The sequence below is a fragment of the Pristiophorus japonicus genome, chromosome 17 (genome assembly GCF_044704955.1).
Source record: "Pristiophorus japonicus isolate sPriJap1 chromosome 17, sPriJap1.hap1, whole genome shotgun sequence".
NCBI lineage: Eukaryota > Metazoa > Chordata > Chondrichthyes > Pristiophoridae > Pristiophorus > Pristiophorus japonicus.
The window spans coordinates 285,093-342,922 of record NC_091993.1 but is presented as its reverse complement, the minus strand read 5'-3'; the positions used below and the strand labels follow the sequence as shown (position 1 = coordinate 342,922).

Sequence of the window (57,830 nt, the reverse complement as noted above, 5' to 3'; positions counted from 1 at the left end):
AAGAATACAGATTTTACAATAACAATTGATTGATCCATGTCTTTTGTGCAATTTAATGCAGTAATTGAAATTTTTAATGTGAATTTATGGACTTGGGATTTGATATTTTGCCCAGGTATATGCCATTAACTGAATTCAGGTTGTGCCGTGTATCCAGTTTCTCAGAATGCATTAGTAGTTTGGCAGAAATAATTGGACCAACGCATGCAGATGTAATTAATTCTCCATTTTAAACTCGTACAGTTTGTTCTTTATTAACTATGTATCTTGGTCAATGAGAAGTGAGAGAGAGAATATAAAAGCCAAAGGGCCCCTGGGTATGAATGCAAAGAGCAGCACAGATCCCACAGCAGGAAGAGTTACAAAAAGGGAATGAGAAAAACTTGCGAGGGATTTCAAGGACATCATTGAAGGTTTGTACAAGTATATTAAGAGAAATAAGGTGGCCAAGAGTATTGTGGGCCCTTCAAGACAGACATAGATAATACTGGAATTGAAAATCAGGAAAAGGCAGACTTGATAAATACTTTTTAATATCTGTCTTCACAGTAGAGGATGAGGTTAAACTGTCAAAGATATGAGGAAAAGTAAAAATAAATCAAGGGGAGGACCTTATTTTCTCCAGTACTATTTTCCAAAAAATTACAATAAATTGAGACTCAAGATAAACAAATCTCCAGGACCTAATGGTTTCCACCCCAGGCTATTAAAAGTAGGTGAGGAAATTATAGATGCTCTAGTCATGATCTACAGAATTGTCTCCTTGAATTGTAAAATTGCCAATGTCATTCCACTAAGAGTAAGAGATAAATTAGGAAATTATAGGCCTAACAACTGTTGTGGGGAAATTACTAGAATTAGGGACAGAGTGACTGAGAATTTGGACAAACCTCAACTGATCAGAGAGCCAGCATGGATTTGTAATGGGTAAGTCATGTCTAAAATATTTTAATGAGTGACCTGCCTCTTAAAACCATAAGTGGCTGGGTTCGAGGTAAAGATTACCCCTCAAATCTTTGCAAAATGACCAGGTATCTACAAATTAAAATCAAGATACAGGGGTTGTGCACGGCCCAGTCCTGTATAAACATTGAGGAATGCAACATTAAAAATGTCTACATTGTGTTGTTTCCCTGTGATGGCTAAATTCAGACAAATGTCACAATTGGCTGTCACATGCTCCAGAACTTTGCCACAGCTTCTGTTGAAGTACATCATCTGTATGAGGAGCTCCACCTGCTGGCTGTCACCTTTAACCTCAATTAAAATTGTTTGCATTCATTGATGGCCATCATCTACTAGTGGTCTGGAGATCCTGTGCAGGCCATGCACTGGCTTTTATATGGGTTGTGTAGCCACTTAAAAGGACTGCGCACCAAAAAAAATTGAGGAAACATTGGACTGTACTGCCCAATATCTAACTACATGATAGCATAACCAGAAGTCTAACACTGATGTACCCTTCTGAGATCTAAAATGGGATATAATTTTCTTTCACAGATGCCACCTCATTTTGTAGGTGGACTGATAGGCCATTGAACTGTGGTAGCGTTAATTTTTTTTTTAACTTCTGTCGTAAAATGTGGCCATCCTTAGCAACGGCATGGCAACGCTCGATTCCCGCGATTCAGGAGGTCAAGGGTCATCGTGACATGCGCAGAAGGGGAGCTCAGAGGGACTGAAGGCATGTCTGGGTGTGGTGTGGCTGCTTTGGGAGGAAGGAGGGAGACTTTAGAGCTTCACAGCAAGTAGGCAAACAAATGTCACAATTGGCTGTCACATGCTCCAGAACTTTGCCACAGCTTCTGTTGAAGTACATCATCTGTATGAGGAGCTCCACCTGCTGGCTGTCACCTTTAACCTCAATTAAAATTGTTTGCATTCATTGATGCAAACAATTTTAATTGAGGTTAAAGGTGACATATAGTTCTGATCTCATGCCATTGAATCAATACAATTTATGCTTATGAAATATGCTGATCTTTGCACCTTCCTCATTCTGACCTGTCTCTATGAAACTAGTAATCCAGAGACCTGGATTAATGATGCAGAGATAGGAGTTCAAATCCCACTACAGCAATGGAATTTAAATTGTTAATTGTGAGTTTGAAAAGAGCGCCAAAAGCAGGAGTGAACAGACCTGTGAAAGGGGGAAAAAAAATCTATCACAGGAAAGCAGGTAAATGATTAGAGAGCAATACTTACCAAACTAGGGCATTGGTTTTAGATTAAAAACAGACATAAATCTAATTAGCTAAAAGTTTTGAAATATCACTTATCTAAGTACAATAGAGATGGCAAGGCAGATGTGTTTCACCTGGTGATCAACAGCAACCACATCTGCAGTGTGTCTACAGCTCAAAGAACTTCAGCTCAGAGTTGATGAGCTTGAGTTTGAGCTTCAGACAATACAATACAGCGGAGGGAGAAAGTTACCTGGACACTTTGTTCCAGGAGGCAGTCACACCCCTTAGGTTAAATACTTCAAATTTGGTCTGTGGTCAGGGACAGGAAGGTGTGACAATTGAGGCAGGTATGTCGTGATGAAGAAGCTGGTGAAGCCTCAGTCCTTGTCCATACCTCTTACAACTGCAGGGACGACGAGCAAACTGACCACAGCAGTGGTTCAAGGGCCCATTCAAGTTCAGGGAGTAAAATGATGTGGTAGGTGAGTTATAGTTAGGAGGAATGGATACTGATCTCGGCAGCCGAGAGTGTGAGTCACAAAGGCTGTGTTGCCTGCTCGGTGGTAGGGTTAAGGACATCTCCTCGGGACTGGAGAGGAATTTGGAATGGGAGGGGAAGATCCAGTTGTCGTGGTCCACATAGGTACCAATGACAAAGGTAAAACAAAGAGGTTCTGCTGAAGTATGAGCAGCTAGGGGCCAAATTAAAAAGCAGAACCACAAAGGTAATCATCTCTGGATTATTACACGAGCAAATTGGCATAGGGTCAATAAGATCAGAGTTGAATGCATGGCTCAAAGATTGGTGTGGGAGAAATGGGTTTCGATTCATGGGGCACTGGCACCAGTACTGGAGAAAGAGGGAGCCGTTCCTTTGGGATGGGCTTCACTTAAATCATGCTGGGACCAGTGTCCTGGCAAATCAAATAGCTAGTGCTGTAGATAAAGCTTTAAACTAAATAGTGGAGGTTCCGGTGAGGGGAAATTTAAAAAGTGAAAGAAAGGAGAAGTGCAGGGTAGTGATCGGGGTAATGATAACCAGAAGGGACAGAACATGCAAACAACATAAGAGTGCACCCGCAATTAATAGTAGGGAAAAATGGTAAAGACAAAATTGTAGGCTCTTAATCTGAATGCATGCAGCATGTGTCGATGGCACAAATAGAAATAAATGGGTAAGATCTGACAGCCATTACAGAGACATGGTTGCAAGGTGACCAAGGCTGGGAACTGAATATTCAGGGGTATTGACATTTCGGAGGGAAAGGCAGAAAGGAAAAGGTGTTAAGGATGAAATCAGTGCAGTAAAGAGAAATGATCTTGGCTCGGAAGATCAAGATGTAGAATCAGTTTGGGTGGTGACAAGCAATAATAAGTGAAAGAAGTCACTGGTGGGAGTAGTCTATAGGCCCCCTAACAGTAGCTACACTGCAGAGCAGAGTATAAATCAAGAAATAATGGGGGCCTATAAGAAAGGTACTGCAATAATCATGGGCGATTTTAATCTTCATATAGATTGGACAAATTAAATTGGCAAAGGTAGCCTTGAAGAGTTCAGAGTGCATTCGGGATAATTTCTTAGAACAATACAAACCAACCAGGGAGCAGGCTATTTTAGATCAGGTAATGTGTACTGAGATAGGATTAATAAATCTCCGTGAAGGATCCTCTAAGGAAGAGTGATCATAGAATTTCAAATTCAGTTTGAGGGTGTGAAACTTGGGTCTGAAACTAGTGTCCTAAAGTTAAAGGCAATTATAAAGGTATGAAGACAGAGTTGACTAAAATGGACTGGGAAAATAGACTGAAGGGCAAGATGGTAGATAAGCAGTGGCAGACATTTAAGGAGATATTTCATAACTTTCAGCAAAGATATATTCCAATGAGAAAGACTCTGAGAAGGATAAACCATCCATGGCTAACTGAGGAAGTTAAGGCTGGTATCAAATTGAAAGAAAAGGTATGCAATGTTGCAAAGATTAAGTCAGTCAGAGGACTGGGAAATGTTTTAGAAACCAGCAAAGGACGACTTAAAAAAAAATAGATTGAGAGTAAACTAGCAAGAAATATAAAAACAGACAGCAAGATCTTCTACAGTTATATAAAAAGAGTAGCTAAAGTAAACGTTAGTCCCTCAGAGGATGAGACTGAGGAATTAATAATGGGGAACAGGGAAATGGCAGAGACTTTGTACCTGTCTTCACGGTAGAAGGCACAAAACATCTCAATAATAATCAAGGGGCTATAGGGAGGGAGCGACTAGCCCGAGAGAAAAAGTACTAGGCAAACTAATGGGACTAAAGGTGGACAAGTCCCTTGGACCTGATGGCCTGCATCCTAGGGTCTTGAGAAGTGGCTGCAGAGATAGTGGATGCATTGGTTGTAATCTAAAATTCCCTGGATTCTGGAGATCCCAGTGGATTGGAAAACCACAAATGTAACACCCCAATTCATGAAAGGAAGGAGACAGACAGAAAGCAGGAAACTATAGACAAGTTAGGTTAACATCAGTCATTGGGAAAATGCTGGAATCCATTAAGGAAGTAGTAGCAGGACATTTAGAAAATTATAAAACCATGTTGACTTGCTTGATTATATGAAAGATAAATAGTGTTTGACAAATTTGCTGGAATTCTTGGAGGATGTAACGAGCAGGGTGGATATGGGGCAACTAGTGAATGTAGTGTATTTTGATTTCCAGAATTAATTTGATAAGATGCCACATAAAAAGGTTACTGCACAAGATAAGAGCTCATGGGGTTGGGGGTAATATTAGCATGGATAGAGAATTGACTATTAGAAAACAGAGAATCGGGATAAATGGGTCATTCAGGTTGGCAAACAGTAACTAATGGGGTACCACAGGGATCAGTGCTGGGGCCTCAACTTTTTGCAATCCATGTTAATGACTTGGAGTAGTATACTGTAGCCAAATTTGCTGATACGATAGGTGGAAAAGCAAGTTGCGAGAACACAACCTATCTTGTATCCCTTTGCAGATTAAGTGAATGGGCAAAAATTTAGTATAATGTGGGAAAATGTGAGGTTATCCATTTTGATAAGAATTAAAAAAGTAAATTATTTAAATGGAGATTACTAAATGCTGCGGTACAGAGGGATCTGGAGGTCCTTGTACATGAAACGCAAAGTTAGCATGCAGGTACAGCAAGTAATCAGGAAGACAAATGGAATGTTGGCCTTGATTGCAAGGAGGCAAGTATAAAGGTAGGGAAGGAAGTCTTGCTACAAATGTAAGCCCACACCTGGAGTACCGCATATGGTCTCATTTTAAAAAAGTATATATTTGTACTGGAGACAGTTCAGAGGAGGTTCACTAGGTTGATTCTCAAGATGAAGGGGTTGTCTTAAGAAAGGTTGAGCCTATACTCAGTGGGGTTCAGAAGAATGAGAGAAGATCTTATTGAAACGTACAAGATTCTAAAGGGGGCTTGACAGGGTAGATGGAGAGAGGATGTTTCCTCTCGTGGGGGCATCTAGAACTAGGGGGCATAGTTTCAGAATAAGGGGTCACCCATTTAAAACAGATGGGGAATTTCTTCTGAGGGCTGTGAATCTTTGGAATTCTCTACCCGAGAGAGCTGTGGAGGCTGGGTCTTTGAATATATTTAAGGCGGAGATAGACAAGATTTTTGAACTACAGGGGAGTCAAGGGTTATGGGGAGCAGGCAGGAAAGTGGAGTTGAGGCAAAGATCAGATCAGCCATGATCTTAATGAACGGCAGAGCAGACTCAAGGGGCCAAATGGCCTACACCTATTTCTTAGTTAGGTCATTAATTCAGACCACATGTTGAAGCTAGGCCATTCAGTAGAAACAAAAGATAATGCACCAATTTCTCTGGCTGGAGTGCACATTAGCTGTACCTGCATTTTCTTACTGGTTGATGTAAAAATTGTACTAGAGTATATTCTACAGGGGCTACAAGAGCCCTGAACAGGTTCCAGCCCATTGCAGATATAATAGATGCGGCTTGTTCCCTCAATATAAACACGCATACAACTCTCAAAAGCCTACAATCGCCAATTATAGACACATTGCTCATCAGACAAAAATTTGCCAGCACATATCAGATGGAAAAGCATCTCTTGGCCACGTGAGCAGGACAGACACCCACAGCCAAGAGGCCACTTTCCCATTCTATTTCAAATTGGCCGTGGCTGGAAACTTAAGCATAGTGCTTCTTTCTCCTCCTCCTCCTCCCCCCCCCCAGCTCTGGCTGATGTATGATCAGCTGCTCAGCTCTGGCATTCACGCAACGTGTTACAAAAGGAACGAAGTCAAAAGAAGCCACTGAAGTACCTTCAGGGGAAAGAACTGCAAGACTGTTATTTTAAGATTACAGGACTAAAAAGAGCAACTCTCACCCCCCCCCCCCTCACACATTTAGTGTCATTATGGTTAAAATGGATTGGCAAATTCATTGATGGACTCCGAATTCTTTAAGCCCTCTGCTTTCTACCTCTTCTGTCCACCTGCAGATGTGGGAAGAGTTGAAGTGGAAAACACCTTGGGCACTTCACCAGGTCCCTGCATTCCATGGACTGGCCTGTCAAAGCAAACTACACTCCCCACTGTTACCATTTGTCTGTCTAGATAAGGGAAGTACATGCAAGTGAGGGAGTCTAGCCTCCATTGTGTTTTCTCCATTTTTCATTCTTTGAATGTTGGACACAAGTGCTCCTTGTTCAGCCCCAGTTTTCAGAGGTCAGTGCAAAGATGCCTACGAATAGATCCTGAGCACAGCTATAAATCTCAGAGGAATTGAAGATTTTCCCAACAGCCACCTTTCTCCTGCTACTGTAAGTCTGCATCCCCAGACTGACATGATTCCTCAGTGAAGTCCAGAGAGCCCACCCCTTGCAGGTTTTTACCCTGGAGCTGTGGAAATAACCAGGGTGACCAGGTGAGGCAGAGTCACAGTGCAATGGAGGGAGAGAGAAAGCCTAGGGCCTTATGTACAGACAGGCCAAGATGCCTTTCCTGCATTTCACTCAAGTACCTGAAATGTTTCTAAATGTTAATCCCCATCTTAAACTAAGTCATGCTCATTTTAAATGATTCTCAAGTTGGTTTTAAAAAGTGTGTAATCTGATGCCATGATGTTTCATTGTAAAATATGTAGATATTACTGTGCTCATTTCAACAAACATTTGTCTCAATCCCCCCAGAATAGTAAAACTAGAGGCAGGTGGTGTACACAGTTCTAAGCTATTTCCAAGAGTGCAGGTCAATTTGTGAAATACTTCTCAGGTACACAGATGAGAGGACATTCATTTTGAATCTATTTTAGGTACTTACTGTTAAGACAGCATTTCTACTTCACTGCACCTTGGGATGAAGAACAGCTTTGTTCTAAATCTCAAGTACACAACTAAATACAAAGTTGCAGCATATGGGATTAGTTTTCCAGCTGATACTCGAGTCACTCCAGACTGGATTACATGGAATTTACAGCACAGAAACTGGCCATCCAACTAGTTTATGCTTCACAAGCATTCTCCCACCCCATTACATCTCCCCGCATCAACCATTGTCCCCTCTAAATTTTTTTGATGCACAGCCCCTTTAACTGGCTGCGCACCCCATTCAAATTTACGCATGCGTAGTTTTTTTCCCCTTAAATTTAAAGCTGGAGAGTGGCCTGTGCCAGACCTACACAGCTTCATCAACATATCCTTCTCCCTCATACTTAGAGCTTCCCCTTAAAGTACCTACCCTATTCACCTCAACCACTATTTGGTAGCAGGTTCCATATTCTCACCACTAACTTGTATCAAGAATTGGACCCAAGAATAGTGAATGATTTCCAGCAATGTCGATGGGTAGAAGTAACGATCGACAAATGCTCAACCATTGAGTAATATACAAACTGGCCGAAAAAGCAGCAAACCTGAGAACTAGGAGAAATTTGGAATTCAGCAGGAGGACGACAAAGGGTTTAATTAAGAGGGAGAAAATAGAGTATGAGTGTAAGCTTGCAGGGAACATAAAAACTGACTGCAAAAGCTTCTATAGATGTGTGAAGAGAAAAAGATTAGTGAAGACTAATGTCGGTCCCTTGCAGTCAGAATCAGGTGAATTTATAATGGGGAACAAAGAAATGGCAGACCAACTGAGCAAATACTTTGGTTCTGTCTTCACAAAGGAAGACACAAATAACCTTCTGGAAATACTAGGGGACTGAGGGTCTAACAAGGAGGAACTGAAGGAAATCCTTATTAGTCAGGAAATTGTGTTAGGGAAATTGATAGGAATGAAGGCTGATAAATCCCCAGGGCCTGATAAGTACTCTGGGATGCAGATCAAGTGGCCCTAGAAATAGTGGATGCATTGGTGGTCATTTTCTAACATTCTTTTGACTCTGGATCAGTTCCTATGGTCTGGAGGGTAGCTAATGTAACACCACTTTAAAAAAAAAGGCAGGAGAGAAAAAAAAAAACAGGGAATTATAGACCGGTTAGCCTGACATCGATAGTGGGGAAAATGTTGGAATCAATTATTAAAGATGAAATAACACATTTGGAATGCAGTGACAGGATCGGCATGGATTTATGAGGCAAATCTTCTGGAATTTTGTGAGGATGTAACTAGTAGAGTGGACAAGGGAGAACCAGTGGATGTGGTGTATTTGGACTTTCAAAAGGCTTTTGACAAGAGATTGTTGTGCAAAATTAAAGCACATGGCATTGGGGGTAATGTACTGACATGGATAGAGAACTGGTTGGCAGACAGGAAGCAGAGAGTCAGGATAAACGGGTCCTTTTCAGAATAGTAGGCAGTGACTAGTGGGGTGCCACAGGGCTCAGTGCTGGGACCCCAGCTATTTACAATATACATTAATGATTTAGATGAAGGAATTGAGTGTAATATCTCCAAGTTTGCAGATGACACTAAGCTGGGTGGCGATGTGAGCTGTGAGGAGGACGCTAAGAGGCTGCAGGGTGACTTGGACAGGTTAGGTGAGTGGGCAGATGCAGTATAACAGATAAATGTGAGGTTATCCACTTTGGTGGCAAAAACAGGAAGGCAGATTAGGAAAAGGGGAGGTGCAACGAGACCTGGGTGTCATGGTACATCAGTCATTGAAAGTTGGCATGCAGGTACAGCAGATGGTGAAGGCAGCAAATGGCATGTTGGCCTTCATAGCAAGAGAATTTGAGTAAAGGAGCAGGGAGGTCTTACTGCAGTTGTACAGGGCCTTGGTGAGGCCACATCTTGAATATTGTGTAGAGTTTTGGTCTCCTAATCTGAGGAAGGACATTCTTGCTCGAGTGTGCAATGAAGGTTCACTAGATTGATTCCCAGGATGGCAGGACTGACATAAGAAAGATTGGATCCACTAAGCTTATATTCACTGGAATTGAGAAGAATGATAGGAGATCTCAAACAAAATTCTGACAGGATTGGACAGGTTAGATGCAAGAGGAATGTTCCCGATGTGGGGGAAGTGCAGAACCAGGGGTCAGTCTAATGATACGGGATAAGCCATTTAGGACCAAGATGAGAAACTTCTTCACTCAGAATTGTGAACCTGTGGAATTCTCTACCACGGAAAGTTGTTGAGGCCAGTTCGTTAGATATATTCAAAAGGGAGTTAGATGTGGCCCTTACAGCTAAAGGGATCAAGGGGCATGGAGAGAAAGCAGGAATGGGGTATGGAAGTTGCATGATCAGCCATGATCATATTGAATGGTGGTGTAGGCTGAAAGGGCCAAATGGCCTACTCCTGCACCTATTTTCTATGTTTACTATAATAAAGGTGCTCCTTCTGTTGGTTTTTGCTCTATCAAGGCAAACAAGAGATTGCAGTAGAACCCTTGCAATCCTTCCTGCTAATACAGGAACTCTGAATTTAAGATTCAAACCTTCCATTCCATTTAAGATGTAAAAATAACATTAGGAAACATACAAGTCCAAAATGAATGGTACTGGATCAAGAACATCAGCCCAGGGGACAATATTTCTGCATCTAGTATTTACATCCAACAGTGATCCATCAGTCACAGTAGTGTTTAGGTCAAAATGTTCAACATTATTCTTACCTTAGTATCCCAATATATTTGACTAATTTCTTACACTTACGGGCAATTTTATCCCACCAACTCGAATCTGCATCCAAAGTCAGAGACGAGGGTGCCCATATCCCCCTTCTTTCACCCTAGCTCTTATGGGCATCAGGCCACAGCACAGAAATAACTAGCATTTGACAATCTTTAGGCTCACAAAATGGCTGGCATTGGAAGCAAAAAGATTTTGCAGGTGCAATTATGGTTAAGGCACATCAGTGGATGAGAGAAGGAGGAGCTACGTACTGTAAGTGGGCTTGTCATTGAGCTGAGCGTGCTCAATGACAAAAATCAGTTACCCCAAAACATTGTATTCCATTCCGCCTTGGCACTGAAGCTTCTTATTTTGGGAGGATTGAGGATCAAAAGCAGTACACAGGGAACAAAGTTACACATTTAAAAGGTTTTTATTGCTTCTCGTTAATTAATGCCAACTTCATTCCTAGTGACAAATATATTACAGATTTTAAATGAAATGTTTCACAATACAAAACCCACATCGGTCCAACAAACTTTCTGTACAATGTCCTCCCAGGCAACACTGGGAAATCTTATCCATAATAAATTTAAACTTAAAAAAATACGTTAATGACTGGCTTTTTCCTTCTGTTTGTTGTAACCTTTAGTCTTAAGTTAAAAATGAGGTAACATGGATCTTTTAAACCATCTACTTCTTGCCTAGGGCTTTTTCCAAGTTGTTCTTTATGGCATCCAGGAAATCAGTAGTGTTCACATAGTGCTCGTTCAATCGGACACTGAGGAAGGGAAAATAGAACACATCCACATTTAGGGAGACATAGCAAATGAAATGGAAGGCAAGTGTTGTTTCCTTGCATAAAACCCTCCCTGTACTACCACTCCCCCCCACCCCAGTAATTAATAAACCTAGATCATGCCTGGTATTATGCACACATTCTGTCCCATGTTTGATTGTTTACATTAGTGAAATTTAGTGGCCATCAACGTAAAATAATTCCTTGGTCTGCAGCAACTAACGATAGAAAGTAACAGGCGTCAGTTATCTGGTCCCCTGCTCACAGCCTCCTTCCTGCCCAGGTGACCTCAACACAGTTCCATTATATCCTATCTGCTTCTCCATCCCCCCAAAGGCAGGCTGGGTCAAGCTGTTATACCGTAAAGAGTGTGAGGCAGCAGCAGCTCCACATACCTCCTGGCCTCTCCCAGCTCAGCCTCAATAATGGTTTGATACTAACCTCGGCTTGCCCACCTTCCTTACTGTACTTCGAGACTTCACCTCATCCCCACTTCCTCCCAATAATCTTCCCACCCAGCCCAAGCCTCCAATGCTCTGGTGCCTAGGCTCCCAGTTTCTCCAATTCACACTATGCTCAGACTTGCTGGTCCAGTCTGGATTGAGACTGAGGCTGCCAAGACAGTCTCTGGGTTGGGTTAAGTGCATTCCAGCCTAGCTCCACGCTTCTTGTACCCAGGGACTGATTAGTCATTTCTGCAGCCCACAGAAAGCAAGAACTGAGCCTGGTTCTATGCAAGACGGGGACAGGAACAGTCTTTCTTTGTGCAAGACCACCACAGATAGAGTCCATTCTAAACAACCTTGCATACATCAGGATAACAACTGTAAAATGAGCATCAACTTTCCATTAAGCTCATTACGAGAGATATAATGATTTTTATACTAAAAGTACAACTTACTGACTGAGGCCATGGATACAGCCAGCCAGATCCTTAGTCATGACACCACTCTCAACCGTTTCAACACAAACCTTTTCCAGTATCTGGGCAAACCTTTTGAAATAAAAAGTAATGTTATTGTACATTTGAGTCAGCACTTAAAGTTGTAATAAAAAATGTTACTTTGCCATGGATAATGGAAGTAGGAGATACTACAGTGGATCACAGCATTAATACCTTAACTATAGGGCCAGTGTCCAAAATTAAAGTCAGTTTAGGGCCAGTATTCATGGCTAAATGTCAAAGATCCCAATATTCACATCCATGATTCATCACATAGGTAGCCTGATCTCATCTGTTTAGTTATGAGGAAGCACCAGCACAGATGAGGTACTCCAGGAAACACTTGTACAATGACTCCTGGAGGGAACGATGTATAGCAGAAGCCTTCAGCTCCAGACCAAACTCAGCCAGGGAAGACACAGAACAGTTGGGGGAAGTTCAAGTAAACTTACAGCCATCTACCATGACTGCATGTGAAATAAATCAGCATTGCTTTAGATTCTACCAGATTCCAAAGTATTCAAACTATTTCACTGGTCTAGATCACACACACACTAGCCCATTTTACCTGATGAGTTCTTGATTGCCATCCAACTTTCCACGGTGTTCAAGGCCTCGAGTCCAAGCAAAAATACTGGCAATAGGGTTAGTGCTAGTAGGATTGCCCTGCAATACAAGATTAAAGGAGATTAAGATTCATCATGGGCAGTCCCTCAATCGAGGAAAACTTGCTTCCACTCAGTTCAGTTGACTGTACAGTTCAATTTGGGAATTACAGTCCGTCACAGGTGGGACAGACAGTCGCTGAAGGAAAGGGTGGGTGGGAAGTCTGGTTTGCCGTATGCTCCTTCTGCTGCCTGCGCTTGCTTTCTGCATGCTCTTGGCGACGAGACTCATTGCTCAGCGCCCTCCCGGATGCTCTTCCTCCATTTAGGGTGGTCTTTGGTCAGGGACTCCCAGGTGTCAGTGGTTTTGTTGCACTTTATCAAGGAGGTTTTCAGAGTGTCCTTGAAACGTTTCCTCTGCCCACCTGGGGCTCGCTTGCTGTGTAGAAATTCAGAGTAGAGCACTTGCTTGTGTCAGGCATGCGAACAATGTGGCCCATCCACGGAGCTGGTGGAGTGTGGTCAGTGCATTGATGCTGGGGCTGTTGGCCTGATCGAGGCCAACATCCCGTTAGATTAAGACTAGCCCACTCCCAGCAACTGATTAGCACAGCACTGCTTCACTGAAGCCATGAAGAGTTTAAGACTCTAGGATTTCACTTCACAAAGTAAAATTTACAGATGCAACTCTAAATAATCACAAAAACCATTTACCTTCTAAATAGTACAACTACAAGGGGATTTCAAAGAGTAAATGAGAAATGGTTTCCACTGGTTGGTGGATTGGTAACCAGGAGACAGCACAGGTACAACAGGCAGATGGCCTCCCACCATGCTGCAAGATGCTATATACAAAATGCCTACAGTAACTGAAATTTATAATTCACAGAAAGGAGGTGGAAGCTTCAGAGTTGCAGTCCTTCACATTAACAAAGACATATATTTAAAACTGATTTACAATGGGCTTCCATTGGTATTAACAAAAAGGGGGGGGGGGGGGGGGGAAAGAGTGGGATTAACCAGAATCCAAGACAGATAGTGTGGATTAAATTAAAGGACAGTAGTGCCTACAATTGCTTTAGTTAAGTTGGGCCTAAGATTTTAAAATCAACTCAGCACAGAAACACACTCAATATTCATTTATGGAAAGGTGATTACATTTTATATATACATGCAAGCAGCCATGTCAATACCAGTGTTGTGTGTAGAACACTAGCCAGATGTGCGTTTGCTCCTTCAATTTGATTGCCATGGCCTACTATGTGGGATTGCATAAGATCAAGAGTTATGGTACATTCACATTTTAACCCAAAAAAGCTTACATTGATGCTATGAATCAGGTGTGAAGCCCCAAAATGACAATTCAAAAAGGGAACATGACATGACAACTCCTCCAGGCAGCCTCATTCTACATCCCTCCAGTTTCAGCTCAAGATTGGACTCTGGATTCAAGCTACATTTACACTACAACTGCACCTTTACATAACATGAACTTGCTACAACTTTATTTTGTAACTACATAGGAAATATGGCAGATAGGCCATTCAGCCCAACCAGTCCATGCAGCATGTGTGCTCCACTCGAGCCTCCTTCCATCTTCCTCACCTCATTGCATCAGCATAACCCTCTATTCCCTGCTCCCTCATATGCTTATCTAGCCTCCTCTTAAATACATCTATACTATTCGCTTCTACCATTCCTTGTGGTGGCAAGTTCCACATTCTCACCACACTTTGGGTAAAGAAGTTTCTTCTGAATTCCCCATTTGATTTCTTGACGACTATTTTTATAGTTTTGCTCTTGCCCACAAGTGGAAACATTCTGTTTCCACTATCAAAACCTCTCATAATTCTAAAGACCTCAATTAAGTCACCCCACAGCCTTCTTTTTTCAAGAGAAAAGAGACTCAGCCGGTTCATCCTTTCCCAATATGTATACCCTCACATTTCTGGTATCATTGTAAATCTTCTTGGCACCCTCTCCAGTGCCTCTATGTCCTTTTTATAACAGGGCGACCAGACCTGTACGCAGTACTCCAAGTGTAGTCTAACCAAGGTTTGATACAGGTTTCGCAAGTCTGCACTGGTACTTCCCCCACAGAAAACATCGAGTCCAATCTCACTCATTCGTCATTCTTTAATATTCCTCTTTATCAAGCTATTCTCACATTTCCCTTTAAAAGAATTTATGGACTTGGCTTCAATATCAGCTTGTGGCAGAGTTTCTAACCACTCCTTTAATTCGGCGACTAGCTTAAAATTTATGTCCTCTCATTAGCCATCTAACAGTTCCCCACTTCTCTATTAAGCAGCCTGCTGGTCACTCCAGCTATCAACTCCCTCTGATTGGAGTCAGAATTCTGTCCATTTCTACCCCTACGATAAAATGCTTGCTCATCTCAGTTGTGAAGAAAGGTTGTACCTGCAACATTAGTGTCTGAAATCACAAGTTCTGCTGGCACAAGGCAGGGGCAAGAGTAGAAATATGGGACAGGAAATGTTTGGAGATTTTAAGAAAATGTAAATTGTACTGGTCCATGCTCCACTGGAGACACAATGGCAGCCAATTCAAGGTTCACTCTCTCCACAACCCCAATAAAAAAATGTCATGGCACTACAGATTGGCCAGATTATTTAAACTTTGTGGGAAATTTGACGTGGGCTCCAAATTACATAACTTGGATGAAGTAAGAAAGAGAGTTATGGCTTACAAGAGGAATTGACAGACAGATTGCTGTCATCTTGAAGACAGGCAAAACAATTTTTAGCTAGCTGTAATCAGTCTCACTCGTACCTTCTGGTGCTCTCGGTAGTGGCGTGTGACGGTGCCATGGGCTGCCTCTGCTTCAATCGTCTTTCCATCGGGACAAACCAAAACAGAAGTCATCAAGCCAAGAGAGCCAAATCCTGGGGGAGGGGAAAGAAGAAAGAACTGTCAATTTAAAAAAAAAACAGGAAGCTAGGTTCTTCCAGGCATCTTTCACACACCCAGTGAGGTGAAGTTCTTTGGATAGTGATTGGTGAAAATTACATTCTTGCAATATAGGTCAGAAATGTAATCTTTGTGATCCCACTTTATGATCTTGCCCAATGAAAACATTGCATGATCTAAAACTGGTTGGCAAAAACACATTACAGCTTCACATCACTTAAGAGTTCTTGAATCGGATTTTCTTCTGGTCCGTCCCAGATAACAGACATTCAGTCCCCTCTGGCCAGATACCCGAGAATGTAACCAGTAGTTAACAGAGTGACTCAGATCGCACCAGAAGCCACTTGAGCAGGTTGAACAATCTGAATTTATCATCAAGTCCCTACCTTTTTAAAAAAAAAGGCTCACTGCAGGTAGTAGACAGCACATGCAGCCAGCACAGCAGTAATACACACAAGTATAATAAAATTGGGTCTACAAAAAGGAAGCAAGCAAACTTACCTATTCAATTAGGATTCCACTGAAAAACAGAACATTTGTGGGCTTAATCCCCATGTATTTGACGGTTAGAGCCGAGCCACAGCATAGCCCCTGGTGTTCTCAGCAGCCACTGGGTGATGTGGGCTCGGTCTGTACAACAGGGTCAACATTAAGAATCATCTGGGTTTATATCATGAATCCTGCCCAGTACTATTTTAAGCTTACTGCCATAGTAACTTGAGCCTCTAAGCCAGGAACACCACATTCAATTCTTGAGGGGGTTGAAGAATCTGCATTACTAATTTTGGTATGAATTTAGATATGGAATGTTTGGAACAGCAACATTAAATTGCATTGAAATATTGAAAGCATTTACACCGTATCAGGGCATGTTAAACAGTTTAGTTACTCTTTTCTTAGTTGTTTTGTGCCCATGTTCATCCCTTAAGATTTTGCTTAGTATTACAAGTTGAACCTCCCTTATCCTGAATCCCCACCCCCCATGATATCTCTGCCACACTCCCAGCCCCAATATCTCCTTGCTCAGTACCTGTACCATCCCTCATCTGGAAAAATCCCTGATCCAGAACAGGCCCCGAAGGTTCTACCTGTACTTGCATTTTATATACATATGCAAGAAAAATATAATAACTTATTAACTTCTGGTCTGTGGTTAATAAAAATATATTCACAATTGAATCTGTACAAGAGAACTTCCAAAAGCAACTCGATCACTGAAAACAAGGAAATGGATTCAGAAATGCAGCCTGCATTTAATAGTTATTATTAGGTATAAGTGTTACTAAACAGAAACTCTGCCCAAACATTTATTTCCAAATGCTAACCCACTTATTCTTTTGTTCAGGTAGCTAACATGTTCTCCAACTAGTGTCGTCAGGGCTGTGGTACCATCAATGCCTCCTAGAGGGACAAAAAAGCTTGACAAAGCTCACTAGGAGTCCAACCAAAGACTGGCTCTGCTCTTATTGATGATTTAGGTAACGGGCAATCACCTTGAGCCAGAATATCAGATTGCACGTCACCATCATAGTTCTTGCAGGCCCAAACAAAACCACCAGAGGACTTCAGCACTTGAGCAACCATGTCATCAATGAGACGATGCTCATACCAGATACCAGCCTTCTCGAAGTCCCCTTTGTACTTCCTGTGGTGAGCAAGAAAATTACACTAAGGTCATTAAATACAAAAAATAGGCATTGTAGATCAGTGTAACAATACAGTGGCAATAATTTTAATGATTACAGTACCCCCCCCCCCCCCCCCACCTCTACACATCACCCAAAATGACACCAGTCCATTTAACCCATATATGGTGATGTTTCCATTTTGTTTCTCCGACACTCTTCAGGCAGCACTTCAACAGTTTAAAATAAACTGCAGGAGGACAGTTTATGATACTATTTAGATACTTAAAATGCACTAACTATTGGATACCTATGAATTTTAAAACATTATATCTCCAGGCATATTTAAAAACTATTTTAATTTCCAATGCATTTTTTTTAAATTCTTGGGCTGGTATTGAGGGAAATTCGAATAAATACTTACTGCTGAAAAACCTCCTCAAAGATGTCTTTGAAACGTCCATCATAGGCCTTTAGAATAGTATTCTTCGTGCTCATGTAGAGTGGCCACTTCTTCTGCAGGGCGTACTGAAAGCAGCTGTGTGCAAAGCCATTGATGGACTGAAAAAAGCAGCAACAAAAAGTCAGCCTGACCAGAAGATCGAGACACAGTCATTGCCTGCCCCTTGTCAGAACAGTGCTGGTGGAGCGAGGGTAACGGCATCTACGCTGTTGCTAGTTTTCATTTCATATCTAAATTTTCAAGTTCCCCCACAAAATTCTCATCTTTACTTGCACAAGGTTCCCCAGACCTGTCACCTAGATATATTTACATGCTTTTTTAATGCCTTCCTCGTCACTGACAAGGTCAAGAACAATTTCAAATTAAGCAGTTTACAAGTCATGCAACCATAGTCAAGAGATGTTTCCACTTGTGGGAATCCAAAACTAAGGTCCATAAAAATAGGAGTCACCAATAAATCCAATAAGGAATTCAGGAGGAACTGCAAGAGTAGTTAGAATATGGAACTTGGCTAGGTAATTCTATTAACTTCTCACAAGTGAAGTATCTGGTGATTCTCTCCTCTCATTTCCCTCCCAACTCCCAACCATACTGGAATAATTGCTTATCTTTTAGTTTTAAGTTCTGATGAAAGGGCTATGCCAAAACATTTAGTTCCACCCATGGCCCCACTTTCCTCTCTTCAGAATGTGTGGCAGGCACATTCCAAATGCATGCATTTGCTGCAACCTGGCTGGATTGAATGCTGGACATATCCAGTGTTCAATGGTTCACAGGTCTCCCTCCTCTCCCTCTAACAGAGACCAAAGATCCCTCATTCTCAATTTCACAAAAAACAACAGACCTTTCCAATAGTTGAGACATTATGCATGGGGATCTCCTGACTCACCTCATCAGTGTTGTACATGCCCATTCCGACACCGCCTCCAGGAAAGTCATAAACCTCCCACTCCTTGACAGCACTGGCATCCTTTGGAGTGAAGACTAGCTTGAATTTTCCAGGTTTGTCCACCACAAAGTCTGTAGCTTTGTACTGGAGAAAAAAAAAAATCACATGTTCAAAGCTAATTAACAAATGCAGGAACATACAAAAAGCTTTTTGAACAATTAAAAAAAAAAGACAGCAACTAAAGGAAGGCAGTAATCCTGCAGTACAGGATGGAGAATTGTGCCTGTGCTTAGAGAATAAAAAGAACTGCAGAATGCCAGGTGAAACTCATGAGCGATTATTAGAAGTGATAATGGGACTTACTGTTAAAGCACCAGACCCAAATGGTTTACATGCCTAATCACAGATGTTGGCAATAAAACTGAGGCACTAACTATAAATTTCCCATATTTTTATTTTCAAAAAAGATAGGAGGGTGGCAAATATTACATGTTTATTAAAGGAGGGGGATGGCTGCTTCAAGTCATTAGAAAAACTACTAGAGACAGTAACAAGGAATCTCTTTAGCCATAATTTTTTAAAGTATTCATTTAAGCAGGGGCAATGCAGATTGGATTCAAACTTAAAAAAAAGGTACAGGTGTTTGCATTTTCAGTCAGATTTCCCTCATCACTTAAAACCAAAAGCAATTTCACACCCGCTTTCGGCCTGTTGTAACAAACAGCCAAGCACTTCACAATCTCACCAATTAGAGTGACCAGAGTTTATTTTTACTTATACTGCTATTTCTTTAAGATCTGAACGAAGCATAATTCAGAGCAATTGACAGCTTGCAGCCAGATAAATTTGACACCTACCAACAGAGCAGTGTGCATTATCTTAGCCAATGAGTCAGTGGTTACATAATAGAATCCTTGCCGGTTCAGATTAAGTCATGGCAGTCTGGAGAGGCACATGAATTCCTACATGGGTACAGTCCATGATGCCATCTAACCTGTGGAAGGCAGGTCAGGTTAAAATGGGGTTGTCTCACCTGTTGCCACTACTGGTCATAGCTGAAGACAATGCTGTTCTTGGCATTCTCCCCCCCCCCCACCCCCCACAAAAGAAAAAGATCCCCCCAACACCAGGCAAATAAACAAACAACCACACTGCACAGTTATAATCAGGGATGCTCAAGAGGACAGAATTAGAGGAGTGCAGACATCTCGGGAGCCAATGTAGGTCAGCGAGCACAGGGGTGATGGGTGAGCGGGACTTAGTTCGAGTTAGGACATGGGCTGCCGAGTTTTGCTCAAGTTTATGTAGGAAGCCAGCCAGGAGCAGTCAAGTCTAGAGGTAACAAAGGCATGGATGAGGGTTTCAGCAGCAGACAAGCTGAGGTAGGGGCGGAGGCAGGCAATGTTACCGAGGTGGAAATAGGCAGTATTAGTTAAGCCGTGGATGTGGCCAGAAGCTCATTTCAGGGTCAAATAGGACACCTTGATTGCGAACAGTCTGTTTTAGCCTCAGATAGGTGCTAGGGAGAGGGCTTGGGTCTACTTCAAACAGATGACATCTGATCAGCTCAGGTGATTGCCTAAAACTTGGGAGGCACTGGCCCTTGGTGAAATCCAGGTAACTAATTTAGATAGTATGTGCACTGCAACATCCTCCTCCCAAGCCCATCGACTTTCTGGGTAGTCCTCACCTTCTCATCCAAAAGTTAACTACTGGACATTGTAGATAGTACCCAAGCATCTCTGCTCCATACAAGTCCACCAACTTACTCCCAAAAGAACTGTCCCAGGTTCAAATATGAGCTATTACTGCAGAATATGTAGATATTTACCAGGAGACAAGACAAACTAAACCACCATTTGACAAGTAACAAGCTCACAACCCATAGAATCTCTTGCACTCTGGTGTCTAGAGTAATAAAACACAGGCAAGCAACAGAAGTTATTCCACCCATGGGGATAACTAACACATGGAGACATTTCTAGCCACCAGGTTTGCTGGAAAAAAGTCACTCATTACTGACTGGTCTTGCTATTGAAATGCAGTAATTTCAAAATTGCAAATCCCCCCCATAAAACATCGACAGTCACCAATAAACTGGTCTCTTAGAGGAAAGAGCTCAAAGCATGATGTGCACAGTAACATTTCATTGTGTCCGGCAAGTTGGAGAAGCCACTTAGTAACCAAGGAATATGATTACACACCTGGTCACCGTGTGCATGTCTGCCAATGGTAATAGGTTTAGACCAACCAGGAACAAGTCGAGGGATGTTGTTGCAGATAATTGGCTCACGGAAGACTGTACCACCCAAGATGTTTCTGATTGTACCATTTGGACTCTTCCACATTTTCTTCAGTTTAAATTCTGCAAAAACCAGATCATTTACAGTAGAAGGTTTATACTTAAACACAGACTAATCAAGAGTTATTGTGCATTGACACCAATATTTTAACCCAAGAAAGCTTGCATTGATGCTAAACTTGGGAGTATGAATCAGGTGTGAAACCTCAAAATGACAAATCAAACAGGAAGATTCCTCCTCCAGGGATCCTCATTCTAAGTCTTTCCAGTTTCAGATCAGACATTGGATTCAAGCTACATTTACACTACAACTGCAGCATTGGTGCAAGTAAAACTGCTTCACATTGCCCTGGCAATCATATACACAGAACTTACAACACAAACAGGCCATTCAGCCCAACTGGTCTGTGCTGGTGTTTATACTCAACACCCTACCAGCATATCCTTCTACCTCCTTTCTCCCTCATGTTTATCTAGCCCCCCACCCCCACTTAAATGCATCCATGCTATTTGCCTTAACTACTCCAAGCTTGACATTCTAACCACTGAGAAATAATGTTAGGAGTGTAGATGCACCTTTAGATAACACAAACTTGCTACAACTTTCTTTTGTAACTACATAGGATATACGGCAGACAGGCCATTCGGCCCAACCAGTCCATGCCGGCATTTATGCTCCACTCTAGCCTTCTCCAGTCTTCCTCATCTTGTTCTATCATAACACTATTTCCTTCTCCCTCATCTGCTTATCTAGTCTCCCCTTTAATGCATCTAGACTATTCACTTCAACCACTCTTGAAGTAGCAAGTTCCACATTCTCACCACTCTGGGTAAATAAGTTTCTTCTGAATTCCCTATTGGATTTCTTGGTGACTCTCTTATATTGATGGCCTCAAGTTATGCTCTTTTCCACAAGTGGAAACATTCTCAGTACTTCCACGTGCAGTCTAACCAAGGTTCAATACAAGTTTAGCATAACTTCACTACGTTTCAATTCTATCCCTCTAGAAATAAACTCTAGTGCCTAATTTGCTTTATGGCCTTAAACGGTCACTACTTTGTGATTTGTATTCAGATCCTTTTGTTCCTCTACCCTACCCAGAAGGTCATCCTCCAAGTAATAAGTGACCTCATTCTTCCTCCCAAATTGCAATACCCCAACTGTGTAAAGGAAGTTTGTAGCCCAGCAATGATTACACGGTCTGGTCACGTATTGAGTTTTCCAGCAGATTCATTGGTAAATGGTGCATCATTACAGATACATGGCTGCCCTGTTATTTCTTAATTATGATTTGCATCTGCAACTATGCTTCACTTCCCCATTCTGATCATATGATCATTTTGTAGTTGCCGCTGGCACCAGTAACATTTTGGCCAGCTGCCTGATGAGTGGTCAGTCTCCAGTAAAGCTGGGGACAGGATTTAAGATAGAAAGCCTGAGCCCACAGATCACCTGGTCTAGTAGCAGTTGATTTGTTCGGAGCAGCAGGGTAAAGGAGACGAGTTAAACAGCCCCAACTCCTGCTGTCCTCCAATTACCTGCAGAAATTCTTGGAGATTCCAACATACATTTACTCAAATTCTAAGCAATAACTGATAACATTTCACAGATCAATTCATTCATTTGGGGCTCAGTTAAATAGCTAATCTGAAACAAAAAATCAAAACAGAAGTGTACAACCCTTCAGCTCTTACTGACATTACCTGAAAACAAAAAGGAAAGGATTTGCATTTATATAGTGCCTTTCAAACCTCAGGACATCAAAAGGCATTTTTATAGCCAATGAAGTACTTTTGAAGTGTAATCACTGGTAATGTGGGGACAAGGCAGCCAATTTGCACACAGCAAAGTCCCACAAACATTGAGATAAGTGATTAGGTAATCTGTTTTCTTAGTGATTTGAAGGATAAATATTGGCCAGTACACCAAGAGAACTCAAGTGCCATGGGATCTTTTACATTCACTTGAGAGCAGGCAAGGCTTTGGTTTAACATCTCATCTTAAGATGGTACCTCCAACAGTGCAGGACTTCAACAATGCACTAAGGTCAGACTGGATTATGCACTCAAGTCTCTGAAGTGGAGTTTGAACCCATGATCTTCTGACTGAGGCAAGAGTGCTACCTCTGAGCCTCGGCTGACACCTTAACTTGCTTCTTAACACTGCCATTGTAATTTCAGAAGTTCAAAAACTAGTTGGGGAAGCACTATGGACCATCATTTTATAGAGGTTATGATGAATGCCTGAGTATTCAAGCATTGAAACACTAACAGCATCTTAATGCCAAGAAGAAAAAAAAACAGTATTACAAATCAAAATTGATGAATATTTAATTTGTGTAGCATTATCAATGTTTTTATTATATACATAAACACATGCACAATTTAAACTGAAGGACAAAGAACCATTTACCTATTACTCTGTCCTCATCAGGAGTGATTGTGGCACACTTGACTGCAACATGATACTTCTGGGTTGCAAGTGCAGAGTCAATAGTAACCTGATCACTAGTGGCATCTCGATACGGCAAACCCAGATCAAAATACTTCATCTCCACATCAACGTTCGAAAGGATGAGCTGCAGAAAAAACATTTTTCGGATAAGCAATATATTCAGGCTTGCAAGAAGCTAGAACAGCATGAAACCTTCCACCAACCTCATATACAATTACCAAACAAGACCTCGTATAATGTGTTTTCTTCAAACTATTCAACATTATCTGCATCCCAGAGTACTTAAGTGGCCATAGAAATAGTGGATGCATTGGTGATCATTTTCCAACAGTCTATCAACTCTGGATCAGTTCCTATGGACTAATGTAACACCACTGTTTTTAAAAAAAAAAAGAGAAAGAAAACAGGTAATTATAGACTGGTTAGCCTGACATCAGTAGTGGGGAAAATGTTAATCAATTAAAGATGAAATAGCAGTGCATTTGGAAAGCAGTGACAGGATTGGTCCAAGTCAGCATGGATTTATGAAAGGGAAATCATGCTTGACAAATCTTCTGGAATTTGAGGATGTAACTAGTAGAGTGGACAAAGGAGAACCAGTGGATGTGGTGTATTTGGATTTTCAAAAGGCTTTTGACAAGGTCCCACACGAGATTGGTGTGCAAAATCAAAGCACATGGTATTGGGGGTAATGTACAGACGTGGATAGAGACTGATTGGCAGACAGGAAGCAGAGAATCGGGATAAACTGGTCCTTTTCAGAATGGCAGGCAGTGATTAGTGGAGTGCCGCATATTGGCTTCCTCCCAAGGTCCCCATCATTATAGAAGCCAATTCGATTCACTCCATGTGATATCAAGAAGCGGCTGAGCACATTGGATACAGCAAAGGCTACGGGTCTCGACAACATCCTGAAGTCTTGTTCTCCAGAACTAGCCACGCCTCTAGTCAAGCCCAGTATGTCCTGTCCACAAAAAGCAGGACAAATCCAATCCGACCAATTAACACCCCATCCTTCTACTCTCAATCAGCAAAGTGATGGAAGGTGTCGTCAGTGTTATCAAGCGACACTTACCAATAACCTGCTCACTGATGCTCAGTTTGAGTTCTGCCAGGACCATCCAGCTCCAGTCCTCATTACAATCTTGGTCCAAAAATGGATAAAAGTGCTGAATTCCGGAGGTGATGTGAGAATGACATCAAGGCAGCTTATCAAGGAACACTAGTAAAATTGAAGTCAATGGGAATCAGGGGGAAAACTCTCCACTGGCTGGTGTCAAATTCAGTACGAAGGAAGATAGCTGTGGTTGTTGAAGGTCAATCATCATAGCCTCAGGACATCGTTGCGAGAGTTCCTCAGGGCAGTGTCCTGGGCCCAACAATCTTCAGCTCCTTCCCTCCATAAGGTCAGAAGTGGGGGAGGAGGGGGGCAGATGTTCACTGATGATTCGCAACTCCTCAGAAAATGAAGCAGTCTGTGTTCAAATGCAGCAAGATCTGGATAACATTCAGGCTTAGTCTGATGTGTGGTACAAATGTTACTTGCACATCTCCAACAAGCAAAAGTCTAACCACCTCCCCTTGATATTCAACAGAATTACCATTGCCAAATCCCCCATCGGCCAGAAACTTAACTGGACCAGCCACAAATACTGTGGCAACAAGAGCAGGTCAGAAGCTGGGCATTCTGCGGCGAGTGTCTCATTCCTGACTCCCCAAAGCCTTTTCAACATCTACAAGGCACAAGTCAGGAGTGTGATGAAGTGAGGCTTCAACAACACTCAAAAAGCTCGACACTATCCAGGACAATGCAGCCTACTTGATTGGCACCCTACCACTTTCAATATTCACTCCCTGCACCACGGCTGCAGTGTGCACCATAGCAACTCACCAAGGCTTCTTCGGCAGCATCTCCCAAACCCGCAACCTCTACCACCTAGAAGGACAAGGCAGCAGATGCATTGGAAGACCATCACCTGCAAGCTCCTCTCCAAGTTGCACACCATCCAGACTTGTAAATATATCACCGTTCCTTCATCGCCACTACATCAAAATCCTAGAACTACCTCCCCAACAGCACTGTGGGAGTACCTCCACCACAAGGACTGCAATTCAAGAAGGTGGCTCACCACCACCACCGTCTCTCGGGCAATAAATGCTGGCCTTGCCAGTGATGCCCACATCCCAGAACAGATAAAAACGAGCCGCAGCAGGGTCGGAGTTGAATGATGTTACGGAGGTGGCCTTGGCGATGGAGCGGATGTGGTCAGGTGCTCATCCTGGGAGTCAAACGCTTCTTAATGTTGAAAGAGATTTATATTTAACCTGCATTGCAGCTGTGTGACATGAACTTGCAGGTAACAGCCAGCTGAATGCATATTGAAAATTAGTTTTTGCAGACTAGAGATAAACCTCAAAAGTTGAGTATTTCCTACAAGATAGCTGAAAACAATTTGTCTCCACTACTTTACTGGAAAGTCCCATGATCGAATCAATCAAAGCAAGAATTAATTTAATGGATTTTCTGTAGTATACCTGAATAGTTCACTAACAACATGCATTTGCATAGCACCATTAATTTAGGAAAAAAAACACAGCATATAGTGGGCAAGGAATGAGCTATTAGGAGTGGTGACTAAAAGCTGTGTCAGGTGGGTTTTATGGAAGAACTTGGGTTTAGGGAGAGAATTCCAGGGCGTGGGGCATGCTAAGGCAAAGAATTATCGAGACAACTTAACCAGACTTCTTTGGATACAGCAGCACATGTGCCACCATTTTTGGGTCCTTGGCCCAAATAAGCCAGTTCTTCCACTACAGTGAAATCTACAGCCAAAACCAAAAGTCACATTCATGCACTTTGCTTGCCTGTTTGTCTGTAATAAAGCAGGGGTGAAGTTTCACTCAGAAGCTATCTTGCTTTAGAGCTCCAAAATTACTGCATGTTCATATCAGGAAGTTAAGGTGTTTTGGAGTTACAGCTCCGATAGACATACATTTTGTTGCTTTGGCTTTACTTATTTTGGGAGAAGGGATTAGCTGGTAACTGGAACAATTTCTTGAAGATTTGCATTTCAGGAGCATCCCATATGCTCTTGCATTAAATATCTAAATAGGATTTAATGATGAGAAACAGCTTATTCTCATTCATTAGCAACCTACTACTCCATGCATAATGATTGCAGCGTGCCACGAACAAAATCACTGCCCACATCACTTTCTTCCTGCCTGTTACAAATACAATGAGCAATTAACTGTTAAAATGTCAAGAAATTTTCCAATGGTATCTGCAGTCTGAAGCTAAAGTAACCTTACCCAAGGGTATTGTTAATTGAAATGAGATATTAGACAAATGTTGATTATAGTCCAGGGCTTTAGTAGCAAATAATTGTTGGAAAAGCTTTCAAAGTAGCCAAGTAGTGAGTGAAATGAAATATGTAAGATTCCATGTCGAACACCAGGTGTTTGATGTTTTATCCTCAACTTCACAATCTTGGTGCAGGCCATTTGTTTTACTGCGCTGAACAACTGGCCTTAAATTGAGACTTGCAACATACCTGTATTGGCTCATTGAAAGAGCTATCCAATTAGTCACAATCCTTGCTCGTTCCCCATAGCTCTGCAATTCCACCCTCCACCCCCTTCAAGTATTAATCCAATTCCCTTTTGAAACAGTTACTTTCGAATCTTCCACCACCTTTTTAGGAAGTGAATTGCAGATCCTTGTTTGAGCCACAATTTCCTTCATTTAAACATTGGGAGGACCAAAGCTACCAACCAGCTTTGACTCCCAACACAAACCCCATATCCTCTTCTCCCCAACCACCATCTCAAGTTGAACCAGACAGTTTATATCCTCGGCATTTTATTCGACCTGGAGCTGAATTTCCAACCCCATTAGAAAAACTGCTTATCTCTACCCCTGTATCGGCTTATTTTCCTGCTGAAACCCTCATCCTGTCACCTTCAGACTCAACTATTTCAATGCTATCCTGACTAAATTCCCATCCTCAGTAAACTTCAGCTAGTCCAAAACTCTACAGCCCTTATCCCATCTCACACCAAATCCTGCTCATCCATCATCCAAGCTTCAAATCTGCCATTATAATACTTATCCACATGCTTAAATGCCTTCACTGCCTCACCTCTTCCCAACAAAACCTCCTCTAGCCCAAACACGATTTAAACAGCACCAGAATCCAGAAGCATGTTTTTTGTCAAGCTATGACTCATGGCTGTGGCACACAAGATATGGGCAAGGGTTATCGGCTGTGCGCATGTACTCCCTGTAGCACTTTCCTCACTTGGTTGCCAACATCCCTATTGCTAGAAAAATGTTAATACCTCCAGCTAACCATGAACGCCACCGGAGATTTGCTAATATTTATATAGCAGCTCATCAAGTCTTCAGCGTATTCTAAAAAGGTCTTCACATCTATAGTTAGATCAGCGAATAATCACCGTGGCTACACTTGAAGCTTAGAGCTCCTCTTAAAATTTATAAAGAGAACGAAGGGTCCTACCTTCTCCTTAATAAAAGTCCAGATGATGCGGGTCATCTCATCACCGTCCATCTCAACCACAGGGTTAGCCACTTTAATGCGCTTGTCTGCATCTGTTCAAATGAAAGCAGCTTAGTCACATAATCCAATAACGCATCCATTAAAATCAAGGCTGCCCATTAAAGAGCAGCTTATTTCAGATTGGTTTAAATATTATGGTTCAAGGGTTCATCCATATTTAACTCAGTCTTTGAAACGTTTAATTAAGGATCTAAAGTTCACTTCCAACCGCAATAAATCAGGTCCAGTGATGTCAGTGGAAGGGCAGCAATTGAAATGTTCTAACCAATGGCATTTGAACAGCAAAACAAAATCTGGAAATAGGATTATGAACTTAGGCTTGATCTGGAGAAAGCATCACAGACCAACATGCTAGAGTGAAGTACAGGTTATTGGTGATTCTACAACCACTGATAATAGGAGCATTTTAAATAAAATAAATCCCTCAAAAATGCATTGCACACACTGAACTACACTGGTTCAAGTACAATTTTTCCCTATATAGTGGCAGTAACATGCTAAATAAGACTAGTGATAACCCAGTTTAATCAAGGCCCCTATTGCATCATTGTGCCTAACAGAAGCACCAAAAGTTAATCTTTTTGATTTAGAAAGTTCTGAATGGGAGAAATAAAATACAACATAAGAATTAGGAGCAGGTGTAGGTCATTTTGCCCCGAGCCTGCTCCACCATTTAATAAGATCATGGCTGATCTGATCTTGGCCTCAACTCTACTTCCCTGCCTACTGCCCATAACCCTGGACTCCCTTATCGTTCAAAAATCTGTATCTCCACCTTAAATATATTCAATGACTGAGCCTCCACAGCTCTCTGGGTTACAGAATTCCAAGAGTCACAAATTCACAAGTATTTCTAGTGATCTATTTCCTACAATACTCATGTTATTTTAAAGCTAGAATAAATCTCAAACAAGCTCTTACAACACACTTCCCTTGGTATCCTGCAGTACAGGTAGTCGTAATGACATTCATTAGGTTTTTTTTTTAAAGTTACTGTTAGAGCTCTTAATTTCCAATGAAATACGAACTCCGATTGTAGTTTTAATGTAACTTTATTCTGGCAGCAGCAACAAGCTCTTGGCTTTAAGCCAGGCCTTTGTCGTTCTGAGACCACATGGCCAAAATGGCTGTACTTATACCTGGTTCAATTTACAGAAAAGAACTTGCCTTCTTTGACCTTATTGGCTCAATTGATATACTGTTGTTAACCTTTAATTGGCTTGCTACCCAAGGTCCTAAAATGTCAAGTTGATTGATGACTTAATGCAACATGCTGAGTTGCACGTAGCAGCTTTGACTTGGGTCTGAATTTTCACAGCCTGTCTGAATGCAGCCTGTTTGAATTCTCTCAGTTACACACTTTAAAAAAAAACTGCATCATCCAGGACATGTAGTGCAAAATGAATTTAAAAGTCAGTTTTATTACTAGTCTATGGGGGAGGCGGCAGCATTATGTCAACACACCAATACAGAGAAAATGTACATATTCTAATTGGAGTTCTGATCTACGATATTTTGCAGCAATGTAGCCTGCCATTAGAGGGCAGTGAGCAATACCAAGTGCATCCTGTAGGGCCACAAGCACTGCAACTCGCTCCATTTCCCACTTCAGGTCATTCCTTCCCTTTAAAAAAGGAGGGAGAGAGAAAACAGGGAATTATAGACCGGTCAGCCTGACCTCAGTAGTGGGTAAAATGATGGAATCAATTATTAAGGATGTCATAGCAGTGCATCTGGAAAATGGTGACATGATAGGTCCAAGTCAGCATGGATTTGTGAAAGGGAAATCATGCTTGACAAATCTTCTGGAATTTTTTGAGGATGTTTCCAGTAAAGTGGACAAAGGAGAACCAGTTGATGTGGTATATTTGGACTTTCAGAAGGCTTTCGACAAGGTCCCACACAAGAGATTAATGTGCAAAGTTAAAGCACATGGGATTGGGGGTAGTGTGCTGACGTGGATTGAGAACTGGTTGTCAGACAGGAAGCAAAGAGTAGGAGTAAACGGGTACTTTTCAGAATGGCAGGCAGTGACTAGTGGAGTGCCGCAAGGTTCTGTGCTGGGGCCCCAGCTGTTTACATTGTACATTAATGATTTAGACGAGGGGATTAAATGCAGTATCTCCAAATTTGCGGATGATACTAAGTTGGGTGGCAGTGTGAGCTGCGAGGAGGATGCTATTAGGCTGCAGAGTGACTTGGATAGGTTAGGTGAGTGGGCAAATGCATGGCAGATGAAGTATAATGTGGATAAATGTGAGGTTATCCACTTTGGTGGTAAAAACAGAGAGACAGACTATTATCTGAATGGTGACAGATTAGGAAAAGGGAAGGTGCAACGAGACCTGGGTGTCATGGTACATCAGTCATTGAAGGTTGGCATGCAGGTACAGCAGGCGGTTAAGAAAGCAAATGGCATGTTGGCCTTCATAGCGAGGGGATTTGAATACAGGGGCAGGGAGGTGTTGCTACAGTTGTACAGGGCCTTGGTGAGGCCACACCTGGAGTATTGTGTACAGTTTTGGTCTCCTAACTTGAGGAAGGACATTCTTGCTATTGAGGGAGTGCAGCGAAGGTTCACCAGACTGATTCCCGGGATGGCGGGACTGACCTATCAAGAAAGATTGGATCAATTGGGCTTGTATTCACTGGAGTTCAGAAGAATGAGAGGGGACCTCATAGAAACGTTTAAAATTCTGACGGGTTTAGACAGGTTAGATGCAGAAAGAATGTTCCCAATGTTGGGGAAGTCCAGAACCAGGGGTCACAGTCTGAGGATAAGGGGTAAGCCATTTAGGACCGAGATGAGGAGAAACTTCTTCACCCAGAGAGTGGTGAACCTGTGGAATTCTCTACCACAGAAAGTAGTTGAGGCCAATTCACTAAATATATTCAAAAGGGAGTTAGATGAAGTCCTTACTACTCGGGGGATCAAGGGTTATGGCGAGAAAGCAGGAAGGGGGTACTGAAGTTTCATGTTCAGCCATGAACTCATTGAATGGCGGTGCAGGCTAGAAGGGCTGAATGGCCTGCTCCTGCACCTATTTTCTATGTTTCTATGTTTCTATGTTTCCCCTCTCCCTAGTAAAAAGATGAACAGTAGTGACCTTGTAAATGGACTTTTCAACCTCAAAAATAAATAGGATTTTCCACAAAGTTTAAAATGGCACTGAAATCACAGTGCAGTGGAGCTTCCTTCAATATTTAGACAGGAATTAAAAGAGAAATCTTGGAATGGCTTCAAGGTTATCATGAACCTTGAGCAATTATGCTCTGTGAATGCATGACTGTTTGGGACTGAGCCAACTTCTGCATTCCCAGGATTCTACACACTTGTTAGGTCATTATTTCTCACCCCATAGAAGAGAAATGCAAAATATTTTAAAAAGGTGAAAGCCAGAGAATCACCTACAATGGCTTCTCTTCCCACTCCTTTACATCCAGTGTATCCCCACCCCCCCCCTAGGATCTATCCTTGAACCCTTCCTGTTTGATTTACCTCTTGCCTCTCAGCATCCACATGTACGATGATTGACACCCAGCTCGACCTCACCGCTGTCTCCAAATTGTCAGACTGCTTGGCCGACATCCAGTACTGGACGGCCAGAAATGTCCTCCAACTAAATATTGGAAGAATGAAGCCTTCGGTCCCCGCCACAAACTCCATTCCCTAGTCACTGACTCCATCCCTCTCCCTGAGAGGGATCTATCTGAGGCTGAACCAGACTGTTCTCCATCTTAGTGTCAAGTATGACACCAAGAACACCTATTTCCACCTTCATAACATCACCCGACTCCACCCCTGCTGCAGCTCATCTGCTGCTGAAAATCTTCATCCACGCCTTTGTTGCCTCTAGACTTGACTATTCCAACTCACTCTTGGCCAGCCTCCCATGTTCTACTTTCTGTAAACTTGGTCACCCAAAACTGCTGTATGTGTCCCAATTCGCACCAAGTCCTGTTCACCCATCACCCCTGTGCTCATTGACCTACATTGGCTCCCAGTTAAGCAACGCTTTGATTTAAAAAATGCTCATCCTGGTTTTCAAATGCCTCCAAGGCCTCATTTCTCCCCATCTCTACAACCACAGATTTCTGCTCTCCTCCAATTCTGGCCTCTTAAGCTTCCCCAATTTTATTTGCTCCACCATTGGCAACCGTGCCTTCAGCAGCTGAGGCCCCAAGCTCTGAAATTCCCTCCCTATGCCTCTGACTCACTCCTCCTTTAAGACGCTTCTTAAAATCTACCTCTCCCCATCTGACTATTTCCTGTGGCTCGGTGTCAATTTTTGTTTGATAACACTTCTGTAAAGCGCGTTGGGACATGTTACGATGTTAAAGGCACTATATAAACACAGGTTGTTGTGAAACTTAATTAAACTTTACTTCCAACACATTTGCAACAGGCGAATGTCCACACATGATGCTTTTGTCGTGTATTTGAATGATCAGACTACAGATCTAAGTGGAGTGAGAGTTGCTTATCCAAGAAGTGAAACTTTTGTATCACTACGAAGAGAGACAGCTTCTCATTGCACTATGAAGCTCACCATCAATGACAGCTTAAGTATCACTTTCTCTGAACAAGAGGGCATAACTTTAAAATTAGAGCTAGTCAGTTCAGGGGTGATGTCAGGAAGCACTTTACACAAAGTTTCGTTGAAATCTGGAACTCGTTCCCAAAAAGCCATTGAGGTTAGGTCAATTGAAAATTTCAAGAGATTTTTTTGTATTATCAAGAGTATTACAGGTTACAGATCTAAGGCAGGTAGATGGGAGTGAACATACACATCAGCCATGATTTTATTGAATGGCAGAACAGACTTGAGGGGCTGAATGGTCTACTCCTGTTCCTATAGAATCATGGACCTAATTTTCAGCAGAGGCAGCATTAAGTATGTGCAACCAAACAGATTCAGTGAAAGGACACCTACACAGTAATACATGGTAATAGCCAATCCCTGATCATCCCAAGTATTTATCTATTGCACACGTAGCTTTCCATGAACTCACGCGCACAGATTGGACACCCTAGGTAGTATTGGCCAAGTAAAATGTACAGGCCACAGACCAAACTTTTGAAAGGGAAACACCACTCCCAATTTTCCCTTCAGTATTCAGAGTGTCATAAAAGGGCAAATTAACTACAATTGCCATCTGAAATGATCTTCCAGACACATTGTGTTCTGCATTATACTGCAAAGTTGATTGCAACAGATACCATGGATATTTATATTTCAAGCATTGCTTGTGTTTCAAGTCACAATGTAATCAACATGCATAACACCAGATCAAGTTGTAGTGGAGACAGCTTCCCTTCTGTAACAGTCTGTGTAAATTTGCTATTTGACATGAGCTGCAACTTCTCCCGTTTAAAATCAAAGTAAAGGTCCATTAAACATTGTAATCCTACAGTCTTGATCGTCAACAAGTTACAGTTCATTTAAGCAATGAAGATCAGCACATTATTGTGAAGTGCGAGGTTTATAAAATCTTCCTCAAGTAATAGTCATTAGAATTTCAGTCAAGCACATGAAAAGTTCTTCATCCCCTTCTGTAGTTCTATTTGCCCTTGTATCTGGAAGTGTCATTTTGACCTTCTAAACTTGGATTACAAGGTTGAAAGGCAATTTAATTGGAGGGCATTTAAAATAATAAAAGGATTAGATAGGGTAGATAGAGAGAAGCTATTTCCTCTAGTGGGGGAATCCACAAGGGGACACAATCTTAAAATTAGAGCTAGGTCATTTAAGAGTGAAAGAAGAAAGCACTTTATCCACACAAAAGGTTCGTGGAAATCAGGAATTCTCCCCCCCTCCCCTCAAAAGGCTGTGGATGATGGGTCAGTTGAATATTTCAAGAAGGAGAGATTTTGTTAGGCAAGGGTATCAAGGGATATAGAACAAAGAAGTGGAAATTCAGATCAGCCATGACCTAATTGAATGGTATAGCAGAGTCAAAGAACTGAATGGCCCACCCATGAAGAGGAACAGCGCAAGAAAAATCTTCAAATAACCTTCAAATCACTCTCGCTATTAAATGTCCATTCAATTCTCCCGTAGATTTTTCTACAAACGTTGATCACCCTCTGCATAAAGCAGCTAAAATTAGAGTAGAGGAAGCATTATCACAAGAATCACATTGGTTCCGGTTAGATTTTCCCCAATGTACGCGAGTACCAGCTGACGACTGAGCGGAAATGTACTGTTCCCAGTAGCTCAGTTTCCAAATTTTAGCAGCACTACAATGAATCTTGCATACATTGGAGTGAGAACAGGATAAATATAAAAGCTTTGCCAAAACCCTTCAGAAAACAGCAACACAGGGCGACAACCATTCACTGTGTAATCTACACTCGAGTATAGAATTATCAAACTGCTCAACAACTTTAAAATAGAAGCCAAGCCTGTAGTCAGCCGGAAGATTTAAATCATTGCAGCAACTAGCAGTTGATTCAGGATTAATCGGGGATTAACCATTTTAATAAAAGCATTCATCACACCGATGGCAGAATAAAGCACCATTCACACCACAAAGAACCGGTTTAAATTAGGTTTGAGATGAAGGGCAGCATTGAGAACCGTTTGATCCCATGTAAGGCATCAGGTTACAAGTCCTCGCAAGGATTTTTCTGAAATGTAATCTGCAGCGCCCATTCACAGCACACTATGGCGGTGAAATTTTAAACACTTTCCGGCCGATTCCACTCCAAATCAAAAGCACTTTGAGATCGAGCAAGAACCACATTCACAAGTGTCTTCCCGCGGTCAAACTGGTTTAACACTAAACATGGTCAGAGGGGAGCCGTTGTAACTAATTAGACCAGCTTAAAATAAACCGGATTCAAACCAGAGAATTGGACAAAGAAAGGATTCTACCCGCCTAAAAAAAGACAATTAAAATGCTGCAGTTAGAAAGTGAATGGACATGGACCGTTACAGACACCGGGACCTTTGAGAAAGCGGGTTCCTGCAGGCGGAGAAAGCCACGTCAATGATCCGTGGGGAGGTGGTCAGCCGCTGCCCGCGGCCGGGGAGAGCAGCGAGCCGGTGTCCTTGAGCTGACCTCGCCGGGCAATGGAGCTCAGAGCCGGGGGGAACAATGGAGCGCGGCTCAGGACCCCCTCCCCCGGAAGGCAATGGATCAATCCGAACCCCCATTGTGCCCCCCCCCCCCGGCCGGTACCATTTGCCCCCTTCCCAGGGGTTGGGGGGGGTTCAGTCACCCAGTGACGTCAGGGCGGGCCGGCATCGCTCCGGCCACCGCTCGCTCGCGCTCTCCCCCCAGCCGCCTCTTCCCGTTGGATGCCGCTTTTGGACCGAGCCACCGGTATTCGGAAGCCGGAGAATGGACAGCCCGTGGACCGATAGAGATGAGGCGAGGCGAGGAGGCCGGACGGATCGGTCCCCCGCCCCCCGCTTCCCGCACACCGACTGAAGCCGGAAAGAGCACTCACAGTGGCGCCGCTGTGCCGACTGGCAGAGGGCCGGCGCCAGGGCCAGGGCCGCGGGGTTCCGGCCAGCGCTCAGCCCCAGCCGGCTCCACACCTTCAAGTAAGCGGCCATCGTCCGATCCGTCAGTCTGTCAGCTCGCCGCGCGCGCGCCCGCCTTTGTACTGCTCGCGCCACGCCGGCCGGCGACTGACGTAAGGCGGCGTGCGCGTCCACGCGGGCGTCCACCCTCCCTGCGCGCACTCAATGTATCCCACTGGCAGACTGGAGGAGGGAGGATAGGAACAGGGGGATGCCATTCAGCCCCTCAAAAAGACTTCCATTTATATATTTATGCATTTATATAGCGCCTTTCACGACCACCTGACATCCCAAAGTGCTTTACAGCTAATTAAGTATTACTGAAGTACCACCGGCACCTGGGAGTCCCTGGCCAAAGACCGCCCTAAGTGGAGGAAGTGCATCCGGGAGGGCGCTGAGCACCTCGAGTCTCGTCGCCGAGAGCATGCAGAAACCAAACACAGGCAGCAGAAGGAGCGTGCGGCAAACCAGTCCCACCCACCCTTTCCCTCAACCACTGTCTGTCCCACCTGTGACAGGGACTGTGCTTCTCGTATTGGACTGTTCCGTCACCTGAGAACTCACTTTTAGAGTGGAAGCAAGTCTTCCTCGATTTCGAGGGACTGCCTATGACGATGATATTGAAGTGTAGTCACTGTTGTAATGTAGCAATCTGCCACAAACAGCAATGTGCTAATGACCAGATAATCTGTTTTAGTGATGTTGTTTAAGGAATAAATATTGGTCAGAACACTGTAGGTAGCTCCCCTGCTCTTCTTCGAAATAGTGGCCATGGGATCTTTTACCTCCATCTGAGAGAGCAGACAAGGTCTCGGTTTAATGTCTCATCCAAAAAACGGCACCTCCGACAATTCAGCGCTCCCTCAGCACTACACTGGAGTACCAGCCTAGATTTTTGTGCTCAAGTCTCTGGTGTGGGGCTTGAACCCACTCCCTTCTGACTCAGAGGTGAGAGTGCAACTAACTGAGCCACAGCTGACACTCAAGCCTTGTTCCACCATTTTATGAGATCATGGCTGATCTGAATTTTAACTCCATCCATCTGCCTTGGCTCCATATCCTTTTATACTCTTGGCTAGCAAAAATCTATCCACCTCAGATTTAAAATGACTAATTGAGCTTGCATCTACTGCTTTTTGTGGGAGAGAGTTGCGTTTGCGGTTACTGCCCTTTTTCTAACTTCTCTCCTGAATGGCCTGGCTGTGATTTTAAGGTTATGTCTCCTTGTCCTAGACATCATATTTGACAAATTTGCTGGAGTTCTTTGAGGATGTAACAAGCAGGGTTGATAAATGGGAAACAGTAAATGTGTACAGGTGCGACGTCCAAAATCCGGAGTTCCGGAATCCGGGCCGATCCGTGGTGGGGTACTCCGGAAACCGGAAAATGTTCTGAAATCCGCACTCCCCCGCCTCAGCCGCCCGACCTCCACGGCTTCAGTCTGACCACACCCAACAACCTCTGGCGGCCCGACCTCCCCTGACCTCCGCCCCGACATCCGGTGGCCCGACCGATCCCCCCCCCCCCCCGGCCTCTAGCGGCCCGACCAACCGCCCCAACCTCAGCAACCCCCTCCGGCCTCAGCCCGACCAATCCCCCCAGACCTCCGGTGGCCCAACCGACCTCCCACCCGACCTCGGCCCGACCGACCCACCTGACCTCCAGCAGCCTGATCGACCTCTCCCGGCCTCGGCCCGATCAACCCAGCCACCCCTCCGCGAGGCCCAAGCAACCCCCGCCCCCCCCGCCACTCCCGACCTCTGGCAGCCCGATCACCCCCCCAGGACCTTTGGCGGCCTGACCGATCCCCCGCCTAACCCTACTCCCTCGGCCCAGGCAAAGACATTCCGAAATCCGGAAATACCCGGAATCCAGAACGGCCTCGGTCCGGAGGTTTCCGGATTTTGGACATCACTCTGTAATCAGATATTCAGAAGGCATTCAATAAAGTGCCACATAAAAGGTTACTACACAAGATCTCATCGGGTTGGGGGTAATTTATTAGCATGGATAGAGGATTGACTAACTGACTAACAAAACAGAGAGTTGGGATAAATGGGTCATTTTCAGGTTAGCAAACTGTAACTAGTGGGTTGTCACAGAGTTCAGGGCTGGGGCCTCAACTATTTACAATCTATATTAATGACTTGGATGAAGGGACCGAGTGTAATGTAGCAAAATTTACTGATGATTCAAGTTGATGAAAGCAAGTTGTGAGGAGAACGCAAAGAATCTTCAAAGGGATATAGATAGGCTAAGTGAGTGGGCAAAATGTGGCAGATGGAGTATAATGTGGGAAAATGTGAGGTTATCCACTTTGATCGGAAAAATATAAAAGCAAATTAATACATAAATGGGGAGAGATTACAAAATGCTGTAGTACAGAGGGATCTGGGGGTCCTTGTACATGAAACATGAACATTTAGCATGCAGGTACAGCAAGTAATCAGGAAGGCAAATGGAATGTTGGCCTTTATTGCAAGGGAGATGGAGTATAAAAGTAGGGAAGTCCTGCTACAACTGTACAGGTCATTGGCGAGACCACACCTGGAGTACTGCCTACAGTTTTGGTCTCTTTATTTAAGGAGGGATATACTTGCATTGGAGGCAGTTCAGAGAAAGTTCACGAGGTTGATTCCTGAGATGAAGAGGTTTCCTTATGAAGAAAGGTTGAGCAGGTTGGGCCTATACTCATTGGAGTTTAGAAGAATGAGAGGTGAGAATGAGAAGAATGAAACATATAAGATTCTGAGGAAGTTTGACAGGGTAGATGCAGAGAGGATGGTTCCCCCCGTGGAGGAATCTAGATTGTATTAAATGGTGGAGCAGGCTCGAGGGGCCATATGGCCTACTCTCGCTCTTATTTCTTATGTTCTTATGCTGCGGATATGTGACCGAAAGCTCATTTCAGGGTCAAATCTGACACCAAGGTTGCGAACAGTCTAGTTCAGCCTCCGACAGGAGTGGGGAGAGGGATTGAGTCAGTGTCTAGGGAACGGAGTTTGTGGCTTGGACCAAAAACAATGGCTTCGGTCTTCCCAATATTCAATTGGAGAAAATTTTTGCACATCCAGAACTGGATGTTGTACAAGCAGTCTGACAATTTAGAGACAGTGGAGGGGTCGAGAGAAGTGGTGGTGAGATAGAGCTGGGTGTCATCAGCATACATGTGGAAACTGACGCTGTGTTTTTGGATGATGTCGCCAAGGGGCAACATGTTGATGAGAAATAGGAGGGGGCCAAGGATAGATCCTTGGGGGACACCAGAGGTAACGATGCGGGAGCAGGAAGAGAAGCCATTGCAGGTGATTCTCTGGCTACGATTAGATAGATAAGAATGGAACCAGGCCAGTGCCGTCCCATCCAGCTGGACGACGGTGGAGAGAAGTTGGAGAATAATAGAGTGGTAAACTGTGTCAAAGGCTTCAGACAGGTCGAGAAGGACGAGGAGGGATAGTTTACCTTTGCCACAGTCACAAAGGATGTCATTTGTGACTTTGATGAGAGACTTTGATGAACATAAGAACATAAGAATTAGGAACAGGAGTAGGCCATCTAGCCCCTCGAGCCTGCTCCACCATTCAACAAGATCATGGCTGATCTGGCTGTGGACTCAGCTCCGCTCACAGAGGAGGCTGAGGGTAGACTTGATTGAGGTGTATAAAATTATGAGGGGCCTAGATAGAGTGGCGAGGAAGGATCTATTTTCCTTAGGAGAGGGGTCAACAACCAGGGGGCATAGATTTAAAGTAATTGGTAGGAGGTTTAGAGCAGATTTGAAGAGAATTCTTTTCACCCAGAATTAAAATTTGATTTGCCGTAACCTACAAGGCTGCAGACCTAGAGCTGGAAAGTGGGATACGGCCGGCTAGCTCTTGGTCGGCCGGCGCGGACACGATGTGCCAAATGGCCTCCTTCCGTAAATTTCTATGATTCTATGTGGCCGACTCAGGGCTTTGTGGAGCTGTAACAAAACTTCCTCCTCTTTATAGTCGAGCTCTCAATTATACAGGCTAACATTCAATTAGCTATTCTGATTAATTTTTGTATCTGATTACTACAATTTAATGATCTGTATATAGTGATCCCTAAATCTGTTTGGACCTCCACTGTTCCTAAAAGGAGGGAGGGGAAAGGAGGAGGGGAGGAAAAGGAACGGGGAAGGGCAGGATAAGGTGGGAGGAGGATAAGGAAGGGAGTGGGGAGGGAGACGAAATGGAGGGGGGGAATATGAGTGGGAGTAAAGACGGGAGAGACAGGAAAACAGGTTAGGGAGGAAAGTGAGGAGGAGGAGAGATGGAAGAACGAGGAGAGGGAGAGAAGGGCAGGAGAGGGGGAGGAAAGTGGAGAAAAGGGAGCGGGAAAGAAAAGGAGGAGTGGAGGAAAAGGAGGGCGCGAGAGGAAGGAAAAGGTGGGTGTGGGGGAGGCGGTTGGGGGGGAGGGGTGCGGGGAGTATGGGGCGGGCGTTCTGTCCGTCTGTCTCTTATCCATTCTTTATCTGGGCAAATGTCCATATCTGATTTTGTGCCCTTTAATGACACCCATCCCCAGCTTCTCCATTGCTTGTTTAACCTTGGCTCTCTGCAGAATCAGTCTCAGGTGTAAAATGTAGTGCATCCGGGGCAAAGTTAGTTGTTTGTAATCAGGACAACATAATGACGAAAAAGAAAACTAGGTCACATTCCCCTGTGAAGCGGAGCAATCTACAGACGGTGTGAAAGTTTCTCCACATGCTGACAGGCCAAGAGTTTCTCATTCAGTAATTGAAAATGTCATTTTAAAGAAGAATGAGTACAATCTGGATAATCAGATGAATAAAAAGAAAAGGTTTTTTTCTTTCTGATTCACCAAAGTACAGGCTGTATTGTGCCTGGGTCAGTGGAGTGACATTGGGCATTACTGGAACAAAATAGGAGAGCAGCTCAAAAACAGGACAAGTGACCTAGCAACTAAAAATGCATGCATGCATTAAATTAAATGCTGGTTTGATTCTGATTGTTTGTGAAACAGACTACTGATCACAGAAAGATTCGAGCTAACCAGTGGAATAACATAATCTCACACAGCCACGTACTAGGGCATGAAAAAGGGGTGCAAAGTATGGACTGAATTATTGTGAGTGGAACGATTATTTTACCTTGAAAGAGGTCCCGTTTTATTAAAGAAAGACTTGCATTTCTATAGCACCTTTCATGACCACTGGACGTCCCAAACGCTTTGCAGTCAATGAAATACTTTTTGAAGTGCAGTCACTGTTGTAATGTAGGAAACAATTCGCACAGATCAATCAACTTATTGCAAACAGCAATGTGATAACGACTAGCTAATCTGTTTAGTGATGTTGGCTGAGGGATAAATATTGATCAGGACACTGGGGAGAACTCCCTTCCTCTTCAAAATAGTGCCGTTGGATTTTTAGCACTGCACTGGAATGTCAGCCTAACTTTTTGTGCTCCAGTCCCTGGGGCTCAAGTTACGGCCTGAGTTGCTCCTATTTTTTTGGAGCAACTGGTTTAGAATGGAGCATCGTAGAAATTGCAATTCTCGGCATTTAGTTTGCTCCAGTTCTAGTGAGTTAGAATAGTTTCATTTTAGAACAGTTTTTTTTTCAAAAGGGGGCGTGTCCAGCCACTTACGCCTGTTTTGCAAGTTTAGGCAGCGAAAACTTACTCCAAATTAACTTAGAATGAAGTAAGTGTAGATTTTTGTACGCTCAGAAAAACCTTGCCTACACTTTAGAAATTAGGCACAGGGAACGAGAGATGGGGGCGGGGATGGAGTTTACAAGCATTAAACACTTCACTTTTACAAATAAAGAGCCATCATCAATAATAAATGATAAATAAATCAACCAATAAATCAATCACTAGAATGTTTTGAAAATGATTACACTATCCCACACCGTAACTATTTTTTGATGTAGTAAATTTGCTAATTAACTGTTCACATGCCTAATCACAACCGACTATCTCAGCCAGTTCCTCCGAACATATGTCTTCGATTACAAGCTTACTGCTTCATGCATTGCTAAATCAGACATGCTTCAGAACTGCCCCTCCTTTACCATATTGATTGCTTTTACAGAATCCTAGGTAAACTAACACAAATCTACATGCAACAGGGAGGTGGAGATAAAAGCTGCATAAAGTACTTTAAAACATCCAGTAACACAGGATCTTTACATCCTCAAGTGATTTTTGTATAGTTTATCAAATTATTTGAAGCTGTCTGCACAAGAATACATTTTTAGCTTTGCCATTGTAAACCCTCAAATGGCTGAGCTCATTGTAATTGCTTCTTCAGAAATTAATGCAAAAACACAACTCCATGGGGTGGGGGAGAACGGACACATGTTTAGGAACAAGCCCATCCCTTTTTAAATAATCTCAACCCCAGAAACCCAGCTTTTCCCCATACCCTTCAATCATTTTCTCTCCAGAAACTTATCTTAAACTCATTTATATTATTACTTTCTATTGCTCTCTCTCTCTCGAGCAACTTCTTCCACGACGTCATTACTCTTTGTGTAAATAAATGCTCACTGACTTCCCTTCTTGTTCCATGATACAATAATAAGGCATTGATTCGGGATGGTGCATGCTTGATGATTCAAATGGCCTTTTCTCATTCCAGACTTTATGTTCTTTATAGTACTCCCGGCTGAACACGGCAGGCACTGTTCCCGCAGGTCCCGGCGGGGAGCCCATTCAGCCAGGGCTAGGGACGGGGTGCTTCGGCCCCTCCCAAACAGCCTGCACAGATTTGGGGGTGAGGAGCTACTGCACATGCGTGCATACTCCAGCGCACATGCGCAGGGCTACCGGCACTAAATGTGCTGCTGTGAGCTAGCCCCGCCCTCCTGCCGGCAGATCTTCGGCGCCATGCTTTGGCCCCGCCCTCCGCAGCTGCTGGTACATCGCGCCAACCTGGAACGGGCCCAAGAAAGATTTCAGAATGCCGAGGTAGGCTTTAGGCGCACTTTTTGTTCCAGGAAACAGGCGTGCCTCTCGGAGGTGCCCCGTTCTAAAGGAGGGCCGAAACTTGAGCCTCTGGAATGGGACTTGAACCCACGACCTCCTTATTCAGCAGCAGTGGTGCTACTCACTGAGACACCGGCTGAGTATGAAGAAGAGCGAGCTGAAGGAGCGGTCAGTAACTGTCAAGCAAAGTAGTCCAAAATGAAACGGCCCAGAAGATATATGTACAGGGATTTTTTGGCGGATTATAAAGTGCTCCTGCCTTGGTCAAGATCTTAGGTCTTTAAAATATTCTCAGCGTTCTGGAGAAATGCTGTTAGGGAGTTGCAAGCACAATTGACCAACTAAATTTCCCCAGTGGATGCTAAGCTTTCCAGTCTTTAGTTACTTTTACCTTTAGAGAGTACCATCAATGGAGCTAAAGGTAAAGGTCTTGGCCTCCGTCGCTTGATAGCTTTATAGTTCTCGTTCAGGCCAACATCCCTAGCATCGAAGCACTGACCACACTTGATCAGCTCCATTGGACGGGCCACGTCGTCCACATGCCCGACACAAGACTCCCAAAGCAATCGCTCTACTCAGAGCTTCAACACGGCAAGCAAGCCTCAGGTGGGCAGAGGAAACGCTTCAAGGACACCCTCAAAGCCTTGCAAAAGTGCAACACCCCCACCGACACCTGGGAATCCCTGGCCCAAGACTGCTCAAAGTGGAGGAAAAGAATCCGGGAAGGTGCTGAACACGTCGAGTCTCTTTGTTGGGAGCAAGCTGAAAGCGAAAGTAGACAGCGGAAAGAGCCCACGGCAACCCTGGCACCCCACCCACCCGTTCCTTCAACCTCCATCTGCCCCACCTGTGACAGAGACTGTAGGTCCCGCATTGGATTCTTCAGTCACCTGAGAACTAATTTTTAGTGTGGAAGCAAGTCATCCTCGTTTCCGAGGGACTGCCAAAGAGAGAAGACCCAGATCGTTATGGGTATAGTGCAGGAAGGGAAGGTGGAGTTGAGGTAGAAGATCTTATTGAATGACAGAGGAGGCTCAAATGGCCTACTCCCATTTCTTATGTTCTTATTTGTCCATGCTCACAGACCAGCTCCACCTCATTTCCCAGGTCCTTTGTATTTAATTGCATCGATGGTAGCAGAGAGCTCCCATGACCAAAGAACCAGAGTTAGCCCAAGGACTTTCCTCAGACTGTATAAAGGCTACATCCCTCCAAGCCTGGAAAATGACCATCCAGCCTGGTGTTCCACCTATCAGCTGCAGATTAATTTTTTGAGCAATAAGGGCGGATGAATGCATCCCACACCTTGTCTGCCCAACCTATCTGCATGGCATCTGTGGGTTCCAAACAATGGAGGGAAGGGTTCCGAGACTCTGCCAGCGTTACATACACAAGGCAAGGACTAATGTACAGAAGGATAGAAGGATAGAACCCACCCCAGTACATTACAACACTGCACTGTCTTTGGGCCAGCAGTGAACAACACACCACTGCAACACTGAATCACACGGCTAAGATGTTTCTGCAGAGGTCAGTTGAGTCAAGTGACACTGAAATTCACTTACCCAGAAGAAAAAAAATCCCTTAAAATTCCAGAATAGCCAAGAGAAAAAAGGATAATGAAAAAATAAACTCAGGCCTTGAACCATCCTTAGCAAGCTCTTGGTGTTAGTAATAGACCGAAGGAGACAGCTATGTCAACAGTGGCTTTCTTGAAAGCGAGAATATCAAAGATCCATAAAATGTTTCGCTCGGGTCTACTTGTCGTGTTTTAAAAACAAAGATGTACAGCAGTCATAGTTATGGATCAGATTTTCCCCCAGCACTCTTATTTTCCCCGATTTCAATCGTTCCACCATTGGTGGCCGTGCCTTCAGCTGCCGAGGCCCTAAGCTCGGGAATTCCCTCCCTAAACCTCTCCGCCATTCTACGGGCTGGATTTTGCTGATCCTCAGAGGGTGGGTTTGGAGGCGGTTTAGCTGTCAAAGTCTAAAAGATTGACAGTGGGGCGGGATCCCGCTCTGAACCCGCTTCTGTGTAAGTTTCCCAAGTGCCGGATCTGCCTGCGCTTTACAGACCCGGCACTAAGCGGTGGGTGAGCCAGTTGAAATAGTTAAGAGGGTGTTTAAAGGTAGTTGAACAGCATTTTATCACCTACTAACCATTTTTCCAACTTTTTCACGAGTTTCACCTCACTCGGGGATCATGTCAGGTAAGTAGGTCAGGTTTTCAATGACTCCCCATTCTTCTGAAAAGGTGACAACTGTAAAAGTGGTATAAAAGCTACCATTTCACAACTGTTCACTTTCCAGTCTTAGAAGCTGGAGCTTTCAGGATTTGGAGGACACTTTTGAGCTTTAGGATGGTTGAAAGTGTTTGGAGTAAACTCTATCCACTGTCACCTCCTTGGAGCAAGCTCTCTCACCATTAACAGATCGCTTCTGTCATCTCAACTTCAGCTGCCATCTATTGCAGTAGCATTGATGTCCTTAAAAAAAACTCAACTTAGTCCTCAGAATCCTACCACGATCAGCCCCAACACCAGAATCACCAGGCATACCAGCATCACCAGGCACACCAGCATCACCAGGCTCACCAGCACCACCAGGCACACCAGCATCACCAACAACAACACCAAACTTCTCCGCAATCACCTGACTCTGCACAGGACATAGGGCATCAGCACCTGACCACATTGCTGCCGGGAGGCCAGGGATGGCCTCGCCGTGGCCAGATTTACTTCAGTTGACGCTGTACACCCTGGCTGCCACATGATGCGCCAGGTTGGCACCACCCCACACCAGCACCATAAAGCATCCCTGCCCAAGCTATTTCTTTCACACATCACCATTGTGAGTGGTGCCCTTATGTGTCAGCTGTGGCTCAGTGGGTAGCACTCTCGCCTCTGAGTCAGAAAGTTGTGGATTCAAGTCTCACTCCAGGGACTTGAGCACAAAAATCTAGGCTGACACTCCAGTGCACCGCTGAGGGAGCTCTGCATTGCTGGAGGTGCCATCTTTCGAGTGAGACATTAAATCGAGGCCCCCATCTGCTCTCTCAGGTGGACGTAAAAGATCCCACGGCACTATTTCAAAGATGAGCAGGGGAGTTATCCCCGGTGTCCTGGCCAATATTTATCAGAGTGACTGTTTGCACTAGGTTTTTCGATGCCCTTCTGCGCATGCGTGCATTGGATTCCGCCCCCTTTTTGAGCATGGGCCCTCGATTCGGTTGCGCATGTGCATTGCAATGTACAAGGAAGACGGAAGTCGGGCGCGAGAGAGAGAGACTGCTGCTGGAGCTGCTCCTAGCTTTCGGATTATTTGCAACATTTTTGCGGCTTTTTGTGGGAGAGAAAACATCAGAGATTGTGGGAGAGAGAGAGACTGTGGGGAGAGTGTGAGAGACTTGGTGGGAGAGTGAAAGAGCGAGACTGTGGGGGTGGGGGTGGGGTGGGGGGGAAGAGAGAAAGAGAGACTGTGGGGGAGTGGGAAAGAGAAGACTGTGGGGAGAGAGAGAGAGAGACTGGGGGGTGGGGCGGGGGGGAAGAGAAATAGACTAGGGGTGGGGGAGAGAGACACAAAGACTGGGGGGGGAATGAGAGAGAGACAGAGACTAAGGGTGGGGGAGAGAGACTGTGAGGTGGGGGTTGAGAGAGAGAGAGAGAGAGAGAGACTGTGGGGGGTGGGAGAATGAGAGAGAGAGAGACTGGAGGGAAGAGAGAGACGGGGGGGAGAGAGACGGGGGCAAGTGAGAGAGACTGGGGGGAAGAGGTGGTGAGAGAGAGACTGGGGGGTGGGGGAGAGAGAGACTGGGGGGAGGAGGGGTGAGAGAGACTTCATGGTGGGGGAGAGAGAGAGAGAGACTGTGAGGGGGGAGAGAGACTGTGATGTGGGGGGTGAGTGAGAGAGACGGAGGGAGAGAAGAGAGGCTGGGGGGCAGAGAGAGAGACTATGGGGGGGGGGTTGGGGGTGGAGAGAGAGACAGAGACTTGGGGAGAGAGTGTGGAAGTGGAAGAGGGGATCGTAGGGGGGAGAAGGAACTCAGGGAAGATGGATCATATTCTTCCAACCCCCTTTATACCCATACCAGATTTCTTGGAAAGCTCGGTGTGGTGTAACAAGGGACATCATTGGAATGGATGAAATCTGGAAGTCACGACAATGTCACTATTCATGTCATATCCAATAAACCTGTTAACAATCCGTGACCCATACACAATGCCCCATCTATGGCAGGGTGGGGGGGGTAATTTCAGGAACTTGGGGCTGGGGGGGGTATGAATATAGGCTGGGGGGCATGAACTTAGGCTGGGGAGGGGTAAGGAACTTGGGCTGGGGGGTCATGCACTTGGACTGGGGGAGGCATGAACTTGGGCGGGGGGTGGTAAGGAACTTGGGCTGGGGGGGTATGAATATAGGCTGGGGGGCATGAACTTAGGCTGGGGGAAGGAATCTGGGCTGGGGGGTGGGTAGGAATTTCAGCTGGGGACGGGGCAGTAAGGAACTTTGGCTGGGGGCGGGGCAGTAAGGAACTTTGGCTGGGGAGGGGGCATGAACTTGTGGTGGATGGGGGAGCTCTATCCTGTCTGGGGTCTGAAATCAGAATGGCTCGAATTCTACTTTGTGAAGTCACTCAGAACTTGGGATGGGCGGTTCCAATTACACATTCCAGAGAAACTTCTGGGTGTGTCCTATCCTCTAAGGGGGCCATACAGCAATCAGGTCATGTGATCATGGAGAGCCAATCAGCGCATTTTGTAGTGCAAATAATTGCATCCAATATTTATCCCTCAATCAACATAACAAAAACAGATTATCTGGTCATTATCACATTGTTGTTTATGGGAGCTTGCTTGTGTGCAAATTGGCTGCTGTGTTTCCTACATTACACAGTGACTACACTCCTAAATTACTTCATTGGCTGTATAGCGCTTTGAGAGATCCGGTGGTCGTGAAAGGCGCTATATAAATCCAAGTTTTTCTTTCCTTCAAAACATTAGCAGAAACTCAAATGAACATTGGCTAAGAGACCCAAAGGTAGCCTTGTGTATTGTTAGTTGGTATGATTGGACAAGGATGATGGTGAGTTTGAGGGGTGGCTAGTGAGATGGGGAAGTGATAATGTAGATAGAGAGAGAGGAATGGGTGGAGGTACAAGGTATGCTGGTGTGAGTAAGGAGTAGGGTAGGGAAGGAAGTGTGATGGGGATGTGATGAGTGGCACAGCAGGATGAGGTTGAGTATGGCTTTGCAGTAACGTTTCATGATCTACTGAGATTGTTGAAAGGTTTGCACCACTGCAGCCTGGCCCTCCTGATGACATCCATACTTGTGCCCTCCTGTGCAATGTGCAACCAGGCTGCATTGGAAGGGAAGAGAACCTCCTTGCATGCTGTGACTCCCTCCATAAGCATATAGATGGAGTGATGGGAGAGCCTAGGTGCAGCCGTGCACCTCTGTGCAGTGCATGCCAGTGTTTGCAGCACCTTAATGCTGCAAAACACTGACAGCACAACTGCCAAAATGAATGTGGACATGGTCCATATAAGGAAACCGGCTGATGATGCGTTATCAAATGATGTCATCAGACCTGCTTCCTTTTAATTGGCTGGGAACCTCACAGGGCAGGCTTAACAAGCCCCATCGGGGGAAAATCACTTCAACAGAGCGCAATGGAACCGGGAGCGGGGTTGGAGTCCGTCACCTACCCCGGTCACATTGATCCCGCCTCAGTAGGCAAAATCGCGGCCTCCCTCTCTCTCCTCCTTTAAGACACTCCTTAAAATCTACCTCTTTCCCTGTCTTAATGTCTCCTTATGGGGCTCAGTGTCAGAGTTTGTTTGATAATGCTCCTGTGAAGCACTGTTGGATATTTTACTACGTTAAAAGCGCTATATAAATGTAAGTTGTTGTTATGCTCACTGTCGAAGGCATTCTACATATAGAATGAAATGAAACCTGCATCTTCATATACACCAGGTTAATTTGCCCAGAATTCCACAAGTAAACCTTAATTGCAATAAGCCACTTGGGGAATATGTGGGATTCCCATCACATTTTTATATACATTCTAAAGGCAGGAACGCTCACTCATCAGATCAATATATGTGTCACAACTATTGGGTCAGATTTATTTACTAGTTTAATAATCCCAAAGCTACGCAGCATCAGCCAAAGAACTATCAGTACAATATTTGACCTGCCACGTAATCTGTTCCAACACAGCAAAAAGAATGTTGAATCTTTAAAGTCTATTCCAATAACTTTTAAACTGGGTCTCTGATGAAACATTACAAGGACAACTGACACCACAGAGCCTGTTGTTCAAGTGTAAACAACTGAACAGGCTGGGACTCCATGCTCGAGAAAAAAAAAGACTGAGAGTTGACCCGATGGAAGTCTTTAAAATGATGAATGGATTCAGTAGACGTAGGGAGGATGTTTCCACTTCTGGGGAGTCCAACATTAGGAGCCATCAATATAAGAGAGAGCCACTAGAAATCCAATAGGAAATTCAGGAGAACTTCTTTACCCAGAGACTGGTTAGAATGTGGAACTTGCTACCAAATGAAGTGGTTGAGGCGAACAGCATAGATGCAATTAAGGGGAAGCTAGATAAGTACATGACGAGGAAAGGAATAGAAGGATATGTTGATAGGAGGAGATGAAGTAAGCTGGGAGGAGACTCGTGTGGAGCATAAACACCAGCACACAGACCAGTTGGAACGAATACCCTGTTTCTGTGTTGTAAATTTTATGCAGATATCATCAGGCTATTCAGCTGTATGGGGCATCAGCCAACATCCACACATAGTTGCAAATCTTGACTGGGATGAGTTTTGTAAGCGGGGGCGGTGGGGTAGGGGTGAGGAGGAGATCTTGTGGGTGGGGAGGGGGTGATCTCCGATCCCTGGGGTGGGTGGGTGGGGGGGGACATGGTCCTGGAGGGGGTGGTCGGCGATCCTGATGAGGTCCTGGTTGCCGATCTGGGGGAGTCCAATCTCTGATCATGGGAGGTTGAACTGCAGAGGTGGGGGGGTGGGGGTGTTCTTTGGAAGGAGGGGGACGGGGAAGAAGGTAAGCTTGGTTGGTCGGGGGAGGTGGGGGAGTGCTCAGTGGGGGGGCGGAAGCACTCCTGCTCCTCTGGACCCATAAGCACTGCTGTAAAGGCACTTGCCTTCTCCACGAAGCTGAACTCACCTCCCTTTAGCTGCCGGCTATCCTGAGGTCAGGGAAAGCAGGCCGACCCAGGTTACACCTGGAAGATAGGTTAAATATAAGGCATGCAGCCTCATATCTAAATAGCCAAACTGCCTCCTGGGAGCAGGGGTTGCCCGCTGCCCCCAGCCCACACCCCGTCCCGCTTGCGTTAAAACCAGAAGTGGGCGGATTGGGGTCGGGTTTGAGATTTTAACAAAGTTAATAACCTGCCCGTCCCCAACCCACCCGTTTTTTGTGGTTAAAATTAGCCCCATACTATTACCAGTAGGGATACTGAGTAATGATCGAAAGCAGGAAACAGGGTCAGTTTTCTCCTCCTTAATTTACGAGAGTTGAGGCTAATTGTCGTACTCCAAACTACTGGTCCAGAAGATATCAACTACCTCAGCATAAAACATGGAATTAACCTGGCTGGCTGGCACCTTGCTGGTTCACTCAGCTCAATAATGGTTAATCTTGGTTAGCCATCAGGGGACTTTGAAGTTTGAAATGTAAATCGACAACAAAACATACACAACTCTTTAAAGGTGGCAGGACATGTTGATAAGTCTGTTTAAAAAGCACAAGGGATCCTTGGCTTAATAAATAGAGGCATAGAGTACAAAAGAAAGGAAGTTATGGTAATTTTTTAATAAATCACTGGTTAGGCCTCAATACTGGGTGCCAGACTTTAGAAAGGGGGTCAAAGCCTTGGAGAGGGTGCAGAGGAGATTTATCAGAATGGTACCAGAGATCAGGGACTTCAGTTAGGTGGAGAGACTGGAGAAGCTGGGATTGTTCTCCTCAGCAGAGAAAGTTAAGGGCAGATTTAATGGAGGTGTTCAAAATTATGGGAGATTTTGATTTACTAGATAGGGAGCAACTGTTTCCACTGGCAGGTGGTTCACAGGCCACAGATTTAAGATAATTGCCAAAAAATCTAGAGCGGAAATGAGGAGATTTTGTTTGCGCAGCGAGTTGTATCGATCTGGAACGCACTGTCTGAAAGGGTGGCGCAGACAGAATCAGGTAGTAACTTTCAAAAGGGAATTGGCTATGTACTTGAAAAGGAGAAATTTGCAGGGCTCTGGGGAAAGAGCAAGGGAGTGGGACTAATTGGATAGCTCCTTCAGAGCCAGCACTGGCACGATGGGCCGAATGGCCTCCTCTATGATTCTATGAAAACACCAGGGGGTTGAAATTGACCCTTTTTTAAAGAGCCGTTACCGCCTCAAAGAGACCGCTCAGTCGGTCGACATTTTCTAAATTGCCCTCCTTTATTTTTGGAGCGGTGTACAGGACCGTCCCGGCCGTCTTCCCGCCCCGTCGGGCATGCCCTTACCGACCGGGGCGACCCCATTTCTACCCCGCGTGGAAAATTGCCCCGCGGGAAATTGCCCTGTGAGAGCGGATTGTCTGCCCATCGGTGCCCCCAACAGCTTTCCCCAGCGGCGTGGCTGGGCGGTGCGTCCGCCCTTAAAGGGGAGGGCGCACTGTTGCTGTCCGACAATGGCAGCCACGGGTTCGGCCGTTTAGGGGTGAAGGGCAGTTTAAAAGGACATTAAAAGGACAAAGAACTGCAGCGAACCAATCAGGTGGAAGCAATTAAGACAAGAACCAAGAAATCATTGAAGTTTTTCCTTTTTATAATTCAGTACAAAAGTATTTTGTAGCAGTATCGCAACAGACTTTCAATGAAAACCTGATAAAAGTAGCAGCTGTAATCTATGCTTTGGTACATTGTAATAATTTGAAAGTAGTATGATATAAATACTACACAAGGATTGACAAGTCTTTGTCAGAAATCATTGTCTAAAGTTTGGAGGTGTTACCGTGAGTTTGGAGTCTGCAATGGACAGAAGAAGAATTACGACAGCTATGGCTCAGTGGGTAACACACTCGCCTCTGAGTCAGAAGGTTGAATGGCCACAGGTTCCTGAAGGTAGCAGGACAGGTAGATAAGGTGGTTAAGAAAGCGTACAGGATACTTTCCTTTATTAGCCAAGGCATAGAATTTAAGAGCAGGGAGGTTATGCTTGAACTGTATAAAATACTAGTTAGGCCACAGCTCGAGGACTGTGCACGATTTTGGTCACCACATTACAAGAAAAATGTGATTGCACTAGAGAGGGTACAGAGGAGATTGACGAGGATGTTGCCAGGCATAGAGAATTTTAGCTATGGGGAAAGATTGGATAGGCTGGGTTTCTTTTCTTTGGAACAGAGGAGGCTGAGGGGAGACTTAATTGAGGCGTATAAAATTATGAGCGGCCTGGATAGAGTGGAGAGAAAGGACCTGTTTCCCTCAGCAGAGAGGTCAATAACCGGGGGCATAGATTTAAAATAATTGGCAGATGGATGAGAGGGAAGTTGAGGAAAACTTTTTTCACCAAGAGGGTGGGTGTCTGGAACTCACTGCCTAAAAGGGTGCCAGAGGCAGAAACCCTCATCGCATTTAAAAAGTCCTTGGATGTGCACTTGAAGTGCCGTAACCTGCAAGGATACTGTCGGAGGTGCTATCTTGTTGTTTGTGGGAGCTTGCTGTGCGCAAATTGGCTGCCACATTTCCTATATTGCAACAGTGACTACACTTCAAAAGTACTTCATTGGCTGTAAAGCACTTTGGAATGTACTGAGGTCGTGAAAGGCGTTATATAAATGCAAGTCTTTCTTTTACTGATGGAAGAGCAGGTAACACCTCATACTACTTTGCTTTATCTCCTGTTATATTCAGTGCTTGGGTTCATTTCAAGAATGGAAACAGCTAGAATACGGGCAACAGAGTTTTAGATGAGCTTAAGTTTATGGAGAGTAAAAGTTGGGAGGCTGGCCAGGAGTGCATTGGAATAGTGGAGTCTGGAGGTAGCGAAGGCATGGGTAAGGCATTCAGTGGTTGATGAACTGAGGCAGAGGTGGAGACGGGTGATATTATGGAGGATATTTTGCTTTCCCCGGCAAAACTTTTACCGTCTCTCATCCTGGTCATTCCCCTTGGTAAGGCTCCATCAAGTCCAAGGGGCATGGACTTGTGTGTACCCAGCGACTGGCACATAACTGGTTGACCCAACCATTATCAAATCTGTCTGGACCACATCAAGTACCTTTGAGGGTCCACTCTCACTCTGCAAAAACTGCCCACTACTCCAGGATCACCCCAGAAAGCAAAGATAACTCCTGGCATCTTTTGTCCACTATCAACCATCTCCTTAAATCCTTCTCACCCGGTCCCCTACACCCTCACCTCCAACAACAAGTACGAGGAGCTCATCGAATTGTTTATTACTGAGACCCAGCTGCCTCCCCCTTTCACTTGCCCACCAAGCAAACCCTGGCCCTGAGCCCATGACCAGGTCTGTATTCACTAGAGTTTAGAAGAATGAGGCAGCAATTTGCAACAACAGAGAGGTTGAGGGTGGATTTGTTTTCTAGAGGAGGCTCCTGCTCCTATTTTCTATGTTTCTATGTCTCTCTGTAGTTTATTTCTCATCTTCCCTTATGCCCTCTCTGAGCTCATCCCGTTCATGAAACCCACCTCCTCCTCCCATGACCCCATTGCCACTAAACAGATCACCAGTCAACGTGCCTTCCTAGCCCCAATGCTAGCTGACATTGTGAATGGCTCCCTTTCCTCAGCTACTGTTGCCTTTTCAAAACTGCCATCATTGCCTCCTCCAGAAAACAAATCCACCCTCAACCTCTCTGTTGTTGCAAATTGCTGCCTCATCTGCACTCTCCCTATCTTATCCAAAGTCCTTTAATGTGTTGTCACCTCCCAAATCCGTTCACATCTGTCTCAGAAGTTTTCCATCCTTTCAAGTGCCTTGGGTCGTTTCCTATATTAATGGCACCAGATAAATGCAAGTTGTTATTGACCCAGGCGCTGGGCCCAATTTAGTCTCAGAGAAATGTAAAGTATTTTGATTCTTCAATTAGCCTTCCTGAACTGTTTATGGCCAGTAACATAATAAACAGAGCTTTAATGGCACTGCAATATTTTTATGACATTGTAAAAACCTTGGGGGCAAAATTGCCCCTTTTAAAAGTCCCATTAGCACCTCCAGGGGGCACCAACAGGGCAGAGGAGGCTTTTTGCCCGGGGGATGGGGGGGCACTACCACCTCCCGAGAAATTGCTCGGGAGTTTGTGGAGGCGATGACACGATGGCACCGTGCCCCGCGGTTAGTGCTCCAGGCCGCCGCGCAATCATCGCCGACCCCTTAACGCCCTGCGAGAGAAATTGCCCTACGGGTCGTGAAGTTGGCCAACAACTGCTCCCGGGGCACTGCTTAAAGGGGAGGCTGCTAGCACCCCAGGCCGCCATCTTTGTTTCATTGCTGTCTCTCAGGTCGACTCTGTGATGGCAGCCCTAGCGTGGTTCGGGCTGCCATTGTGCAGCCAGGCTGCAGGCCTGGTCCCACGCTGCCCTGATGGCCTAGTGGAGGCCATCAGAGGCTTTGCAGAGTGCGCAGCGCCCTCCCCTTTAAGCAAAGGGGAGGGGTGTTGAAGCATGCCAGTGCTTCCCTCAGCGCCCTAGTAACGCCCTGGTAACCGCCCCTAAAGGATGTGGGATTGCGCGAGGAGCGGTAAGCCAGATTCACTGGCGGGACAAGGTGCAGAAAGTCCCAGCACCAGGTGGTTATCGTCCCCCTTATCTGTTACCGGTATTTAACTTTAACCACAAGTTTAATTTAAATGCAGTCAATGTGAAGACCAGAGTGAGACTCTGACTCAGAGGTGAGAGTCTACGCACTGAGCCACGGCTGACAATTATTTGATAGTCCATTTGTTATCAGAACAATTCACTGGTAACAAGTCCAATAACTATCAGATTCAGTAAAGTGGCTTCACTGGCCAAAACTACTTGGACTCGTGGGTTGCTATGGCAACCTAGCTCCTGCTCTCCACACCTCAGATCCCTCACCATCTCTCCGAAAGGTGCTGCTCAGCGCCAAGCTTACGGCTCATATCCGGCCGTAGGCAACTAGGCTCATACAGCAGTGCCTGGTCTCCAGTCGTCTCAGACCCCCTGGCTACTGGACCAAGACCTCCCTCTGCTAAGCCCGTGTGGTAGCCGGTGTGCAACGGTCACCCCACATTAAAAGAACTCACGCACAGGCATCTTCCACCCTTCAAAATAAAGTTCTGGACCTGGAACGTCAGGACCCTCATGGACAATCCCAACACCGACAGACCGGAATGCTGCACTGCTATCGTTGCCCGGGAACTCAGACGCTTCGACGTTGACATCACCGCCCTAAGCGAGACCCGGCAGGCAGGGGAAGGCCAGATCAAAGAACAAGGTGGTGGTTACACCTTCTTCTGGAAAGGCAAACCAGAAGAAGAACACTGCCTCCATGGGGTTGGCTTTGCCATCAACAATGAGCTGGTGGGCCATCTCAGAGACCCCCCTGCGGGATTAGCGAACATCTCATGACTCTTCGGCTCACCCTAGCCCGGAACCAGTGCACTACGGTCATCAGCGCTTACGCCCCAAAACTGGATGCTACAGCTGAGACCAAAGAGGAATTCTACTCCAGCCTCGAACAATCCTTGTCCCGAATCCCTATGGACAACAAACTGATCCTCCTCGGCAATTTCAACGCCAGAGTTGGAAAGGACACAGACCTCTGGGGAGGGGTGATCGGCAGAGAGGAGGTAGGGAAAACCAACTCCAGTGGTACCTTGCTCCTGACAAAATGTCCCGAACATGGCCTTGTCATTACCAACACCTTGTTCTGTCAGAGAGACAAGTATAAGGCATCATGGCAACACCCTCGCTCCAAACACTGGCATCTGCTCGACTACATCATTGTCAAAGAGAGGGACCGCAAGGATGTGCGCATCATGACAGGAGTCGACGACTGCTGGACGGGCCACCGCCTAATCCGTTCTGCCATCAACATTAACATAGCCCCAAACAGCAATGGCAACAGAAACAATGCCGCAGAAAAATCAACGCTAGGACACTCAAAGACCCAGTTAAGAAAGCCCTATTCAGCTAGCGCCTCACTGCCAACCTGGCGGCCCTCGATGCCCCGAAATGCAGAGTGCCCATAATGCCCGGTCTACCTTCATGGCCTCCATAATCAGCACCTGCGAAGAGACGCTCGGTTACTCAACCAGGAAACACCAAGACTGGTTCGACGAGAATGACCAGGAGATCCAGGAGCTAATTAGCTGCAAGCGCAAGGCATTTCTGAACTTAAAACAGCAATCCAACACGAGAGCAAGAAAGCAGTCCTACAGACGGCTGAAGGCCAAGGTCCAACAAAAACCTGCAACCTAAAAAAGATGGTGGTTGGAGAAAGCACAGGAGATCCAGCAATTAGCCGACAACCACGATGTGCGAAGATTCTTCAGCGCAGTTAAGACCACCTACGGCCCAAGCACTCAAGGCCCTACCCCACTGCTGGCCAAGAACAGTGAGGTACTCATCAAGGACAGAGAGGCAGTCAGTGCTCGTTGGAAGGAGCATTTCGAAGATCTCCTTAACCGAGACTCTGTCTTCGACGCGAGTGTCCTCGACTCCATCCCGCAGCATGCTACCCACCACCATCTCAGCATAACCCCAGGCCGGCACGAGGTCGAAAAGGCCACCCGTCAGTTGAAGAATAACAAGGCAACAGGAGCAGATGGAATCCTTGCCGAAACACTAAAGCATGGTGGAGAAGCACTTTTGGCACAAATACATGACCTCATTTCTCTTATCTGGAAAGAGGAGAGCATTCCAGAAGATCTCAGGGACGTAGTAATCGTGACCATCTTCAAAAAAGGGGACAAGTCCGACTGCAGTAACTACAAAGGAATCTCCTTGCTGTCGTCCACAGGGAAAGTCATTGCAAGAATCCTCCTCAGTCGTCTTCTCCCCGTGGCTGAAGAGCTCCTCCCAGAGTCGCAATGCAGATTCCGTCCACTAAGGCGCACAACGGACATGATCTTCACCGCGCAACAACTACAAGAGAAATGCAGGGAACAGCACCAACCCTTGTACATGGCCTTCTTTGACCTCACAAAGGCCTTTGACAATGTCAACCGTGAGGGATTATGGAGCGCCCGCCTCCATTTTGGCTGCCCTCAAAAGTTTGTCACCATCCTCTGTCTGCTCCACAATGACATGCAAACCGTGATCCTGACCAATGGATCCACCACAGACCCAATCCACATCCGGGCCAGGATCAAGCAGGGCTGCGTCATCGCACCAACGCACTTTTCGATCTTCCTTGCTGCAATGCTACATCTCACTCTTAGCAAGCTCCCCGCCAGAGTGGAGCTAAATTATAGAATAGATGAGAATCTGTTCAATCTCCACCGCCTCCAGGCCAGATCCAAGGTCGTCCCATCCTCTGTCATCGAACTACAGTACGCAGACGATGCTTGCGTCTGCACACACTCAGAGACCGAACTCCAAGCCATTGTCAACACCTTCACCGAGGTGTACGAGAGCATGGGCCTTACAGTAAACATCCGTAAGACAAAGGTCCTCTACCAACCCGATCCCGCCACACAGCACTGCCCCCCAATTATCAAAACCCACGATGAGGCCTTGGACAACGTGGACCATTTTCCATATCTTGGGAACCTACTGTCAGCAAGAGCAGACATTGACGACAAGGTCCAACATCGCCAGGATGGGACAACCTTGGATCTGGCCTGGAGGCAGTGCAGGTTGAACAGATTCTCATCTATTCTATAATTTAGCTCCACTCCGGCGGGGAGCTTGCTAAGAGTGAGTTGTAGCATTGTACCAGCACAGCCTTTGGTCACCTGAGGAAGAGAGTGTTTTTCTAGACCAGGGCCTCAAACCCAGCACCAAGCTCATGGTCGACAGGACAGCAGTGATACCCGCCCTCCTATATGGCTCAGAAATGTGGACTATATACAGCAGACACCTCAAAATGTTGGAGAAGTACCACTAGCACTGCCTCTGCAAGATCCTGCAAATCCACTGGCAGGACAGACACACCAACGTCCATGTTCTTGCTCAGGCCAACATCCCCAGCATAGAAGCATTGACCACGCTCGATCAGCTCTGTTGGGTGGGCCACATTGTCCGCATGCCCGACACGAGACTCCCAAAGCAAGCACTCTACGTGGAGCTTCGACACGGCAAGCAAGCCCCTGGTGGGCAGAGGAAATGCTTCAAGGACACCCTCAAAGCCTCCTTTTCGAAATGCAACATCCCCACCAACTCCTGGGAATCCCTGGCCCACGACTGCCCAAAGCGGAGGAAATGCATCCGGGAGGGTGCTGAGCATCTCGAGTCCCATCGCCGAGAACAA

The 57,830-nt window shown here is 44.9% G+C and overlaps 1 protein-coding gene across 1 annotated transcript; it reads right to left on the bottom strand.

Annotated features, from left to right (window-relative positions):
• Positions 1-10,660: 10,660 nt before the first annotated feature.
• On the bottom strand, positions 10,661-35,432 carry idh2 (isocitrate dehydrogenase (NADP(+)) 2). The gene is made up of 11 exons (XM_070858278.1): positions 35,295-35,432; positions 27,779-27,870; positions 23,217-23,382; positions 20,706-20,866; positions 18,502-18,645; positions 17,574-17,710; positions 17,018-17,169; positions 15,387-15,499; positions 12,557-12,654; positions 11,947-12,039; positions 10,661-11,027 (listed from the first exon to the last, which is right to left on the bottom strand). Exons 1-11 carry the CDS (start codon positions 35,401-35,403, stop codon positions 10,940-10,942), a joined length of 1,353 nt encoding a protein of 450 aa, XP_070714379.1. The 5' UTR covers positions 35,404-35,432; the 3' UTR covers positions 10,661-10,939.
• Between the last annotated feature and the right edge of the window lie 22,398 nt (positions 35,433-57,830).

Excerpts from the sequence above, each read along its gene's own strand:
- idh2 (XM_070858278.1), bottom strand. The coding sequence starts at position 35,403 with ATGGCCGCTTACTTGAAGGTGTGGAGCCGGCTGGGGCTGAGCGCTGGC. Across the intron at positions 15,500-17,017 it reads ATCTGATATTCTGGCTCAAG|GATTTGGCTCTCTTGGCTTG; the intron begins GTGATTGCCCGT and ends CCCCTCCCCCAG. Across the intron at positions 12,655-15,386 it reads ACTACCGAGAGCACCAGAAG|GGCAATCCTACTAGCACTAA; the intron begins GTACGAGTGAGA and ends CTTGTATTGCAG.